At 37.5% G+C, this 60,948-nt stretch overlaps 1 protein-coding gene across 1 annotated transcript; it reads right to left on the reverse strand.

Moving 5' to 3' along the window:
* Positions 1-13,092: 13,092 nt before the first annotated feature.
* On the reverse strand, positions 13,093-58,683 carry LOC108601257 (maternal protein pumilio). Its single transcript, XM_033293906.1, has 8 exons — positions 58,144-58,683; positions 55,646-56,518; positions 41,436-41,677; positions 39,766-39,892; positions 39,564-39,688; positions 36,982-37,291; positions 36,771-36,902; positions 13,093-13,236 (listed from the first exon to the last, which is right to left on the reverse strand). The coding sequence occupies exons 1-8, from the start codon at positions 58,435-58,437 to the stop codon at positions 13,093-13,095; spliced, it is 2,247 nt and encodes a 748-aa protein (XP_033149797.1). The 5' UTR covers positions 58,438-58,683.
* Between the last annotated feature and the right edge of the window lie 2,265 nt (positions 58,684-60,948).

The following is a 60,948-nucleotide window of genomic DNA, read 5'->3' on the forward strand; positions in this document are numbered from 1 at the left end:
GCCCCAATAAAGAACCTTGAAGCTTTGTTTACGCAAACAAAATGCAACAAAAACTGTCTATAGAAAAATAGTGTAAAATCAACTGACAACAAATGAACGACTAGCAAAATAACATATATATATATACAAATGCTGGCTTTACTTTGACAATAGATATATCTTATAGCCGCATGCTACACGCTGTTCGAGTGGCCCGCCCATATATCATGTTAAAAGAGCAAAAAAAAAACAATGAAAAAAAGAAATAATAGTTGTTTTATACACGCAGCCGCAAAAGGTTGCTACTTGCTACTAAGGACACTTGTCCTTGGTGTGGAAAACTTTTGTCATAGAGAGAAATTGAAAATATGCAAGCAGTGGAAAGTTTTGCTGATAGCACAAGAGTCTCAAAGTATGTGTGTGCGTGTGTGTGTGTGTAGTACAGCGGATAGGAACTATGTCAAGTGTTGGGCAATAAAATGCTGGCTTTGTTGTCTGAAACACGAAATATTTAAACAATTTTCGGCTAAATACAAAATGCTCACTAAATTTCCTGTGGCAAAAGATTGTGAATTATATTGATAGATTTAAAGCTATACAGAGGTATATAAACACAGACTATTCAATATTACAATTTTCTGAGCAAATATGAACAAATAATTAACAAGCAATTGAATCATTTTCAATCATTCAATAGGCAAAATAAATGCTATCGATAGTATCGATGCTTTTCAATGTTACATTATCGATAGACTGACATCTCTAATTAGCGCCATTAAATTTATTATTTAAGCAACATCTTGCATCATTTTCGCTGATTTTAACGGTTCAGCTAATAAACAAACTACTCGCTAAACTAAACGTAAACACGTACGACAATTAAAGCCAGACGCGCGCTTGACAAACACAAACTACCGCACAACCAAAACTTATTTTTTTTTTTTGCTAAACGCTGAATGAAGCTCATTTCGTACTTTATTTTTAAATTATTTAGTTTCTTTTTTTAGTGAGGTTTATCAACACTTCCGCACGACGGTGCGCACACAAAAAGCTGCAAAATGTACGCTAAACTGACACACACACAAATACATAGAGAGACATATGCACATCCTGCTACTTTGCAGGACATTGTTTGCGCTTTGATAACACTAATACACACACACACACACACACACACACACGTAGATAGAAAATGCGTCATCATTACGGCTATGAAAATTGCGCATGCCATGGCTTTGTGTTTGACTATATAGCTGTTGAGATAGTTGCAACGGCCAGCAGCAGCAGCAGCAGCAGCGGAGTGCGCGGCAGTGTTGCAGGAATGCTGGCAGGCAACGCTTTGCTGACAACGCACACACACAGCACTCTATATAGGCTATCTCGCTCGCACTGTGTTGTGTAGAGTGTGTCCCTTTCGCTGATAGACGACGTTGGGCGGCTATAGAACAGTCAAAACTATTTTCGCTTGGCATTTCAAGCATTTTATGGTTTTATTTCGACAAAAATGTTCGCCTTTAAACACGCAGATAGTTGCATGCCAGAAAGCCGCTCTCTCTCTCTCTATCTCTCTCTTTGTCGCTCCTTTTCGCTTTCACTTTATGCGAACTTGCGTCGAGAAAGTTTCGCCATAGCCAGCGGACCATCACATTGGCTGTTAATTCATGGCCATGTGCTTTCATTACGCATACGCAGCGTGCTCTGCTGCTGCAACGCTTGATGATTGCCCGCAACCAACGTTGAATGCCAACGCATATTGAAATATTTTGCAATATACACGAAGCTAAAAAGGACTTTAAATTTCAAATTGGCAAACTAATAAAAAATTAGCACAAACTCTTTGCATAAATGTTTAAAAGCTCAGCACGCATTGTCGTTATTTAATTATGCTTGGCCAAATATATTCGAGAAACAAAAGCCAAGCAAACTAATTTGCTCTCAACGACAAATGCAACACGACGATATGAAATGAAAAACGTAAATTGTGCCTTTCCACAAATGTGTGCAAATAAATAAATAACAGCAAAGAGTTGGGAGTCGTAGGAGTGTGACAGTTTGTTTAGGCTACAGAGAGAGAGATGGAGCTAGAGATAAGCTAGCAAAGGGAGCGGAGCACTCGCTCGCGTTAGTCGTGTCCATTTCAGTATTTTAGTCAACGCCTAGTTGGCTTTTTATGCATGTCTGCCTGGTTGGTTGGTTGGCTGGCTGGTTGGCTGGTTGGTTGGGATGGTTGCCTTGGTTGTTTGCTCGGTGGTGCTGGGCTGGCGAGTCATTAATATTTCACAACCAGCTAGCCAAGCCAGGCATGCAGTGAGGCTCGCTGGGCGGCAGGCAATTCGCGTTCTAAGCTTAAGCAGCACCCAGCTCCACCCACAATTAAAATCAGATTAAAGTTGCGCTAATTTATGCGACCGCACGGTGACACAACAAAAGCAGATTTTCTGACTATACAACAAGCCAAAAACGAGCCTGAAAGAAATTCGCGTTGATAGCAGACAGTTGCAGTTGCCTGCCTAACTGAAAAGCACTTGTAAACAATACACAAAAAAGACAAATTCAAAATAATAATAATAATAATAATAATAGGTAAAAGAGTTACTGTAACGCTCGTTGTAATTGCACAAGTGCAAAGTTTCGGGCAAAGAACTCAGTCACAGTGTCACACAGACACCGAAAAAGACAAAAGATACTTTCATCCCTTTTGGCAAGAGCGCAGCTCTTTGCTATGTCTGTCTATCTGTTTGTCTGCCTGGCCCGGCCCGGCCTGGCCTGACTGTATTTTAGCCAACTTGTTTGCTCTTGGGTTTGCTGTGTGTTGTGGTTTTAGTTTGGCTGTCGCAGATTTTCGCGTAAATTGCTTGGGGGCTGCTGCTGGCTTGTGGGGTTTGGGTAAACGTAGGGGTTAACCGCCAAAGCCGTCAAACTGTCTAAGATGTCTCTAGCGCGGATTACCAGTGTTAATGCCACTAGCTAAGAACGACTTTTGCTGACAGGCTCAAGGCGTGACGCTTGATAATTTCTTTAAGGCACAAACACAGCAGCATAGGCTTGGAAAACAGCAACAAATATTAAATCTGCATTGCATAAATACAGTAAATAATCCTCAAAAGCAACGAGCATGAACATATTTAAACTAAAAACATAGGTTTGAAGTTCATAGGTTTTGTGATTTTAATATAAAATGTAGAGGTGCAGAACAAGCGATAGTGTCGAACTATCGTCGAGTATCGATGGCGCCCACTATCGATTGTTCTGCACCCCTAATAAATAGGTAATTAGCAGAGCTCGCAAGAATTAGTCCCATTTTGCAAAAAGTCCCAAAAAGAACTGTTGCTCGCAGACACAATTGAAAACGGGATTAAAAAGTAACAGTAAAACAGTTACTCAGTGAGTTTCTTGTCGCTCTCTTTATGTACGCGCTCACTCGAGACACTTTAAATCGGTGAGAGTGTCTTTTGAGTATGTATGTGTGACCATTTCTATTTCTCTCACCCTTTCACGCTTTGCCTATGATAAAATAAAGCAACAACCAAACACTAATGAAACAACAACAAAAAAAGACGCAAATCGTTTTGCTCAGTTGCTGAGGCCCAGTTAAGGAGCAAAAATATCCCATTCAAACTGTTGTCGCAAGAGCGCTTCGTGTGCTCTCTCACCGATCAGCATAAAACAGAAAACACACGAGAGCAGTGTTGCCAGTTTAGCATATTTCAAGCTAGTTCTAGCATATTTCAAAATGGAAAAGCTTATAAATTTAGCGAATAGCTTATAGCCTGAAATCTAGCATATTTGAATTTAGGTCAGTTGGCTTCATTATTTCCAGGCACTGACTTTTATTTTTTACTCATGAATTGGTTTCGACTTCAATTTCAACTGTGCCAACTTTTTTTTTTTTTAGGACTTCACATGAGTTTTGACGCAAATTTTGAATCTAGCTTATTCTAGTTTAGTTTTTCCCTCAATTTAACTTATGTTGCCTCTTAAAATCTGGCAACACTGCACTATGGGAAAAAATGACAGTTTAAGAGGCCAGAAGAGCCGCATTTTGCAGAAAGGTCGAAGAACAAAAAATTTTGTTACATTGTGGAACTCATGTCAGTAGAGAAGTATTTTAATCGTTGCCGTACCAGAAATTTCAAAGATGGCGGGACTGACAAAGATATTCTGGTTCAACACAGCTTTTCAATGGCGAAGAGCGAGGGTGGCGTTTGGAATTGGCTACGTTTGTATGCAATTGGTATATTAGTTCGATCGAGAAAACAAATCAAATCGCGGTAAGAAGTAAAATTGTTGAAAATGCATTCGATGAAGTTAGGCTTTTTTTATGTATTTTTGTTGATTTTCAATGTTAAAAATCACTTCTTGCTTGTTACCGAGAATAAATTGAGAAATGTGATTGTAGACAGCTTACAAATAAAGAAATTGTCTATTATGTCTCACTTTTCAAGATATTCATGAGTGCCAGAGGAGCATCAGATGAGATATATTGCGGTTTTGTAGAGTTTTTAATCGTCTTTTAAGTGGATATAGTTAGAAAATGGCATTATTTAACCACTTCCGAGAATTTAAGTTTTTTGAGGTTACATAACCTAAGATTTGACAAATGGAGATTGTGTTGGAATGAATTGGCAGGGGAAGCGGTTTCAGAAAACAAAAGGGAGCGTTTTTTTTAATTTTTTCACAGCTACCAAACTGAGGACAATTAGAAACTCTAAGTAAGGCTTTAATTAATGAAAACTAAAAAATAATTTAGCTACCGCGTGGCACAATGTGAAGGGATTGTAATCCATTATTTTCACGTATTTTAAGGAGTGGCCACGCCCACTGTCGTCATGAAAATATCCTTAAAAATATTTAGCAGTACGGTTATGTTGGAGATTTGAATATGTTTTTAAATTTAAAAAAATTGTTGTTGTTTTTAAAGGGCGGTGCCACGCCACATTTTTAAAGTATATTAGTGCTTACGGTCATATAAGCCTAATGCAAAAAACCAAACTGAAATATCTTGCTCCGTTTTTGTGTTATTAATTTTGGCCTCATAAACTGGTAATTTTTCCCATAGTGCATTGTTGTGGCAACTGCCGCAAGAAAGTATGCTACAGTTTTTAATATGCAAAAGGCTAACTTTATCGCATATTTTCCTGTTATTTCAGTGAGCAGACAGCTTGTGAAATTTTGGTTGAGCATATTTTGGGAGCTGATATTTCTTAGACTTGTCGCAGCAACAAATTTAAATTTTATGTTTTTCAATAAAATTGACACTCTACCTTTAAGATTTTTTTTAAGGCAGACTGCATATTAATCTAAAAAAAAAATAGAATGTTTGCTCGTTTAAAGTTTGCTTGTATAAAATGTTTGCTGTACAAAGCGATTATATTGATAAAAAGCGTATAACAATTCGATTTATGAACATTTACAACAGACAGACAGGACAAGCACAAAATTGCTCTCATGTCACTTAGAGCCAGCATTGCCGTCTAGTATTACTCTTTCGCTCTCTTTCTCCCTTCCCTCCCTACCATTGTTATTGTTGTCTGCTTCTACGTCTGGCTGGCAAAAACACATTGCAAACAATTCAATTTAATAAGAGTTTTGCACAACACCACAACACACAGCAGGGCAAAAACCCAAGTCCATAACATTTTTGATTGCAAACAGCAGCAGGGAGAAAAAAAAAATGTTTAAATTTGTCGTTGTACTTTTGTTGCATCCATCTCAGCTAAGAAGCCAAAAAGTTTTCATGCCACTTGCCATTAAGTCTGCTGTCTACGTTTTCAATACTCAGCTGCAGTGTGGTTCAACTTTTTTTTTTTTTTATTTTGAGATTAATGCACTGACCAATTTTGTTGGCTTTGCCTATTTGTCTGCTTGAAAATTTATTGAGCAGCTAAAATAGGAAAATCTTTGCATACTCGGGGGTTGTTGTTTATTGATACTGCACAGCTAATCAAAAGATTTGCACAAGTGAAATTAAATTTATTTGCAAATAAAAATAAGTTACAAGTTGCACAAAGCGCACGCACATGTGAAATAATAAATTTCGAGAGCAAATCTTTGGCAATTTATTTACTGTGAATTTATATTGTTTATTAAAAGTAAAGCTCAAGTTGCATAAATATTTGCGTGTGTGTGTTGCAAGGATGTGCATAAGCAGACAGCTGAAGGACAAGACTATGGCTCTTCCTCCCCCTCTCTCCTAGATCTGCTTAAGGCAGCAAGTAAATGCGATTCCTATACATAATTATTTAAACGTCGAATATAGAGAAGAAGAATATCAAAAAATAATTAAAACACAAGTGTGTCTGTGTCTGTGTGTGTGTGTTGTTGTGTTGGTGTCTGGAAATTTTTAGGTAGTTGCACTTTCGGCACTTTGTGTGCGTGTGCGTAATATGATTTTCCAAATGTCAGATGAAATTTCAAGGCTGCATTCACAATAATGTGTAATGCAGGCGGAGGGTTATCTTGTGCATTGTAAACAATAGCACACATACATATGTTGTTTAATAATAAACCCAAATATTATTGCACTTGTGTTGGGGGTGGTGGTCTGTATGTGTATGTGGCATGTTGCTGGTAGGTTTTGCTTTCTCCATTTTTCATTTTATTGCTATTTAGTAGCATTTATTATGTGCTATTTTGCATTTGCATAAACACTTAACTTGCGAACTTCGAACAACATGAGAGCTGACTGCCACACAATGCCTGGCTGGCATTCATCCTTATATCGATAGCAGCTTTGTTCATTAATGTTAAATCTCTGCATTTACGATTTAATTGCTTCGGGCGCATCAAGATCTTCCTCCCCAAATATTTTGAAATTATATCAATATTATAAATTTAATTTTACAAAAAGTTTTCAAATTTAAAATTTGCGATTTTCGATTTTAATTTCTTCTATCTTTTATTTCGTGTTTGTTCAAATTCTCGTAAGTGTATTTCAAATTAAAAAATTTATGTTCAATTTTTTGTATTTTCGATTTTTGAATCCAATGGATGTTGTATAATTAATTTTTGGTGTTTTAAAATTTCTTATCGATGTTTTGGATTGATTTGATGATTTTGAAATTTGGTTTTCTCTAAATTTGTTTTTTGTGAATTTGGTTATTTTTTCTTTGTTTCGGATTCCGAAGATTTTTCTGAATTTTTAGTGTATTAAAATTTTTGATTTATGTTGATATTTTTTTGGATTTTCGTTTTTGAATTCTTTTTTTTATATTTTTAAATTGTTAATTTTGTGATAGCTTTTTTATTTTGCGAAGTGGCGTGAATTTTCGGCTATGGTGTTGGGGCTGGGGCAAGGCAACGGAGGTTCATTGTCCCTTTTCTTTTGTGTCTTGTGAAGTTTTACCGGTTTTGTTGTAAGTTGTCCATGTTGCCGTTGGGGTGGCCTTTGCTTCTTCATTAATCGTAGCGTGTAGGCTGCTTGTGTTTGCTATGCGTCTACTGTTACTTATGGACGTCATCCGTTATGTTTTCAGGTGGCGCTTAATCTGTACGCGAGAGACGAGGCTGTGTTAGCTGTTTCGGTGTTTTGTGTTGCTTTTATTACCGATTGATTTTGTGGGTGTTATTATATGGTGTTTTTCGCGCATCGATCTTAGTGTGTTAGCATTGTTGCTGTGTTGTATTTTTTGAGCTGAGTACTTTTTTCTCTTGTTTGGGTCGAAGGTTCCTGTTAACACTAGTATTTTGACTATTTTTGTTTGGTGTCTCGGCATCTCATGTAGTCCCTGTCGTTATTTTTTGCGGCGGTATTGTTTATTTTATGATTTTTTTGTATTTTGTTTTTTTTGTTTTTCTTTTTTTGGCTGGAGTGTTCCCGGCGTACTCTTTGTCTTATGTCGTGGTTTTGCAGCATCGCACGCATTTAATTCCAAAATGCGTTTCAGTGCTTAGTGTGTGATGATGTTTTTTTTTAGGAGTTTGTGCCGTTGTATTGGTTGCCCTTATTATGGCGTATTTTTTTTTTTGTAGTGGTGGCTAATCGATTGTAGGCCTTTGACGTTTACCCGAGCATTTGCTAGGGCATTTACGTTCAATGGGGCCCAAGGAGAGTGGTGAGCAATTCTATAAGATCTTAATTTGTTGCTGTTTTTCATTTAGTGAGTGCATAAATATTAATTCCTTCTGATGTGTCTTTTTCTCTTGAGCTATTTTGCAGATGAAGGTCCGCATAATTCAACAATATTTGCTTTGTGTTAATTTGAGATATGTTTCTCCTTTTGGCCCTAGAATTTTACGTAATCCAGGGTCTCTGTAGCTTATATGTGAGCTATGTATGATGTTTGTCTTTGGTTCTGTTGGTGGAGTAGAGTGGCCGGATTTTCGTATTGATTTGTTGGAGGCCAGCATTCTGAGCATGCGGTTACGGCATGACGATTAGGTGGTTTGGATATTGGTGGTGTTGAAGTTGTCCCTGTAACGCAGCAATTTTATGTGGCACGATTTGAATATTGACGTTGTTCTTTTCTTTATCTTGCTGTGTATTTCCTGGTGGGCCGATGTGCTGGTTGTTGTGGGTGATGTTTCTCATTGATGGTTTCATTGTGGTTTAGTGTTATTTTCACGGCGGGTTTTTTCGGGTTGTTGCTTGTCCTCCTTGTTGGTTTTATTTGGTTGTTCGGTTTGAGGGCGTAGTTATGATTGATGAATTGTCTAGTGGATTTTCTTGGGCGTTTTGGTTGCAGTCAAGAAGTGTTTGTGTCTTTTGTATGTGGGGGTTAGGTGAGGTGATTAAGCATCGTGGCTGGTGGCTGCTGGGTGTGGTCTGGTGTGGCCTTGTTTGCGGATTTTGTCTCGCCAGGCTTTTTTGTTCGATGGATCATTTGATTCTATTAATTTCCATTGTTTGGTTGGCGTTGTTTTCGTGTTGTGTGTGTGTGCTGGTGGTGCTTCTGTTTTGGCGGTTTTGTTCGGTTTTGCCTGTCTTGGTCGATCTTCTGCGTGGGGCTGGGCCGGGCTTGTTTGGGTGTGTGTAGTTGAGTGGCGTTTTTGGTTGGTTTGTCGCTGTGGCGGGCGTAGGGACTTTTAGTGCCGTTTTTCTGGAGTGTGTATGTTGTTGTGTTGGAGTCATCCAGAGTACAGGTTTCACAATTCTATTGTTGTGTGGCCCGGTTTTTGGTTTAAGTGGTATTGATGTGTGGTATTTTTTGGGTAATTGGCTGAAATTAACTTGTGTTTTTTTGCTCAAGTTTTTTTGTTAGCAGCGTGGATTCTTCGGCCCGCTCTTAGCGGGTTATGCTAGTTGTTTATATATTATGTTTTGGATGGCCAGCGTTGGGGTTTGCTTTGCAGTCCTATTCGTTTCTGATTTGCAACTAATGCCAGACCTTTTTTTTCCGTCTGGCGCGGAGCATTGCGGTTCATTTTTCAGTCGCTTTTGATTTAATGAGGCCTAATCTGCCCGATTCGTCCTCCTGCGATTCAGACGTTATTCAATGCGGGTTTTGGCGTTTTGGGGGATAAGCGAAGTGTGATTTAGCTTGAGGGCGTGTGCTGATGAATGATGAAGCTGTTGGGTATTTTTGGTGTGGTTTATCGGCTTGGTAGCGATGATGTGGTGTGGTGGTTAGCGTTTGATAGGCTTTAGTAGCGAAGGCTGACTAGCTATTTGAGATGGTTGGCTATTTAGGTCGTGCGAGCGTGTGTTTGTGATGGGTTGTACGGATGGGAGCCCCTCCGATTGTGCTGTACTTATTGCCAGGAGGACGCTAAGTCAGGAAGAATTGGTTTACGCTTCAAGAGCTGTGTGGTTTTTTTGTCTCTCCGTTAATATTAGCTATTATCCGTGGCATTTATTCCGTTTAAATCGTGGCGGCCTTTTAACTAATTTTACAATTAGTGATGGTTCCGGTTTGAGCTGTTTATTTTTTAAAACTGATCCATTAGCAATATTTGTATTTTTATTAGGAGAGTGGTGTGTTTTGTGTATTTATTTTTGCGTTTACTTAATTCTTTGGGTGCGTTTTGCAATGCCGGTTGGGCGATGAGCCCTGGTTAGTGTGCGCATTTGTTTCTCTGGTTTTATTATGTGAATTGTTTTCAGGTTGATGTTTATTGCTTTGAATTTTTTCGTACTGTTTATGTTGTTAGAGGTTTGGGGATTTTTTCTGGTTTGAGTGTGTGTGATGTATGGTTGGATTGCGGTCAGCTCGTTCGTTGTAGCTGCGCTTGGATTGCTTTGGTAATATTATTTTAAGGTGTCAATCGTCTTTTACGCTATTAGCACGTGCTTTGGGCGCGCTTCTGTTCAGTGATAAAGGCAGTACTGTGCTGTGTTAGATAAGCGGGCAGCGTATTTTGTATTGATTTGCCCAATGTCATGAATTGTTAATTCTAGCTTATTGAGTGTTTGTTGTGTGGGTTTTATTTTGTAAATTTTCTTGGTTTAATTGAGAATTCTTTATCAGTTTTTGTTTTTAATTATCCATGCTTGTTCGTGGTTGTTTTTGGGTTCAGCGGGGATATATTCTGTAGATGCTAATTTGGAGTTGTTTGCTGTATTTCCATCGTTAAACTTTTACAGTTGTCTGTATGTTTGCATTTATTTCTATATTATGTACATACGGTTTTTACATTAGGTCGTGATTTTGTGCTTATTGTGATAAGTTTATGGGTCTTATTAGGCGAGTATTTCGTTTATCATTTTCTTTTTCCATGACTGTCCTGATTTGATGTATCTTTTTGGGCTTGTCTTTGATTTTAGGTTGGTCTTATTGCGCCTTTCGTTCTGGCCTGCGAGTGTTCGCGCACTTTATATTTATCTTTTTATTTCCTGTTGTTGGGTGCGTTTTTGTTTGATGTGTTGGTCAGTGGGTGTATAGGAAAGTTGGTCGTATACCTGCCTGAGCTTGACATCGAACCACTCTGATATTAGGTCTTGTGGATGTTGTATTTTCAATGATGCGTTGTTGTCATTTGTGTTTTGGATTGTTTGCGCTATTTGAGTTTGTGTTGTTCTTGATTTTATGATTAAAATTTCATGTAACTAATTGAGATGGTATAGTGATTTGGCTATGTTGTGGCAATGGAATGCCTATTCGGGTATACGTTTTTTTTGTGTAGTTTGCTACTTTTGTAAGTTGTCGCATCTTTATGATTTTATGGTGGGCGGTCGGCTGCGGAGTGGTTTTGGGGGGGGATGTTTGATTGTTTTGCTCATTGTGGAGCGCGCGGTGGTGGGTTGCTGTGGGGTGGTTGGGGGGTGTTGCGTTTACTGCCCATCGGCTTTTGTTATTGTTTGCTTTCTGTATTGATTGGTGTTTGGCAAAGGTGTGGGCATTTGGTAATAGGTTCGTATGTGGTGTGTGTGGTGGTTTGTTGTGTAGGGCGTAGCGGTGTATGGTTTGGGCTAGATTTGGTGACGATGTACTTTAGTCTAACTGTGTTCTTTGTTATGACTGGCAGTGTTGTTCAATGCGTTTTGCTCATCTGCAGTGGACTCCAGACTGAAGCGATAAGTGAGTGCGTGCTCTTCATAAATTTTGCGATAAACTCAGGTTCAGAGTTTTATTTACATCAAACTTTATAGTGGCATTCAATTGAAATTTAATAGCGCTTTTTAACTCTATTTGTCAAGCTATATGACTTATTGTACTGTTTTATTCTTTATTAGAGCTCGTGTGTGTTATGATGTAGAAATGCAAGGAAGTTTGCTTTGTATTTTATTATGGTGATTTATGTTTTGTGATTTAGGTATTATTATGTGATTTCGCTTTTGTAGTGTATTGTATAATCGGCCGCAAACAAGTATTATCGTTGGCTATTGTGTAGCCTATGTGTTTGTTGTAGTATATGGATTCTATTTTATCTTGGGCGTTTGATTGTGCCTTACTCAGCAATATGCTCTTGTTATTACCGAATTTTTGTTTTTTGCCCTTTATTTTTGTGTTTTGGTTGTGTGTTGATGAGTTTTTTTATTTTGATTTTGTCTAATTGCCACTGAACTTGGACTTCTGTAAGTGTGTGCGGTGTTGAATTTGGTTGTGCTGCAGGGTTTTTTCTTTCGTCATTTGCGTAAACTTGAGATAGTCTTTTATTAGTCATGTCTGTGATATTGTTCGAGAGTGTGCTTTTTTGTTCTGGAGTCCACTTGACTATGGTCTCAAAGCTCATTCTTAGAGTTAGACAAGCTTGTGTGTCATGCTGCGCATTCAGCGACACGAATTTGCGGGCTTTTTGCTATTCTGTGTACCACTGATTACGTTAGCTATAGCACGATTGGCACCTTGTGTGGGATTTTTTGCGGTATCGATATTGCCACGTGATTGCGAATTGTCGCGTCGTGTGCAGGCTGGTGTCTCGTGTCGTTTGTCGCTGTGTCTAGTTTACTCGGATAAGTTTCACGGACGAAGTGAGGCAATATGTAATAGTCTCTGTGTGCTTTCTTCGCGTGTGTTTAGTGCGCGCTGCGAGTTGAGTGCTTTGTGCTGTTTCCAGTCTAGACAAAGCTTATCGCAATACGCAGTGCTGTGTTACATTGCATGTCTCTAAATTATATTCGATTACGCTTATGGTAATTTTTGAATCTGTGGTCTGACGGAGTTTATATATTGTGGATTTGTATTATCGATATCTTGATGTCTGTTATATTTGACGGGCATAGTGGAAAGTGCGTTTCATTGTTTGGTTGGTTGTATGTTCTGTCTGGCTGCCACAAGTCGCGATGGCAACAGTTTTGAATCGTAATAAGCGACAGTGCTGTGCATGGGAGAGGTGCACAAGCGATGGAAACAAAAGATAAAGATGAGAGCTTTAGTCGAGATCGACATACAGTAGTACAAGATCTCGACAAACTAACTGATCTAGTGTGCAGCCCCAATCAGTGTGTTAGGCTTAGATTGAAGGGAATGATGGACATCGCAGCGGTGTGAGTTACTGAGACGAGACTCTACTATCTCCTCGTGAGCGCGCCGATCATTATTGATCAGGGTCGAGAATGCTCGCGTTCTGGACAGAAATAGCGTGAAAGCGCCAGCGCGCTGCGCTCTGGCACTGAGCGCGTTAAAGGTTAGGTGCGGGACTCTAGTGTGCGCCAGGCAGCAGCTCATGTATTGCAGTTAGTGCCTTGTATTGAGCGTTGCAAGAAACAGCGTGCTCCCACCTCAGCGTCATTTGTCATTTGTCGGATCTATTGGCCTGCTTGATGTCGTATTGCTCGCTAAGCTGTTGATTTGCTGGCATTATGCTCAGTGTCGAAGAGATTATTGGTCGTTTATTGTGGAGCTCAGTACGACCGGAGGAGCGCAGGTCGTTTCGCGGCTATTGGCGAATCCAATAATGCTGTATTCTAGGTAGCGGTCACATATGCAGCTGCAGGGGTATTAAGAAGCGTATAATACAAAGGAATATAGCGCTCTCAGGTCTGGAAAAATGTGCTCTTTTATAGTTTTGATGTATTGAAATAGATTGTGTATATTAGCGAATGATAGTGTTTTCCTGAGAAGACGGTTTTAGCGTATATTTACTCTACTGGGCGTTGCCGATGTGGTTCGTTGTTATGGTTGTGGTGGTAGGTGGGTGCCAGTCTGTGCAGGGTTTTACAAATTGTGTGCTTGGGATGAGAAAGAACTGGTATAGTCAGCGAGATCTGGGGTAGGCTGGGGCGTGGGTGTGTCTGGCTGGCGTCGCCTGCTGCTGCTGTGACGTGTTATGCTGGATCGTTCGCAATCTTTTGCTCGGAAATAAAGATGTTCGTAATGTTTCTGTGACTTTCGATCGTGTTTGTATGATGGCTATTTTCGTCTTGGGCTTCTTGTTCTGCTTAATTTGTTTAGCCATGTTCCTGTAGCTGCAGTCTGTCTGTTTGTTGGTGGCTGCGCTGTTGTGTTGTTTGTTCTGGGCAATTGTTTGGTTTCATAATGGTTAGATTAATGCTGCGAGGTCCGCGGTGGAGGTCATTTGATGGCTCTAAGTTTGTGGATGTAATAGTATGTATGTTTACTTTGTGATATAGCGATTTTTCCTAAGTATTATGGCTGTTACTTTGGGTGGTTTTGTCTGCTGCTCTATGGTGGTCCGTTTCGTGGGTGTGCTGGTAGGCTCGGCTCTGCCACGCTTAGTCGGTATATGGTTACGCGTGTAACTGCGATCACTGGTGATTGTGTGATGTGTATTTCTTTGTTGCTTGTGAATAGTGTGTTTAACTGTCTCTTTTATTGTATGTTTGCGCTCCACTTGTCAAGGTGGGGTAGGCAACAGTGTTGGGACGGCAGTTTCTTGACTAATATATGGTGTTGTTATGAATTACTTTTTCAATTCGGTTGGTGAAATTTTTTGTTTGCCTTATAACTAGTGTCCATGATGATTTGTGTGATCGTGATAGCTTTTATTTTCATTATTGATCTCATTTCGTGCGTTTTGATTCGATGTGTGTTGTTCCGGATTCTACGATTTGGTGGTTTGAGCGCGTTTCGCAGACGTGTATTGTGCTGTCGCGCGGTGTTTGAGAGCTAGACAGAGCGCATATCTTTGTTGTATGTGGTTTCGACTGTGATTCGCTCATGGTGATCACCTCTCTGTCATAGCGGTATGAGTTGTCTGGTTTGTGTGATTACTCTATTTGTTGGGATATTTGTTGGTGGTGATATTAGAGTGTGGCTCTATCGACGCTCTGTTTCTGTTTGTTTAGACTAGTGCATCCTATTTGAGGTTATCGTGGTGGGGTGGTGATAGTTTATAGGTTTTATGCGCTATACATGTTATTGGGCACTATGATATATTTGTCGCGATTTGAAGTTCAAAGATGTTTTCGTATATTTGATTCTTTTGGAAATTATCGTTAATGTTCTAGGCTTATCTATGGCCAGCAATTTATTTGTGTTTTTTCTATTGCTATTGAATTATAATTTTGTAGAATTAAAGATGCTGGCTATATAGCTGTGTGTGTATATTTTTTATATATTAATACTTTACATTATGCTTATGTCTATCTGATCGTTGTGTGATCAATTATTTTTCAGGTAAAACATTTCTGTTAGAATTGATACACTTTTAGCAATCTGCTATTTGCTTCTTTGCCTTGGACCTGATGGGTTTTACATCTGCGCTCGCTCTGATTGTCTTTGCTAGTCATTCTGCTATTTTTATGTACGTCTTATTATTATAGACTTTGTATAATCGGCTGTGTTGTAGGCTAGTTGGTGTGCTCGAGTTGTCAGTGTGATCTCTAGACCAGGAGATACGCGCATGCTCAGATGTTATTTGCTCGTGTTTGGCTGTTAGAATTGACTACAAGCCATTTGTAGTTGTAAATTGTATATGCAATTCTGAATCTGTTAGTTGTGTTAGTGCGGGTTCATCGGGGCTTTGTGAGGCTGTTGTATTTGTTCTGTGCTGGCTGGTAGCGGTGGCTTCTCTTGGTTTGGTCGGGTCGGTTTGGTGGGTGTGCAAAAACAATCTGTTTATTTATGAGTCGCTTTAGGTCTGACGAGCGCTGGTATTATGCTTTGTGTCGCGATTGCTAAACTGATCATCTAGTGTGATAAGCATCGCGAATATGGAATTTTCTATTGCTAGGTATATGAGGCTGTAGTGTTTGTTTTCCTCTATTAGCTCCTTTGTTGTTTGTGTGTCCCTGGTTGATTTTGATCAAATAATTTGGCTTTCTGCTCTAGTGTAGTTGATAGTGCTCTTAGAGCCAATTTTTTAGTAATATGTGGTCATCCGAATCACAATGTGCGTGTAATTCAAATGATAGGAGAGAGCAGTAGTAGGCAGAGGGATGGATTACGACAAGATTTTCGAGAGTGGTTGCGTGCTGAGTGCATTCTGTCAACAGGCAGAGAATTTGGGATGCTGTGAGGGCATCTCTGAGTTTTTTGTTGTGCCAGTCATCATAATCACTATTGTTTCTGTGCGTATATGTGTGATGTTGCACTGTCAAGTGCTTGCTGTCCATGCTCTTTGCGCTGAGCTGTACGTGACCTCTGACTGAAGTATGGAATGGGCTGAGCTGATCGATGAGCCAATTGGAAGGTGTCACACACTCATCTGTTACTGGTGCTTTGTCTTGTTGGCTCCTTTATATTGGTCTTTGGTGTTGCCGTGTATATGCGTCGTGCTCTCTCGTGGTTCTGGAACATGGCTGAGGCTATACAAGGTGAAGCGTTTGATGTGTGTGGTGTTTCTGAGTGTGGGTGTTGTGTGTGGTGTTTTATATGGTGTTGATTTGTGTGCATAGTGCATGACGGCGTGGTTGTGGTTGTTCTTAAATCTTATCTGCGCTCGAATATCGCTGATGCGCAATTTGTCGCTCGTTAGTAGGCCAGCTAGGCTATTTGTTGGCTTTGTTTGGGTAATTGTGTCAGATTCTAATGTTGTGTTTGATAGGTGCTTTGCGGCGTTTTCTTCTCATGTTCTCTTTGCGCGTCGACGCCCTTTGACTGATTGTTGACACTAGTCGTGTGTACTAATATTTATTTGCTTACATACTGGTTGTTTTTATATCAAACGATTTTTGTGAGTTCTGTGTGTATTTGTTCTACAGTATCTGCGTACGGTCTTCTACTCAATATTCGATATATAGATGTGCGCTGTACTCAATACATACTAATCAGGTCAGTTGAATCTGTGTGTTCGAGTATGTTTATTGCTTTCATTAGTTTTATTCTATTAAATGCTGAGGATATATTGTGGTCTATGTTGTTATGATATTTAATAGTTGTTTGTATATTTCTCAGATATGTGATGTTATGAGTGTATAAGTGCTATCATATTCTTTAACTTCATTGTTTTGAACCCCTTGTCCCTCATTTGAATTTACGCTGTTTGGATTCTCAGTAGGAGCTTAACGCTCTCTGTAATCTGAATTGACCTTGGTGTGATACTATTGCATGTTTTTGCTTTTTGATCTTCATTGACTCTAACCTTGAATATGCAAATTCCACTAGAAATTTGTTGCATGTTTTTCAAACTAAATTAAGCAACACACAATCTGCTAATAATGCCGACAGCTACTCAAACAGTAGCAACAACAGCTAATTAGACACACACGTAACATCATTTAAAGCAATTTTCTTGCACAGCACAAAACGCCAGTGGCCAAGTGGGAAAATCGTAAAAGCAAAAAAAGTACCGAACAAAAAGAAAGCAAAGCGCAAAATTATTACGGAAAATAATTTTAATTAGATATTTTTGCTATGCGTGTAGTGTTATTGGAAAGAGCCAAAAGCAGGTGCTTGCCAACGCCTCAGCCTCAAACGCTTGCAATTTAGGATTTTCAGCTAATGAGCCAAGCCAAGTGGCCTTTTGGTGTTTTTCAATCGAAATCAGATGAGATATTAAAAAAAAAAAAGGAAAAGCATGCAGCCAAGTAAAAAATATATGAACATTTTTAAATTGAGAAATTTGTCGAGTATTTGATTTAAGCTTTGAGCTATCAACAGCAATTTAATGCGTCGAATCACAGTTAGTAAGTAATTATTTTTAGTTTGCTCGAATTGTTGAGCAATTAACCCAAATTAAGTTCTGCATTGTGCGTGCATTTTATGAATAATTTAATATCTATCAGCATTCATTAGTGATGAGATGAATGAATATAGAATATCAATAGAAGACTGTCAACTGTCATGCTGCTGAAAATTTCATTAAAATAATTATAACAAACAGGCGCAAAGCAAAAGGTAAAACCAAACACAGAGCAGAGCAGAGCAGAGCTCAACACAAATGCCTGTCAAGCGTGTAAAATGTAATGCATAATTGATGACAAACCGAAACCAATCAATCATAAAATGTCAACTTTAACGAAGAAGCGGAGCGAAGGAGGGCATAGCGCACATACAATAAAACTGTCATTAAAGCGTCGGTCCGAAAATATGTAAAGTAAACATTAAACAGTGAACTGCTGCCGGCCGGCATAGAGAATTTTAAATCAATAAATTTATAATTTATTTGCAAATTTTATACCATAAAAGTGAGGCAAAAAATAAATATATATAAAAGTCCATTTGACGCTAAAGATAATACATCGTTATCGCCCAACAATATTAAATTACATAGAATTCCAAAAATGATTATGACACGTAAAATATTGTAAAATTAATGCAAATTGCTAACTTACTCACATCGGTTGAGAACGCAACAAATTTGGGGCTGAGCACACAAAATCCGGTTTAAATAAATATAAAATATATTATACGCTCCCCAATAATAATAATAATAATTCCATTTCACAAACAATATGTGCGGCCGCCAATTTATTGTCAGCTCGTGCAGCAAAAATATTTTCATGTTAATTAAAGTGAAAATCGAGGTGCACATATTTGTGCGCATGAAATGCATAACGAACCGTTATTCAATTATTAATTATATTACATATTTTTAATAAACTGACAGTATATTAAACAATACAGCGTGTACAAAAACACAAAAGCGAAATCGATGAATTTTAATCGAAACAATGTCCATGGCGTGTTTATTTTTTCCGAATTCTGGATTCTGTTAATCATCAAGGTAATTAAAGCGTTAAATTGAAAACAAAAGCGTCTCGTTTTGGCTGCTAAAAGTTATCCCAGCTCCAGTCGACTGGCGACTGGGCAAAAGTTGAGCCAAGTCAGAAACTTTCTGCCACAAAAGGCGGCATGTTAAGTCTTGTAGCAAGCATAGGTTGCCAAGTGGTTTCATTGAGCAGCCGAACAGACAAGCATAACAATAATGAGTTGTAAGCAACAACTTTATACAAAAGGATTAAAGAACAATACGCATAGCTATAGTAAAGTCTGTGTGTGTGTGTGAAGCCTGACAGACAAACTTAAGTAAGTGAATGAAAGTAAAGTCTGGATGGATTAACACAAAGCTAAAATATTCTAAAAACATTTTTTAATTACAAAACATCTCTAAAGACAAATTCAAAGAGCTGTCGTCTTGCAGCTTCTTTCTAAATGTTGCAACCACAATAAATATAATCTAGCAACAAGGGTTTAAATGTGCTATTACCATGGTCTATTAGACAAACACACATACACAATTGTGAGCGTGTGTGTGTGTGTGTGGGGGGGGTGATAATGCCCGATAAAATCCAGTCACGAGCCACAACAAAAGGCTTAAATGCTGGGCTTTCAAACTAAGCCCACAAACGGTTTACGCTTAGCAAAAGCCCAAGCACGTTTATTTGCTGAAAGACTTTAACTTGTATAAAAGATAGTTTTGTTGATTACGACAAGCGTAATTCAATAACAAAGCACACCTGTGTTAAGTACAAGACGAGGCATCGAGATGCGTTTTAATAAATCCCACGCTTACCCAAAAAAAAATAAAATCAAAAACTTTTCGTAATAGTGCAACTGTCTCGGTCTCAGTTTCAGTTTCAGTCTCAGGCTTTGCTTAGCCGCCATAAAAAACAAATCTAAACTTTAAGTCATACACTCTGTGGCGGCGGTTTGCGACAAGCTGCTGCTGCTGCTGCTGCTGCTCAAGATATTGCTGTATAAAAGTTGTATGGTATGTAGATGTATATTTTGCGCCTTGCATTTGCTTTCGGCAGTAAAAGTTTTTAATAATAACCGCAATACATGAATATAAACATTTATATTACAGCCTCATAATACGTACGGGGCGTTGCTCAAAGTCGCACACGTTGCACGTTGCGTATGAGCAACGGCTGCAAGCAAACACACACAGCAGCAGCGAGTTGAGCGAGAGACTGAAGGAGGTAAACATTGCTCGCTCGCTCGTTGTGTCTGTTTATTATCTCAGTGTGTGCGTGTGTGTGTGTGTACTCAAAAGATTGAAGGTTAACGTGCATGCATGGCTGCTCTCTATATCTGGCTCATTCTCATGCCGCAGAGTAAGTACAAGCCGAGATGGGCGTAGCAGCTGCAGCTGTCATAAATGTAAAGTTAAAGTGTGTACATGTTTGTGTGGGTTACTTTGAGCTGCTGCGAGGTAACTTAAGCTACTTAAAACATGTAAGATTGCTATTTTCGAATACATTCGGCGTTGCAAAGTTTTCAACCTTTCACATAATAATAACTTGTAGTTCTATTTGTTTGTTTGGGGGCTAGCAAATTAAGACTCTGTACAAAAAAGTGAGTGGTGTTCTTCGCGTTTAGTGGTGCAAAGAAAATCAGTAACAATTATAGCAATCCCAATTACATGGAGTAGTCAATTCTTTAACTTTAAATTTAATTGAAAAAAATTAATTGTTCGCTTTGTAATTTGTTAATTAGAATAACAGAAGTATCAGATTTCAAGTGAACCCAACTACTTGATCAAATCTTTAAGGTTTTGTTTAGCTCATTTCAAGTGAACCCAAATCTTTAAAGTTTTGTTTAGCTCATCTATTAGAAAGATCAAGGATGTGGTGTCTTCCGAGTCTTCTGGGTGAAATACTAAAAAATGAGTCTCTTCTTTTTTTAGTTGGGATTATCAGAAGCCTAAATATTTATGTCCTTATGATAACTGCATTTGAGACATAGTAAGGAATATTAACAATTTATCGTTTTGTCTTAAGAGTGGAACTCTAGTATCCATTTAAGATATATAAATATAAACGAAATTCATGGAAGGTATGCTTGGTATACTTAAAATAGTAAATTGTGAGCCCAACATTATAAATTGACGCGTTCCTTTATCATAAAGTTGAATGGCACATTCAGTAGACCAAAGTGGGTAACTACAACTCAACTCAGTTAAAAACCTTTGCATATTTCGCGCTTAACCCACCCACCCCAAGCTTTGACAACTTAATTAAGCATCGAACGTGGTCCATTGACGGAATTGCCTTTGGATCCAGTCGATGCATGCTAAGAGCCAACGCCAACGTAGCTCGTTTCCTGTTTCCTACATGCCGCAACATCCTGTGACAGCAATCCAACAATGCGTATAGTATAAAAAGAATAATAATATTATGAGCTATTGAAGTGAAATTAAAATTGCACAAGAAGTTGACGATGATAAATGTTGCACAAAAGGCGGAAATGATAGAAAATGTTTTAATGTTGCATGGGGCACACACACACACAGAGAGAGAGAGAGAGAGACACGGAATCACTCAAAAAAAAAATAGGACTTGTGTACAGGTGAATGGAATAAAAGAGCTTGGGCATTGAGGCGGTAGCTTCGAGCTTATTGTGCTTATTGATTGATTGTTGCGCAGTCAATTGTTAAAGTCTAGAGTGAATTGAAAATATTTAAATCTGCAGGCTTAGCTAATTTGCTCGAACTCTCGTCGAGTTCAGACACTTTGTAATCAATCTTTTTGTATGTTTTTAATTAAATCAAATACCATATCCTGTTGCGTCATGCTCCTTGGCACATTTCATTGCCTACTCACTTCCATTTACACAATCACAGTCACAGTCACAGTCACAATTAAATAAGAATCAAACGCATGTAAATGAAATCAATATACGCCCAGCCCCAACAGCCGCTGACACGCCTCTCACTCCGAACCAATAAAAATCTCAATCGAAATCATAATGAAAATGAAATAAAACACTGCTGTTATGAAGGGCGACAAAAATCTTCGAGTGGAAATTGCATACACTTGACAGCTAGAGCGCAAAAGGCAGAAAAATAATACAATGCTAGAGCTGGGAGAGGTGGGAGAGGCGTGGAAGCAACTCCGCGACGTTTGACGTTTCGATTACAATTCAGAAGGCAGAAGGAGGAGGAAAAAAAATGGTTGAAGAAAAGAGATTCTGAATTCGTTTGTTGCTTATGGCTTAACATTTCCTTTTGCCAATTGCTTTGCTTGCTCTTTGCCGCTTTCTCGTTCTGGTTCTCTCGCGTTCTAACGCTTTGTTTACCACTCAATTGAATTTTTAATCGTTTCTGCATTTAACTTTTGTATTGTGTGCAGCGAGTGCTTCTCCACTTTTCACTTTTACTGAACGCTCAACATCTTGAGCTCTTTCCTTATCGGTAACCCAACAGTCTTTGTCCACTACCGCACTCTACTTCTCTCTCTCTCTCTCTCTCTCTCTCTCTCTCATGCTACAATTTAGACCACTTGACTATCATTGTTTACATTTACAAATTGCTCGCTTGTCCGCAAATTGCAGCGCGTTTGCTTCTTCTTCTATTTTCGTGGACGAGTAAAGCACTTTCAACCATATTTTTCGTATCTCTTGGCTCCATGTTCCGGTTTGCGTTACGTCCTCTTTTTTTTTTTTGGCAAAACGTCGCTTGAGGCTTGGCAAAATGTTGTAACAAAAGCAAATGTCGCTTTCCTGTTTGCCTTTGCTTTTGGCTGCTCTCACTTGGGCATCTCGCTTGCTTTTTTTTTCAATCATTTGGCCGCTTGCGGTTTCTATTCGCTTTTTGTTTATATTTGCCATGCCCGTACCCTCACCTTCGCGTACTCTCCGCATACACAAAGCCCAACTGCCTCAGACAGTCTGTTGATTTATCATGATTTTATTTGGCTACTGAACTTCCTTCGAGCATTTGGCTTTTATTTGTTCTTTTTGATTTCTTTGTGTGAAGCAGCAAAAACATCAATTGCTGGCCGAATATTCAAGCAATTTTTCGATCAAATCTATCGAAGTCGAAAGCACTTAACGGCATTTTCAATTGTTTGCTAATAATCAATAGTTGGAATCAATAGTTAAGGAATAGTTTTCAACTGAAGGCAAGTACTTTGATTCTATTTAAGCTAATGACATATATCGATTGACAATTTTAACTCTTTGAGGACTTGAGCAAGACATAATGCCTTATATTTTAGGCAGTGGAAATTTTTCTATGCGCTGCAGAAACTCAGTGACAATAGCTGAAAACGAAAGCGCAATTTATAATGCGCCATAAGGATGGCATAAAAGAGCGAAAGTGAGCAAACAAAGAACTTGCTTAAGAGCATAAAGAGTACGAGTTAATGACTCTACAAAATTGTTTCACACTTTGTAGAGTTTAACTGTTGCATTTGTATGACAAAAAGAAATTGCAATTTTATAGTTAAATTATAATATATTAAAAGTAAGAACAAAGCACATGACACTTGCAATTGTTTATATTTATTATTATACGATATAGTTAAGTTGCAATATGTTGTATATTTTTAACATGTTACGTCATGCTGCAAAAATGACAACACCCGGCTTCAGTTCTCTGCTCTCTGCTCTTACTCTTATAACTGCGCGCGCTCTCGCTCTCTCACGCATGCGCGCTCTCTTTGTTATGCTGCCGAAGTTCAAGGAGTGGACGAAGTCTTGTAGAGTTTGTCTTTGACTGTTGCACTTGCAACAAGTTGCTTCAAGTTTTTCCCCTCATTGGCAACACCAGCACATTGTTGGCTTATTGTGGCCCTTTGTCTAGCTGGGGGTTTTGCTGTCGGGTATGTCATTTGAACTTAATTGCATAAATGCCAAGTCAGGTAGAAAATTTGCCAAAAAGCTAATTAATTTGTAGATACAGCTGTGGTCGACAACAAAATCAATACTCAATAGAGAAGAGGCACACGCAATATGCCTTGAAATGCATGCAAATCCAACTTGGAATTAAATAATAAATTACTTGCAAATATCCAAATTTTATTGCAGTTGAACGGATTTCAAATGTGGCTATTACAGCTGTGAGAGCTTACTGTATCAAATGGCAATCAAGACAAGCGTCAACTGTCAAGTGCTGGACAGCGCCAGCAGCGACAGCAAATAGAAATTTAATTCAATTAATTAGGTTTTCACTTAGCAGCTGCTGCTGCTGTCTCCACACACAAACTTGCTCCAACCAGCGTTTGCTGCATTGTGCAATGTAAATTGAATTAAGCCAAGTTGCACTATGGAATGCACACACGCACACCTATATATATATGTGTGTGTGTGTGTGAGTGCAGCTCGGCAGCTATAACTGTAACTATAACAACATTTATACACACACACATTCGCACGCTTGCCTCTAGATAATCACATTTGATGTGTGCTGTAAATCATATTACGCATACGCCAAGTAAGCGCCAAAGCGCGCATGAAAATATTTCAGTTTATTATGTATACATGTATCATATGCTGCTTTTGCTACTTGATTGTTGTTTAACTTAATTAGCCTGTCCTGTCCTCTGAGTCAGTTGGGAAATTGCCGTTGCCGTTGCATAAATTCTGATGCGTTGCAAGCCGGGAGAGATGGAGGAAAATCGAGGACAATGTATAACTCTATTTTGATTAGGTGTGCGCCTTTGTGTCACACACAAGCTGCAGCTACAATTAGCCACAGCCCTGCTCTATACTTAATTCAATAAAATGCACAGCAAATTGCTTTATACATACCAATTTGTTATATAGTTTAAGTTTAAGTTTAAGTTTAAGCTTACCTGCAAAGAAAATAATTCAAATGTAATTATAAGTTTGAGTGTTAAATTTATTTTCTATACTGAGTAGACAAACTTTAGCAAGTGAAACGAAACGTGTGTAAAAGCTGGCAAAACAGAGATGAAAGCAATTTAACGATAGAATGACACACACCGTGTCAAAAGTGCAGAGCACAAAGGCACAAATAAAAACAAACAAAAATTGAGAGCAAGCGCAAGCGGGCGGCAGACACAAAATTCACATGGCCGGACATGCTACACAAATTTTCATGTTCAACATGAATTGGGTGGTCAGTTGTTGCTGCTATTGAAAAGAGTCTGCTCACAGAAAATGGAAACAAAAAAAAAACACTCGCCAACCAAGCAACAATTTCCATAAAAAACAAGAACAACCAGAGCAACAGCATTGGCAACAGTAGCGAGCTGCTGTTAACTAACAAAAGTGTAGCCAAAAGCAAGAGTGAGAAAACAAGTAAACGTTATGTAAACGGCTTTATGCTGTTATTTTCCAAATGAGTGAGAATTATTAAAGGACATTATTGCAGCTTCATGAAACACACACACACGCCCCCAACACATGTGCATAGAAATTGACTGAAAATTATTGCAAATGTTGTTGGAAAGCCTAACATAATTACATCAATTGGCTTATGTGCAACGAAATGTAAACTTGAATAAAAAATAGATACACACATATGAATATAGCTACCGTTTTTATAGCATACATTCGAGCGTTAACTGAGATATAAAGTTAAAATAGCGCTAACTAATCAATTAAGTTATTTCTGCAAAATACGTTAAACAATGCCCAGATGAAATATTTTCAATTACTAACGATAACGATTTGAAATAATTTAGAAATAATAAGCGATTCAAATATTTTCTACCAAAATAACAAAATTTTATTTAGTTATTTTCTATGAAAACCTTGACGTTGATTTATTAATCGAGTGTCTAAATCAACCAACAATAAAATAATCTAATTACTTTGACTTATCCACACTAATCCCGCATTACTTTCAAAATAATTTAAATTGAATTATTAGTTCAATTCAATTATTATTTATGCTTGAGTGTTAATTCTGCACACTTTATAGAAATGAAAATTCTTTAAATGTTAAATAGCTTTGAGCTGAATTTACACTCCAGCGGGCTTGGAATACTTATTACCCAGCATACGTGGCTGGCTGTGCATAATATTCATCCTTTGCATTTCATAAATGAAACATGTGCATAACATTATTAATACTTTAGCGTCGCGACGGCACTAGAAAGAATTACGTATACGCCTGCATGTGCTGCCGCTGAGGACAGGCATTGAAATTCATATGTTCAGAGAATTTATGCATTTATTTATTGTTTTGGCAAATTTAATTTAATTGCAAATCATTGCATTCGCCGCTTCTTGTTGTTGTTTTGTTTTTTAAAGCAGAGTCTGCAGTCTGTGCTGTGGAAACTCTCGAGACATACACAAATGCCAATTAGTTTTGCGGCCAACAACCAACAACTTGCCACATACATAACTAGTTTATACCACACGCTAGAGCTAGAGCTAGAACTAAAGATAGTGAGTTTATTGCACAGCTTTCAATTGTGGCCAAGCACTTGAATAATGTTGAAAATATGCTAAACAAACTAAACTGATGCTGCTGCTCGAAAAATGCTTGCATCAAATGAGCGAGTGCCACATGGCTGTGGGCAAAGTTTTGTGGCCAGTGAGTCTCAAAGGTTTGCGGTTTGCACTGGCAAAATATAAAATGTTCGCTATGAATTCTAGCGAATTCTGAATGCGTAGCCAGCAGACACAAAGCTATTTGTTAAAAACAGAAATTAAAAGAAAAAAGCGGAAAAATGTTTAATTGAATGAGTACAAATGTTAACAATTTATGAAACATTAAGGTGTGCCCCACCCACATTAAAGTTTAACATCAAAAGCGCAAATTTGTTCAAATGCAACAATCAAGCGAAAAGTTAAGTTGTAATCAATTTAATAGTTCCTATTACCAGGTAACTGGCCCAGGCTACGTCAGCTGCTTAGCGTTTCTATTGAATTAGTTGCCAAAGTTATTTGTAATTAAAATTCTCTAAATTAATGGCCAACTCAAAATTCAATTAATATGCACAGAAAAGAAAATGTCTGCTTTACATTTGAATTGAAGCTCATTAAAAGCAGCAAATGCAAGAGTACAAATTACAATCAAAGCAACAACAACAACAACAACAACAGCAACGAACAAACAATACAACAACAAAGTTTAGCGTCGCCAAAGTTCAAGCTTCTTGGTTGAAGCGCAGCAGAGCGAACGCGCTAGCAAAATCCAAGGTGAATTTTAATGAAAAATATAATTATAATTCATGCAGATTTGTGTTGTCGACACGAGTGGCAGCAAAAGTTTGCCAAAAACTTTATATTATTATTATTATTGCCACAGAGCGAGCAGTTTGGGTGGCTCTTCTTCTTGTTGTTGTTGTTGTTGTTGCCGTGTTATGTTGTCTATGGGAATTAAAATGTAATTATGCTGTAAGAAACATACAACATTGCATACTTGACTAGCTGAGTGTCGAATGGAATTAATGTGAGACAAGAGCAACCAAAATATTGACAATGCAAAGCTTAATTATAAACTAAAGTTGTGGCCAGGCATGCTAAATATTATTTAAATATTAAATCAAGCTTGAATCAATGCACAGCTTATCATTTAATTAACTGCATAATATCAAATTTCAAACTCTGCTCGTTTAGTTGCTGCAATTGCAATTTGTGGCTATGCGCAAATTCAAGGAATTGCAACATGATGTTGCAAGCAGCCAAGTAAAGTGACAGGCGCTAACACAAAAGCTGTTGTCAGTTGCCCTGTCTTAGTGTGATTGGCAAACGTCTATTTGGATGACGCACAATGGGAAGAAGTGGCTGTTGCCGCCCCGTTGCCGCCAAAACATTCAATGGCGATGAGCTTGAAAGGGTTGACAGCTTTTTAACTATGAAACAAAAGCCGCACAAAAGTGCAGCAGCCATTAAGCAGAAGCGGCATATGCAGAGCTAAATGCAAATATAAGTGCTGTGTGTGTGGCCATCATTTAATGAGCACACATTGTCTAAGCATGCAAAAGCTGAAAAGCTGACTCTGAATAGCTGACTCTACACTAATGAGATGCACGACGGTGCACAGCACAAATGTAAGGATATATATATCTCAACATACTATGCGGCTTTCGTTTGAATCGCGTAAATTAGCAAAGCGCCTTCTTAACTGCACTTTGATGCCTTCAGAATCCACTCGACCCGCTGGCATGCGTTCCACGCCGCCGTACAAAAGCCGCCATAAGCGCAGTTAATGATGATTATTAGCATAATAGCAGCAGCACCACCCACCAGCTGAAAGTGGCAAGTGGCAGCGGCGTGCGACGTGCGGCTGTAGGCAGCGCTTTTCGTTATTTAGACAATGAGGTTGTCCAAAATGTTTAATTAATTGCAAGCCTTGAAAATGTCCAAACTTGACAGCTTTTGTCTTTTGCTTGAAGGCGGCGCCTTCATAAAACCGCATTTTTAATTAACGCTTATGTAAAATGGAAATGCTAAAACTAACAGCGAAAAGAAAATGCAATTCGAGCATTACGTGTTGGTTAAACAAAGCTAAGCCTGCACTAAACTAACGCGAACGATTGTGCAACGCGCATTGCGCCAACAATTTACGCCTCAATGGAGCGTAACGTGTTATAAACATATTTGAAAATTCAATAACACAAAAGCAGCAAAATTATCTAACATTTGCTTAGCTCTCCCATTGGCAATCAGCACTTTAACCCTTTTGCTCAGTTGTCTTGCGTGCTGCTACACATAACTTTATTCAAATTCTATAAACAATACGTGAAGACAATAAAGTTCACAGAGCCATAAAAAACTATTAAATATCACTTTTTGCAGCACATTAAGAATTTCTCTTCCACTCATTTTTGTGTGTGTGTGTGCGGCAATTTATTTGTGTCAGAGTCGTCAGCAAAGCTATCAGCATACAGCCAAGCCATGTGCTGTCTCCCAGCTAAATGTAGCGTAAATATAAAAGCCATGAAACCACATAGCATAGCACAGTGGAGTAGAGGTAGAGCAGATAGCAATGGGCGATAAGCAAGTACCCACAAATTTGTCGATATATATTTTATTTATTTGCGTGTCACATGCAAAAGATAATAAAAGCAGCAGCGCAGGCTTTCAAAAGAAATTACATGGCGACAAACGAAAGAGCAGAAAGGGTTGCCACAGCGCTTTAAGAATATGGCAACACCATTAAAATGCACTCAACTGGAATCTAGAGGTGTAAGCTCTACTGCTGCTTTTTCCTATAGACAAAGCAACTCACTGTCTCACCGACTCACTGACTCACTCCATTCATGGCAATGTACGAGCGACTGTCACCAATTGTTTTTATGGGCAACGCCACGCCCTATTAAACACGTGTATGTGCCGCCAAAGAGTTAAGCAAATGAAGTTGCCTGACAACTGCAACTGACACTGATTGCCAGGCGCCTGCCTGCATTAATTATTTACAATTCAGTATGGCAACACTGGTCGCCACGCGCACAATACAGTGCAATTAGTATTTGCCGTGATTGTATTTTAGTTCACGTTTTGTTTTTGTTCTGTTTTTTTTTTTTGTTTTGGCGCATGCATGTTGATTAACGTTGGCATTTATCCGAAAATAAAATCTGGGCCAATTGTTGATTGTAATGACCGCTCTGTGCAGTTGACCGCAAATAAAATCCAAAGGATATTATTAAGCCTAAGCTTAAAAGCTAATGCATGTTGCTATTTCTTGTCAATGTATCATAGCTAGCGATGACACGAATAATTATCGATTATTTTCTATCAATTACCGTTTTAATTTTATTAATTATTGCATTAATTGATTATATGCTCAGATAAGAACATTAAATCTTAATTTTATATGAGCCCTCGGTAAGTACCATAAGAACGTTTTCAATTTTTAAATAAAGATTAGTTCTAGTTCGGCCAAGGAAAGATTTCCATAGACTTCCATAACAGATCTCTTATTCCTCATTTACAGTTTTGCGCTTCCTTTAAGGCTAAATTGGTGTACTGAGAAGCTATACCCCTCTACCTTCTTCTTCCTCCTCTTCCTCTTCCACTACCTCTACCTTCTTCTTCCTCCTCTTCCACTTCCTCTACCTTCTTCTTCCTCCTCTTCCTCTACCTTCTTCTTTCTCCTCTTCCTCTTCCTCTTTTTCTACTTTATTCTTTAATCTTCCTTTTTTTCCATTTTAGAAAGTTTCTAGTTCCTCGGTGAAATGGTACTCAAAGCTTCTACTGGGGTCCCTTGGGGTCTTTTCGATTTTACTATGAAGATAGCTCCAAATTCCCAAAGATAAACTTCTATTAATTAAAGTCCCGTGCGTCATCTAAGAGCTCCCTCTATATTTCCTTTTTATTTGAGCGGAAATACCCGTTAGTCATTTTACACCGGACCTCACACCACTAAATCTAGATTTCCTTACAATTAGTAAACAAAAATATATGTATACTAATTAATTAATATTAATAATTAACTCTTTCATTTGCGTGCACTGTTTTGAGTAAAAAAAATCGATGTGAAAAATGGTTTTTGGATAAACTGCTAAAAGTTTACCGGTAATCCGAGAATTAGTAATTCTTCAAGGCTACTAAATAAACTAGACTATCTTATATGCGATATTATTACATCTTTGAGATATTATTTGTCTGATGCCAGTACAAGTTATAAAATGTCTCCCCAACTCTTCAAAGTGTCGCTTTAATAGAATATAAAAAAAAAAAGTAACTTCTCTGGTATTGATTACCAACCAACACGTGTTAACTTTTACAGCAACTTTACAACTTGCAAGTTTTAAGTTTTGTCAACTTTTAATAGTCGCCCAGTATGTCAACAATTATGCAATCTTTTGCTAGCTTATAAAATTCAATGGAAAAACTTGCGAGCACACACGCATACGCATCTGAGAGCATCAAGTCACCCACTCACCCACTCACCCACTCACCCACACACCCACACAGGCTCATGCAAAGCCGACTTTGTGGTTTTCCATTTGGCAGTGCTTTTAAGTTTGGTATTAACTATTTGTGACCAAGCGTTGAGCGTTCTTAAGCGAAAGCGCTTTGAATTAAGTTTACGCCACCAAAGGGGGCTACAAATTTCATAAGAAAGCAAGCAAATTTGTTAAGCTGTTTTGGGACCAAAGTGCTACACTTTGGCTGTTGGCTGGTTGTCGTGGTTAACCTTTGCTAATGAGCCAATTTAAATTTACGACTGTGTGGCGCCGCCGTCGCCATTGAGTGTGACTCTTAAAGAGCTTTAAAGTGAGCCCAGCACATATTCAAACAAGTGGCCTGGAAAATGAGCAGTCAGCAACTGAATGTATGTCTGCAGCTGAAAGGTAACACAAGCTTTCAAAACTGCTTAAGAAATATTCTGACAGCCCCCACAGAGTCGGAGGGGAGCGAAGCGAAGAGAGCGTTGCCTCAATGGCAGGCAAAGTAATGTAACGAAATGAAACAACAAAGTCATTGACAGACCTGAAGCGTAGTGAAGCAAAAATACTTTTATCAGAGCTATGCAACGGCATAATGTGAGAGCGAGATAGTTGCATAAAAGTAACTGCAAATTGCGGAGGGTACAAAAACACAAACAAATACAAATACAAATATATATATATATAATATAAATGTATATATATGAAGACAGCACAACAGCAGTTGGAGATGATGATAAAGTAGCAAAAGAAAACTCAACTAACTTCTTACGTCTGGCGCTTAATTATGAAGCTTGTTAACTATTAATGAAAAAGTTGTTGTAAACCAGGCAAACAACGAAAGGACAGGCGCATGGACGCCAGTTGACAACAGCTAGCCAACCCCACAGGAGTTACAGTTACAGTTACAGTTACAGCAAGAATGAATTAGCCAAGCAGCAATGAGTTAACTGAGTTAGCCCAACAAAAAATATGATTTATTATGTGTTGTACAGCATATAGAAAAATTGCAAACAATTATGTGCAGCAGTTGAATTTGAAATTTATAAAAATCAACTATTTGATAAACTATGCAGACAGTCACAAGTTTTACTTTTAACCCTTATTAACTGCTCATCAATATGCCAAGTTATGCAAAACTTTCGGAAATTGCCGGCACTTGTCAAACTTTAAAGTTCAGACAACAAGTGCAACACCTTGTGACCCCTGGCCACGCCCACTGCGACTGCCACTGCCCCACTGTTGTGCCTTTGTCGTCAACTTTAGCAAATAATTTGCCTTTAATTAACATGCTGACATCATTAGGCAAGCGCGCAAACCCCAAAAATGGCAACAGTTTGTCAGTTAGTCAAGACCCATTTGTCTAAACGTCTCCCCTAACCCCCCCGCCTAACTCTAGCATATTGACATTGTATATACACCAGGGACGGGAGGGAAGGGGCAGAAAAAAAAATACCGAACTTGGTTTTGCCTTTCGTTTGCTAATTAAATAGAAAAATTAGAAAAAACTACGTCGTAAATTCTATGCAGAGGCATCGTTGTCGTCATGTAATACAATATACAACACCACCCTGCCACAAAAGGCGCACTTATCACACGCCAGGGGTTGCGTGTGAAAGGAGAGATAGATGCAGAGCGAGAGAGCAACAGCATGGTGTGAAATCATTTGACAACATTGCTCTCTGCATGACGTAATTAATCAAATTAAGCTGCTACTCCCAGACTCTCCTCCTCTCGCAAATGCTCCCCTCTATTCTTTTTTTTTTTTCTGTTGGTAAGACAGTCGCTTGATTAGCCCAATAAGTAGCTAACAGCACATAAGCATTTCGACAGGCTCTTGCATAAGCTGACAGCCTGCAAATCTTTTTGAGGCTGCCAACTCCTCTAAGGGCTGTCAAATTATTCTCAAAACCTGTTGAGAATGGAAAAAGTAGTAAACTATTCGCAGATATCAAAATCGAATTTTAGTCATTTCTGGTTGATTTTAGAAATCGCTAGTGAAATGGAATTTCGCTGAAACTAATTCTGCTCGAATATTTTCGAGGTGCCACAGAGCTTGGAGTGAATTAAATGCAATGAGGTAAATCGTAGAAAAATCAAAGAGGAATTAACTTGGGAGAATTGAACACAGTTCCGCGAAATAGTTGGAATGTTGGTATGAGGGAAATTGTGGTGAAATCCAAGAGGAATGAATTTTGAAGAATTGAAAATAGTTCCGCGAAATGGTTGGAATGTTAGTATGAGGGAAATCGTGGTGAAATCCAAGAGGATTTAATTTCTGTAGGACTCCTGTATATTTATAGATTTTAGATTCCAGGGGTTTTTCGGGTTTTATTTAGTTTTGTTTTAAATAAGTTAAATGCTAATATCAATGATACGCCTAGTGGTTCGTAACTATAAAGTAGCCTACTAATTATTATACAAAAATCTAATAACTTCACGATTTATGTCGCTTATAAATAAATATACATGTTAGAATCTATGTGTGAAAATCTAAAACAAGCACATACAATTGCCATAGCGAGTGCATACTTGAAAACATTTGAGTTTGAATTGCATAATTATATAGAAAGGAAGCGGCGTAGGCGTTCGAGTGCAGTCAAGCCAGAAAAATGAAATGGCAAACTTTTTGGTTTGCTTGGCGTCACAAGAAATATGTCACAAATTGCATTTGAGGGGGGGGGGCCTAGTGGCCATGGCAGCAGCCAGCAGCTGAACGCTGAACGTCTTGGCAACCAACAAATGTTAAACTCTTATCAGCGAAGCATATCATAATCAAAAGTGGGCCTTACCACAGCCAAGCAGTGAGCAGCCAGTGAGCCAGGAAGGCAGGAAGCAAGCAATTGCGTGGATCGCACGCTTCACTTGACTTTTGCCACCAATAAAGCCCAATTAGCAGCCACAATTCGGCGCCACAAGAGTCTGTCATTTGGCAAGTTTTGGCGTGCGCATAAATGCTAATTAGTAATGTGGCCAAAATAATTGCAGTACGTATGGCGAGGCGCTGAAGAAAAATAATGCTGTTATCAAATGCCAAATTAATTAGGACAGGCCACAAGTTTCGATTTAAATTTTGTGTGTGTGTGTGCGAATTCGCAATTAATGAGCAAACAGCGCGCGAGCGGCAACGTTGACAACTTTGTTTTAAAGTTGTGGCAGCAAATTGAAGCTCAAGTGGCCGTTGCAAAGTGTCATATGTGCCACGTGCCACGTGCCACTTGCCATATGCACATTAATTTCATGCACATTTCCCACTAATTAACTGTTAATTAAGTTCAAATTTATGTAGCAGCAGCAGCTGCAATGCACTTTATTGATTTAAATGAAATTTTATGCAAATTATGCACAACAACAACAACAACAAGAGCCATAAACTATTAGCACTTGTTTTAATTTTTTTTTAACGCATTGCTTAATAAATTTGAGTTTTTTGCAACGCGGATTTGCATGCATAAATTATTTGTTTAGATGCATTCATTTGTTGTTGACAAAAAACTAAAAAAGTATAACCGCATTTTAAACAAATGTTTTATGCTTTAAGCTTCAGGCATTCATAATTTAATATCCACTAGTAATTTTCGAGCTCAATTAACGATTTCTGCATCATAAATAATTCTACAAAGCAGCAGCAAAAGCTTTTATTTTAATTTCGCAACAAGACTTACATTCAAATGTATTTTATAATCCCATCAAAATGTAAAGCACTGGCAGCAGCTTAAGCTTCAAACGCTTGCAGACAAGTTAGCATAAGTCATGCAAAAATAAAAACAATCAAGACAAAGACTCTCTGATCAAAGCACAATGCACAATGTTGTAAGCTAAGCACTGGGCTTGAGCCTCACTTCAATTGACTGATTAACACACAAATGCACTCAAATGGAGCGGAAACAAAAGCAAAGCAATAATAATGAAAGTAAGAGGCATAGGCCGTCAAGTTGTTGCTTTTTTGTGGCCCAAAGGCTAAGCCGCAGTTTTAATTGCTTTACGAGCCAAGTTTAAAATGTCTGTTATGTTTCGATTTGTTTTTTTTTATATCTTTCTTCATCTTATTAGCATGAGAAAATTAGCAAAGTTTTTTATGCTTCAGTTGAAGCATTTAGCTCAGTTATGATGTATTATAAAATAAAAAAAAAACTCGCAGCTGTTAGAAATAAATAAAGAAAGTTTGTTTGCGATATTAAAAACTAAACGTTACGTCGGGCGCAATCGACACTTTGAGACCCTGTGCATTCAATGGAACTATAAACTATAAGAACCTATTGTATATATTTCAGATTTTATAAGCTGACATTAAAAATGCTATCACATGTTAAATATTGTTTAAAATATTTTACATAAAGCGGCTGCGGTCATAAATAAAAACTCATATGTGCTGTATAAAAGTTGAAAGCGCAGCAAGCAAAGGCGACAGGACAGCGTTGCATCGATAAGGACAATATGTTGACGATAATAAATAATGTCCTCGATACCGCTACTTGCACTCAACTCAAGGCGGCTTTGTAGCCTCACTGCGTCGTTATTTTATTTTTATTCGCAATTTTCGCGCATATTTCTTATTAAATGGCAGTTCAATATTAACACCCCACAAGAGCTGACGAGCTGCATGCAAAGTATGTGGCATGTGGCAAAGCTTTATGCGACGACACAATGCAACGATTTCGACGTATGAGAAAAGCCTTTGTTAAGCATAAGAAATAAAAAAGAGAAAATAGCAATAAGAGCAGCGACAAGCAAACAATATTTTATTTAACGACATGAAACCTATAAAATTTAAATTTTATTATCAACATTTAGTTTAATTAAAAAGCCTTTACAGCGTTTGCAATAATAGTAACTGAATTGAAGAAAGAAAACTTGACGCTTGAGGTTTTTGTTGCTTTAAAAACTCTTAAGAAATTTGTAAATTGCATGCAAGCTGCTTTACTTTTCTTTCAAGATAGCAACAATTGCATATGCATTTGATGTGGCAGACCCGCATGTTGCATGCTGCATATGTTGCAACTAAGTAGACAGTGCCAAAGTTACACTCAGATGCACACGGAGTCGACAGCTGTACAAATGACAAAGAAATCATTATTTATGTGCAAGCGAGAGAGAGAGAGAGAGAGCGACCACAACACACAGGACTTCAGGACTACAGGACAACAACGTATGCTGTATATATTTTTGAAATAAATGCAAACTGCTTGCCAAGAGAGACAGACAGACAATCAAACCAAAGTATCATCAATATAAATTTCAATTTGACCAAAAAAGAATCACAAGAACCAAAAATAAATCAATGCAATGAAGAAAAATGTTTGCGCAAATAATTGCAGCCGAAGCTAATAACCAAGTAAAGAAAAAGTCAAACGATAAATCAATTAAAACTGCAAAAGACTGCACAGATTTTCAGATTAAAAATAAAACCACACAGCATGCAAAACACAAAAGTGTAAAGACCATCATCATAGCAGCATTTTGTATTGGAAAACCAAAATCTTAATTGAGTTTTGCCCAAATATCAAATGCATGCTAAGAGCTGAGTCGAGAGCCAGGCCAATCGTATTGCCACACTGCGGCAAAGTCAAGCATATTTTAAGCTTGCAACGTAATGACATCAGCTGCAACTGTTTGTTGCATTGACGCAATTTACTGTGCATGCATCTCTCTCTGTGTGTGTGTGTGTGTGTGTGTGGCAGACGTTGTGCCAGTGCCAGTGACACCACAAGGGCAAAATGGCAAAAAGTGCAACGATAAAGTTGCAGCAAGTTGCAAGTTAAAAGACAAAAGGCAACAGCAGCAGCAGCAGCCACAGCCAGAGCCACAGCAAAATGGCGACAAAAGCTACCAAAAGGCGGAAGTGCAGATTGCACACAAGCCTCAGCTAAAGTGTGGAAATGTCAATTTGCTGCCAGGCCAGGCTCACACAGAGAGAGCTCAGAGTGCAACGTATGATAGCGCAGAAGCTGCAGCTGCAGCTGCAACAGCAACAGTCGCATATTGATTTTCAATTTGAGCTCAAGCTAACTTTAAAGCGTAAGATAAAGAGCCAAAGCAACGGCCAAATAGTATTACAAACTGTGTGTGTGTGTGTGTGTGTGTGTGTGAGGGGCTCTTAGTGTTGTGTTGAGTTGTGTTGTGGTTTGAGAGTCACTGCAAAAATGGTCAGCTTTGGCTTAAAAGCAATTTTGCGGCTAATAAATCCGATTTCCGTTTCGTTTCGAAATAAATTGCATTTGAGCGGGGCAGAGGACTCACGCTGTCAGTTGTAGTTGTAGTTGTGTTGTTGTTGTTTTAGCTTACGCCGGAAATGGCTGCCAGGGGACAACAAGAGGCCGCCGTGGCTACAACTGCATTTCAAACGGATGTGGTAAATTAGCAGCTGCAGCGGGGAATTCAAAGTCCACTCACTCACTCACACTCGCACACATGCATGACCTCGTTATGTTAGCTAATGCCACCGCCCACAAAAGTAGGCTATTAAAAATGCATGCAAATGCTTGGGCCCCCTTTATTATATTGTTGCGCACTCAAAACTTAACGCACTCACCTGTACATCATAATTCTGTTGCTGCTGTTGCTGCTGCTGCTGCTGCTGCTGTTGTTGCTGCAACAAATTGCCAGGAGATTCCATATGATTAGGCCCGCCGGCCTGTGCGCCCTGATGATTCAACATGGGTGACTGCAAAATCAAAATTCCAATTCACAATCACAAAATTCGAATGCAAGCCCCAATGCGACTCAAAAGTAATATTGCTCACCTGTGCGGCCATTGGCATGCCAGCGCCAATTCCATTCATCATTGGCGGTTGCAATTGACTCATTTGCGCTGCCATCTGTTGATGCGCGTATGCGGCAGCTGCGGCGGCAGCGCTACCGCCGGCACCTGAATTGTTGCCACCGACGGCGCCTAAAGCGCCGCCAGCGCCCATGCCCTGTCCATGATCCATGAGCATGTGATTGAAGTGTGGCATTTGTGGAAAGCAGCCATGCTGTGTGGGATCGAGCAAATTCGGTGGGCGTGGCAGTGTCTCTTCAGCGGGCGATGGTTGACGTGATCCGGGAGTGCGACTGTGAAAATTGCAAAATTAATCAAATGCGCAGTTTGCAATTAAAGTTTGGAATGCCTGCTATGAATAATAGAATCCACACAGTTTTAGAGCGTTTGGTTTGGTGTGTGTGTTTGGTGTACAGTTCGGACTCAAACCTAAACTGGATTGCAACTCGCTTAGCAATGTATTGAACCAATACTGGTTAATGTCTCTGCTAGATTTTTTAGTACATTCAGCACAGTGCACATAAAACTGTGCTCTAGCATTCGGAACTAAAACAATAACAAACTTGATAATTACACAAATTATTGCATATGAAATAATATTTTGGCAAGTCAAATTATTTGGCTGCTTACAATAATTTATTAGTCAGCAATTGTGAGCAGCTGTTTAATTATAAACGAATGACTTAAGCAGCAAACTTGTTCACAACATGACGTCAGCAACAATATAAAAATACAACGGCGCTTAAAATGCAAATTGAAATTAAAGTAAAATATCAAATAGCTGCACACAGTTTGAAATCTGTTCGTATGTGTTTAAATTATTGCGTTTGACTAACAATAGCTACTAAAGTTTATTTCATTCATAGCGCGTGTCAATGCAACTAAGTTATATGTGCATATGTATGTGTGCGTGTGTGTGTGTGAGTTTCGTGACTCACAACTCGCTTTGGCTTCAACATTTGCTACAATTTTATCGTTCGGGTCATTAACACGAAAAAGGCGTTTGAGCTGAACTGCAGTGCTTCTGCAACTGTAACGAGTGTGACTAACTTGTGCTGCTGCTAACAATACAATGAAATAGACCACTGTAGATTATTAAATTAAAAGCTAAGCAAGTGCATTGGCCTAAAGCATGCGGTCAGCTCAACTTGGCAAAGTTCCCACTCGCTTGTTAGCCCAAGAATCAAATTTATCTCTTATGCAAGAACCAACTTTTCACTTTCATTACGAAAAGAAAGTGCCAAACGCCCAAAAATAAATAAAAAGGTCGACAGTTGACCAAGTTAGCAGGCCAGACAGACAGCAAGCTGACCAATGCTGGCTCAGTAGGTCGGCAGGTGCTGCAAGCAACTGTAACCGCAGCAACTCAATTCAGACTTAGCTACAGCTGTTGTTGTTGCTTGCCACAGTTTCTGTTTTTTTTTTTTTTGTTATTTCAGCAGCCGCGGAATTTTCGCAACTAAATTTCATTACGCGCACAAAACGTGAGCAAAGAAAAAAAGACGCACAAAAGCAGCAAAAGAAACCAACGGTAATACCAAACTAATCGAAAATGTATTACATACAAAACATAAAATGTTCAATAGGTCTAAATTGTTGCCTTTTGTTGTTGTTGATGTTGTTGTAATTCACTTACATCATAACAGTTATTACGTTTGGCATTGAAACACGTTTTGGCTGCCGACCGGCAATGAAATTGCCAGCAACGTTCACAGAGCCAACAACAACAATTGAAAGAGAAAACCGGCAAGAGCAACAACAACAACAAAAGCAACAATGACTGGTTTGAAGTTTGAACGATTCGCTTGATTTTCAATTGCACAGAAACTTTAAGAGGCCTGAAACTCAATTTAAGTTTTATTAACGCACACAGCAACTTTAGGCTCAAATATAATTTAAGTATTTATTTATTCACTTAAGCATTGAATTTTTGTTTTTCAATTGACCTACAGCTAGTTAATGCTATTTACAAATGAACTTTTGAACCAACAGTCTATAACTGCCAGACAAACCTAAGATACCCCATTATGCCGTTTGTGGCTCAAAGCTCTTGGCCATAAAGCACTTGTAGCAAGTGCTCAAGAGATGCGCAATAAACAAGTGAAAAAAAAATACGAAATTCAGCAAATGTGGGCCAAGTGGGGCAGCTTGACAAAATGACGAATGGTTGAGAGAAAATATATATCAAGCGAATCAGCGAACTGACAGCTTGATAGCGCTCTTTCTTTCTTTCTTTCTTTCTCTATGCCACAAGAGGCAGCGCCACTTGGTTTGAAATTTTTATTTTCAAAAATAACTTAGATACAGTCCTGTTCCTTAACTGACAGTCAGTCAGTTGCCCGGCCAGACAGTACTTAAAATATTGCAGCCAGAGACCTTGAAAGCAAAAACCAGTTTCATAATATGCCACAAGCCGAAGCCGAAGCCGCAGCGAGGAGCGCTCTAATGTCAATGCCACGTGTGGCGACTCTGCACAGCAACTAGACACAGCAGACACCAGAAAGAGCAGAAGCAATCCCCAGACCATTTGTAACAATTGAGTCTCGTCTTTTGCTCCATACTTACTTGAATCCCTTGTCATCGTCTATGCCATTAACAGCGCCAACGCCATTTGTTTTTGCGCCCTGATCGTCCTTCTTTAAACCATTTGTGTCAAACGGTGAATTTGCCTTCTCCTTATCATCATGTGACTGCAATAAATATATAGACGCAATAAATTATAAGCCCTCTAAATGCATAAACAATAATAAATTAAACTGCTGCTGACCTTATCGTTGTCATCAAACTTCAAGTTGCGCAAACGTGGCTCCAAGCCCGACAAAGGACTCTCCTTGTTGGTGGGCGAGCCGCCCAAGACATATTCAACGATTTGCACGCAATTCGAATCGCGTGGACTGCAAAACAAGTAAAAGACAACATTAGTTATAAAAACATATGATCTAAAATAATATAAATTATATAAATTATTAAATTTAATAGACAAAAGAATATAATAACAAGCATGCCAAAACTAAAATTAAAAACAATTATAATGTTGGGAATAAAAAATACTGTTTTTTATTGGGTCTATTTTTTTCAATTATTTTTGACTAGAACTTTTTTTATATCTAACATTTCTAAAAAGGAAAAATTCCATTATTTAAGGGTCTGGCTAAGACTATGGATATGAAAGTTAATAGACGATTGGTCTTACGCTATTTTTACATTAAAAGCTCTCCGATTAATTTAAATAAAAAAAATTAACCTAAAACGTTTTTTTACAAAACTGTAAATTTAGAGCAACAATAACAATAGCCTGAGTGCGTTTCTATTATTTTTACCAATATGGTTACGCATTTAACTGTAAAACATCCCCGATTTAAAATGCACAGCCGACTCAAAGAGGATTTCAAAATAAAGATAATTTTTTCCATGGCTTTCTAAATTGATATATTAAATACGAATTTTGTATTCATCAGGCAAGCTGCATCAGAAAATACATATCAATATATATAACTCCGATATCACGCTTGCGTCTTATACCCTACTAGTCAGAGAGAGCCTAATTATTGAGGTCGGTCGAGTGGGTGACTAATCCAATAATAACTCAAGACTAGCCAATCTGATTGACTCATAGCTCCCTCTTTCTAAGGCAAGTTTTCTGCATAACTTGATACCTGAACTGAGTGGTAATTATAATGGAAGTTACAATCCGAATTGATAAGCTACACGGATATTTATAGTATATAAATAATCTCCATTTATACCAAATGTAAAAGAATGGCATACAAATAAAAAACCAAGCCTCAAATCAAATATCGCATATATTTCTAAAATTAATATTGATAATAATATGAAATTGATGGAATGTATTCACTACAAAGGGTACTCTTGATTTACTACTAATAGATAATAATAATTAATAATATTTTAAAAAAAAGTCGCATACTATTGAAAAGATATTTGAGACCTAAATTCATGAGTAAAAAAACATGTCAGTGCCTAGAAATTTCAGTAGAAGTAGATTTGCCATATAGTGACCATTTTTATTTTTATTTTATTTTATTTATTTATTTAATGTCAACTATAAACAGTCGACGATAAAAGATTACATCAAATATTTTTATTTATATTTATTTTTAGATTTGATAAACTTATAGATTGGGAGTGTTAAACAGACCCAACATTCGTTGCAAGGATTGGGGAAAACCCAATCAATTATGCAATAGATTTCAAGCTATAAGCTAATTGCAAATTCTAGAATCTATTTCATTTTCAAAAAAGCTCAATCTAGCTTATAATAAGCTAATATGGCAACACTGCTTATGCATTTCGTATCGCTACTACATTCTGATAAAAAGCCGATGATATGTTTACTTAATTCAGATTGAAGTATATGTTTTTAAATTCTTTTCTTTGAATTTGTATGCGCAAATGTAAATTAAAGCTGCTGCTCACCTTAAAATGCCAGCGTTGCCACTGTTCGATGAATCCGGGCCAGCATGTGCGTAAACACGCGGCCTGGGCGGAGCCAGAATATTCTCGCTCTGTGTGGACCAAGTTGGATCCTTCCAGACATTTGAATGGTGATCACCAACGCCGGGTATTTGCAATGGATTTAAAGGACCGCCAGGTGTGTTGGATGCGCCACCTTTTCCATCTGATTTTTCCCACAACTTTTTAGCGGCCGATGTGGTTATCTGCAATAAAAAGATACAAAAAAAAAAACATAAATTAAAGCTCTTCTGGCTTGGAAATTGCTCAACTGCAAATTGAATCATTTAATTATCAATAATTTGCTTTACTGCTTTGCTTCCTCTCCATCCATGCAGTTACTCTTACTATGTCCTGTTGGCGCTTACGCTGTCCTGCAGCTGCTGAGATAACTTTGTTTGGCATTTCCATGCTTGCTAATCCCAATAAGCTCAACTCTCTGCCTCTGCAAACTTTTATCTCTGCTGTCTACTTAAATGCCACATTTCACTGTCGCCTTCTGACATTGTCACTTGTTTTCATTCCTGCGACAAGTCCTAACCCTTTACTCCAGCCCCCACATCCTGCAGTCAGAGCGTATAGTTAATGAAATTTAATTAACTGCACTTGAATGCGTGACAGTTAGCAGCAGTTTTTATTAGTTTAATGCTTAATAAATTTACAAATACATTTCTCGTTTCGATAAACTTTCCATTAATCAAGTTATCCTCACATTTATTAAGACTAATTATGAATATCCTTTTTGAAGAAATAGTCAATCCAAATAACCTAGTAAATTAACTTTCAAAAAGATAGTTAAGCGAACTGCTTTAAATTTCTTAGAGGGTCATAGGTTCCATAAACGATGATAATATTTCCAATTCTTATAAGAAAAAAAAACTTAATATGAAAATCATGATATTAAATTATATATGCCCAATGAATATTCATAGTTTCTGCAATTAAATATATCAAAAATATAATCCAAATATATAGCAGCTCTTTGTCAACGCTCGTTGAATTAAATTAAAAACAAAATCAAGTTCTAAATACCATCCAACAATTGATAAACCCAACGGCCAGGCCATACTTAAATAAAATCCGCGCAGCAGGACCTAAACCCAAACCGAAATTTCAAACCACAAACACAAAAGGCAGGCCAACTAATTAAGTTTTATGCCAAGAGAGAATTGGTTGTCATAATGCGTCAAGTCGACGCAACACGTGCCCCGCGACAAGTGCTGGCAATTTGGTTTTAAATATTCAAAATGCCCCATCAGTGTGGCAAGCAAATGCGTGTGTGACAAAAGTCGAGCCCAGCAGGCGGCAGTCGCGGCCTGCAACACGCAACAGTCAACAGTTCGGTGAATGTGTTGGCGGCAAAGCTCCACGCCAAGTCTCATGAAATATGTAACATGAGGAAATGTCACACAAAACGCGACCCAATCCAACCCACAGCCCCACCAACCAACCACCCATCCAACCATCAGTCAACCAATCAAGTTCGCAACTTTTGACATGCATAAAGGCAAACTTGTTAAATTTTGATTAGCGACACACAGAGCGTGTCAGTATCCAAAAAGAGTTCAATTTATTAAAAAATTAGCTTTGTGGTCCCAGAATTTGTTGAACTTTTCCATGCATTTTTTATTTGATAATCATTAAACATACATAGTTTTAAATCTCTTAAAAAATTGGCTCGACTACTTTGATTATTTTTATTGTAAAGCTAAAAATAAATGTATTTTAACGAAATTCGTAGCTCTTCATAATGAAAATGTCAAAACATAATTGTGTACAGTGCGTATGCGTAATTTGGGTCATTTATTTAAATCTTTGGCCGCCCACATACATGACAAATCGTTAAGAGTTAAATATTTTTTATTTAACTTCGAACGCTGTAGTGTAAAAATAAATTGCCACAGACAGCAAAAATAAAAGAAAAATATATAAACAATGCAAAAAATGAGCAACAAAGAGACAGCAAAATATGTTAATGCTACTCTTGCACTTTTGGCGACTTCATTCAACAAAAAGCCAGTAAATAAAAGAAATAAAATAATTGAAGAAAAGTTAATTTGCATAAATAAACCGACAACAATAATTTTTAATGAATAAGCAGTCAAAAGAAAATAAACCTACTAAGCAATTGAGTCAACAAATGTGGCTAGAAATATTCTGAAAACAGCCTCTTAAACAAAAATAAAAAATGAAAAAAATAAAGACAGACGACTCTTGGTAAGCATTACAACAGCAACAACAACCAATAAATCCGTTCATTAACTTGTCCTTGACTGTGAAGAGAGCAGCAGCGGCAAAATGTAAAATACTTGCGACTCATAGGGCGGCGAGAGAGAGAGAGAGAGAGAGAGAGAAAAAGTGAGAGAGCGCCGCGCACAATGTAAACCGGCCCCGAAAACATGCGTGAGAGGCAAAAGACCAGGCCAAAAAGACAACAAGAAATTGACGAAGAACGCCGCTAAAGCAAATAACGAAATACATACATCGCATCGTATAATCGACAAGGCACAAACAAAATGCTGTTGTAGAATGAAAAAACAAAGCAAAGAACGCAAAAGAGCGTGTAGGAGAGAGCGCACAACAATAACAAGCAAATAAGCCGCTAAAGGGGCTGAGGGTGGGGGGGTGCAAAAATAGGCTCAACAACAATAATAAATACAAGCAGCAGCATAAAATAAAAAATGCCACTCCAATCCAGTTGACAAATAAAAGCAACAATTTCATTTTACAATATTTTGTGTATTTATATTTTAAATAGTTTGGTTTATGCGTAAGTAAATTAAAATAATGCCAGCTATGAATATATTTTGCCAATTTTTAAAAATTCAAAGGCATTAGCTCAGTTTTTATATGTGCAATGCATATTTGCAAAAAAATTAGAAATAAAACCTGAGTTAGAAGCAATCCGGTATATTTTTCATTCATCCAGCAGTTATAATTTCATATTCTGCTAAATGTCAGCAAAACAAATTGGGCCGGGCCTGGCTCTCATACTAATCATAACGTAAACATTTACATTTATTTATGTTATTATACACTTGGCACATTTTTAGAAAAAATGGAAAAGGTAGATGGAGGCGTGGCACCTCATGACCTCATGAACTATATATATTCTTGATCAGCAAAATAAACTGAGCCGTCTGCCTGTATGAGCAACAAGAACTCAGACACTATAAGAGCTTGAGCAACCAAATTTGTTATATAAGTTTTTTTTCCTATTTCCAATTCGATTATATTTTTGAAATCAAAATTTCCTTGCTCTTTCTCAGAAGTGAAAAAAAATCGATTTACGCTCACAAAAAATTTCGGAAAAAATCTAAAATAAGTAACACAAGTCTTTATTTTTTAGTGATACCGAATTTCAGAACGATCGTCAAAGTGTATATTAAAGTTGGTTGCGTCCAGCTTTGATGCACTTACTTGATTCTGTATAAATTTTGTTAAAAGCTTGATAACGCGTAGAAAGCAGTGCTCACGTAATATCTTCCAAGCAAATTGCTAGGAATGGATCGCACAGTTTATGAGGAATATATTTTATATGTCAAGGTAGTCAAAAGTTTCGTAACATCGACAGTAAACAAAGCTGAATGAAGCATGTCTTAGTTACGAGTCGTTACTGTATGTGAAATAATAAAACTGTAGATCTACATTTTGTAGCGAAAGACAATAAATAAATGATTCAGTTTTTTTTATTTATGCGTTTTATGCAGCTTATTTTGTATTCTTGTGCTATTTTAATAATCAAATTTCATTTGTAAGCCAAATCTCTATTATCAGCTGCCTTAAATTAACTCAATTATTAATAAATCTAATAAAAATAAATGCGAATTTTCGGCTGAGAGACATAATTAAAGCTCTCAAAACGTATGAATGTTAAAAATAAGATTTTAATTGCATATGTGAGCAATACCTAAACAATCAAAAAATATTAAACAAATAATGAAATTAACAATGCACTTGACACATTTATTAGCCAACAAACATTGACCAAAATACTGGCTAAACAACATTACAAACAACACAGACACAGGCACAACATTAAAATGTGTCCATATTTTGAGCAGTTGACTTTGAATTCATTTTGTCTGGGCAAAGATAATAAAACGACTTGTAAAATACACTGCACAACATTTTAAGTGCATTTATGAAATTGATTACTATGTTTAAAAATTTAAAAAGTACTCTACACTACTCTGAGGCAAAATGCAAAGAACTTCTAAGCACCTTCGTGCATAGAGCATTTTAAATACGCGCACCTATTGTTTTAAATATTTCCGCACTAAAAATGGTAATACTAATGCGAAAATAAAAATAAATTCGCGTAAGCGACTCATGGCAACAAATGTCTAGAAACTCGACCAACACTTGTTAAAGTCAAACAATTTACAGGTCTTTGAGGCCACAGCAAAGCAAAGAGGGTTTTTGCTTTTTGGTTCGAGCTCGTTGGGTTTGGAAATTCTGAATTTTTTGCCACCTTACGTGCTTGACAGGTGCAAAGACCTTTAGCGTGTCATATGAAAAGCAAAAAGCAACAACGAGTAAGCCAAAGCAAAGCAAAGCAATGAAAATTCCGCCAGTAAGGGAAAAATCAACAAGAGTGAACTACACGCAAGTGAGAGACAGAGACAGAGAGAGAGAGAGAGAGAGAGGGAAAGCGAACAACAGTGGAGAGGCAGAGATTTAACAGTCTGACAGTTTTATAGTTCTTTATATCCTGGCTGCCAGGCAGTCGAAAGAGTTACGTGCCAATGTGGGCGTGGCATGTCATAACATAATCAAGATAATGTTCAATGCTTACAATACAGCAAAAACAACATAAATTTATATTTATTTGCTGGCAGAGCAGTGCAGTTCAAGAAGTTATATTTACTAAAAAATGAGTCGCAGGACACACGCTCAAGGCTCAAGATTACAGTGAACTTTCATTAGATTATAAAAAATTATATTAAGCTACTGATAAATGCAGATTACATTTCGAAAGTAATAACGAAAACTTGTTCAAATTAAAAACAATAAAACACAAGGATACAAATACAAAAATATCATAAAAAAATAAAAAAAAAAAAAGCAACATGTACTACATATGAATAAATAATTTTATATACTTATTTAAATCGGCAATACAAATTTATATATTTTATAAGTTTTTAAAAAAGTGCAAAGAAAAATGTAAATCAAAATTTAAAAAAAAAATAAGGAATAATAAATATAATACTCAATTTTATGTACAAATAAAAAAAATGTAAATAATAAATAAAATACTCATTTTTGTAGCGAACGCTTTTTATCTTAACGAGCAGTCACCGTATCTTACATTTTTGGGCGTAACTCTCTATTGATTTTTACGATTTTAACATGACTAAACGTATATATAGTTGTGTGAGTTTATGTGTATGCATGTTCTTGGTCAAAAGAAACAAAAGTAAGCGCTGATAAATGCGTTTATTGCGCTTTTCAATCGATGACTCTTATGCATATATTTATTTGGGTTGCCACAACCCCTTGCCCCTTCCCTTAGAGCCTGACGCAAAGGATGAGAAGGAGCTGGGCAAGCTTGAAAAGCGATAAATAGATTTACATTGCGCAGCTTTTTTCGCTGGCGTTGAAAACATTTTAAATGCGACGCAAATGAAATAAACAAATGTATTTTTCGACAGAAAAATGTTTATATTTTAAGCATAAAAGGTGTACTAGACCAAAGTTATTTTTAAGTTACAAACTTACGAATGTTGCAAAGTCAGTTACGTGACTGCAAAGCTTTAGCCTAGTGGCTTGCACTTGTCTCTTTATACACTTCGCTTTATACGCAATTCAATGGTGTTTATTGGATTTGTCTGACACGCCCACACGCCCAGTTAACTGTCAGCTCTTGCGTCGTCAGCTGTCTCCGTTGTGTTCACCCCCCCTTTTGGCTGTTGGCTAAGAAGCAACAACAGCTGTTCATGCCTTGGAAGAGCGAGAGAGAGCCCGTTCTCTCTCATTCCAATTGAAAAACATTCTGCATAGATTTCTTTTGTTTGCAATCGCAGTTTGTAAGGAATGTTGAATAATTTAGCAAATACCAAAGTTACACACTTTGGATGGCCATTAATTATTTAACTAATTAGGCAGTGTAATCAAATATTTTGCAAGACCTTATTATGTTTGCCCATTAAATTTGTTTTTAATTGATTGCTGCCTTGACTCTATATACATATATAGTTGTCATCATCAGCAGTAAGAGCCGAGCATTACCTTTGGCCACGCCCTATCGCTGTGCATTAAATATTTAGCTAATCAGGCAGCGAGTCAAATGTAATCAAGCGTGAAATAGGCTAGACAAAGCTAGGGAGACAAACTCACAAATAAACAGACAGACAGACAGACAGACAGACATACAGACAGACCATACAAATGCACATTGCATATAATTGAAACCGGAAAATATTTATTTTCATGTAAATTTCTGCCTAAAAAATGAAATAAAGAAGAAAACCAGTATCGGGGCAGGCAGCATAACATTTATACATTTATGTATGTGTATATATGTTTTTCTACATATATGTATAATATACAATGGAGAAGAGAACTATGCGACCCTTTGGTGCTCCTCGCACCACACTTTTCACAATTTTTGTTCTGTTGTGCCCCATCACATGCTAGTTGTGTTTTATTTTTTCCCCCCGCTAGGGTTAAACTACGTGAAATGCATATAAACAATTGCCGCTGCCTGGGCAATAGGAACCGCAAAAGCAAAAGCAAAAGCGTTTTATACACTTTGAAATTTTGAATAAAAAATGCAAAAGGGTAGCATGAAGTTGTGCAAATGTATGTAACAGGGAGAAGGAGGCGTGACAGACTCCATAAAGCATATATATTCTTGATCAGCAAGACAAACTGAGTGCGTCCGTCTGTATGAGCAACAAGAACTCAGAGACTAGAAATGCTAGAGCAACAAAATTTGGTATAGAAGTTGTGCTCCATTAACCGACCACAAAAAAAAAACGAAATTTAAAAATAAATCACACAAGCTTTGACCAATAGCGAAGTCAAAGTGTATATAAAAGTTGGTTGCGCCCAACTTTAATGCACCCACTTGTTATCTATGAAAACTCACAGCACAAGAACTCAGACCATAGAGCTGCCGGCTGTTTACTGCTGGTAGCTGGTAACTGGTAAGTGGTAGGCTGTGGTTGGGGGTACGGATTTTGGGTTCTTCTCTTTCTTTTTTGTGTGTTGCTGATAGCAGTGGCGAAAACAGAATAAATATAAACTGCTACAAAAATAATTGTTCGGCTGTTTTTATTTTGTCTGTGAGATATTAACAGAATATACATACACATACTTTATTGCTTTATTTATTTGGATTTGCGTTATGGTATTGCTTATTAAAGCGAATTCAGTGAGTAAATTAGCCAATGAAGTGGGTGGGCTATGAATGGCAGCGCACTATTGTTATTGAGGCTAAAACTTTAGCAACAATAGAACCATTTGTTGCTTTCATATAAATTAATAGTAAAACTGTTTTACAAATACATTTGAAACATACAAATTGATTACCATTGGTTGTTGAGATTTTAGATGGAACTACAATAAAAAAAAAAACTGTTATTCAGATTGATGAGCTAGTTTAAACGACATTACTATCTATTTGATATTCAGCAATTATTTTAATGCTACCTATTTTTATATAGTATATTTAATACTTATAGAATAGCAGTCGTTTAATTCGTACAAGTCAAACTTCTGAAGTTACATATGTATGCTTGCGAAATGTTGGCGTATAACTTTCATATCGAGCGTCCACTGTAGTATATACTTTTAAACAAAGTGGATTGCCGCATCAAATAGATATAACGGTTAACAGTTTACATCTTAACAATTTAGCACATTTTCAATAGAAAGCAGCTGCACAGATTGCAATTCGCAGCAAAAGCAATTAACAAATAATAATTGTTATTGCGAATAATTAGCTCATTGATAGAATAGAATGATAGAAACAACAAACAGAAAAGCAATAAACGATCACTGACAAGTTCGCTCAACTCAAGTATCTGTATCTATACTAAGCTTAAATGCTCGATGTCTGCACAGTAATTCATCAAATGCTAAAATCTCGCACACTTGGCACAATCAATCAAAAGCAAGCACAAGCTAATCAAAGAGTAAATACAGTGCAACAGCAACAGTGCAAAGTGACAGAGAGAGAGAGAGAGAGAGAGAGAGAGAGAGAATGATAAAAAACAAGGTATGTTGCTTTACCATTTCCTGTGTGAGTGCAACATCCTCGGCAGTGCGCGCATCCAACAGAAAATCGTGCAGTAGCATCATGAGTAGGCCTGCTTAAGTTTACACACACACACAACGGCAAAAGAATTAAAGATCCGACCAGAGAGGAGAAGAGAGAGAGCGAGAGCGCGAGAGTGAGCCACACAAACGCAAAACACGTTACACAGGCTTCTTTAGTTGGCTTTTGTTGTTTTTGTTGTTGCTTGGTGCTAAATTTATCCAGCCGTAGATTTATTATTTATATGTTGTATACTGTATAAATTTTGTTATTGATTTTTAAAATTTTTGTTGCAGCAAACACACAACAGCTGCACTTTTCACATAAATAATACATTTAATATACATATGTACACGAATATTTTTGTATATGTGTGTTTTTGTAACACTATTTACACATTTATTTTTATATTTTTATTTGCTTTTATGCAAAAAACACTCGGTTTGTTTTTACGCCTTTCAATTGCTTGTGCTCTCTTTTTATAAAGTCGCGACGACCGGCGTGCACACATACAGCTGTCGTTATATACACACGCACACATCCATACATACATACATACATACATATGTATGTATAATTTGGAAAAACGTGCTAAACGATCGCAAGCAGAACCGCAGCAAGGCCTGGCAAACAAAAACAACAATTTACACACACCACACACACACACACGAATTATTATTATCCACCATGGAGACGAGTCAACTGTTCGGTTTCAGTGCTGTTTCTGGATGGAAGCAATGGCAAAAATAGCAAAAATAATTCACAAAAAAGCCTAAAGAGTTCGATCCGTGTTCGAGGTTCGTCTCAATTGTATGAGTTCGACTCAAAGGTTCGCCTCAATCGTATGAGTTGTAACCAAAGAGAGCGCGAGTAAAGAGCGATCGCTGGCGTTCTTGCTTGCGCTGTTGTTGTGACCAAACTAAAAATTCTACTGGCCGCAAAACGAAACTTTGCAAAACGCAAACACAGATAGGAGAGAATGCGACAGAGAGAAAGAGAGAGTAAAAGCAAGCGACTTCATAGCAGCAGCTGTTGCTGTAGCAGACACACACACATCTACAGTGGACACTCACACACTTGAACACTCATTACTCTATATGTATACGTACACATAATCAGCGGCAATTTATGCAGAGCAATGACAGAGCCAGAGCACAGCGATTGTGAACGCTGCTAATGAGCAAGCCGAACCCCAAAAGACTCAGAAGCCGGTAGACTGAAAGCAGCTCTCCCTACAGACACACACACACACACGCATATGCAAATACGTGTGTGTATTTGTGTCGGTGCAAGTCAGGCACGAGTGTTGTGCTATAATTTTAATTCTAGCTGTGCTTAAAATGTAAGAGTGTTTGTGTGTGTATTGCGTTAAGCCTCATTTGGCATAGTTTTACGTAATGTAAGAGCGTCAGACAGAGAGAGAGAAAGAGAATAGCGAGATAGGCAGCAGCACTGAGCGCAACTTAACCTGACGCAGCTTTCATTGTGTGGGCAGCTTACTGTCTATGGCTATGTGTTTGTGTGTGTGTGCGATCATGATTTGTTGCTACAGTTGACAGCCCAACACCAGGCAGTCTCAAGCAGCTGTTAACTATACACACAAAAAAATTATAAAAGCCATACGAAAGGGAAATTAATCATAGCTTACAACTTCTGCAGCTCTCTTAGAACTGCTAAAAATCTGTTGGTTTTTTTTTTGAGTGTAAGCGATCGCTAACAATTAAAATCATTTGTGTCAGCCACAGCAGGCGGCAAACACTTACATGCTGATAAATGAATTAATTTGTCAACCAATTTAGAAGTGCATTTAAAATTGTCTATTTAATTAATACAAATAATCAGCTATAATGTCTGAGCAACACAAGTGACGCATAAACTAAACACAAATAGCCAAACAAACACAAACAAAATAACTGTTGTTCATTAACACGCCCGATGGCGCTAAAGCAGGTGCGTAAATTTGAAGCAAATGCAGTCTCTATAGACTACGCAATGCAAATCAATCAATGCACCAACAACAACAAGAGAACAAGAGCCAGAACATCCTTATCAGGAATGCAAAAGAAACAGTTCGCTTGTGCTAACATTGTTTGCTAATTGGTAAACGACAAAAGCCAACAACATTTGCCGGCAAACTAGAGACAACGTTTGAACAATTAGAAGCTAAAAACGCGAGCCCAAATGCAGAGCAGAGCACACAGCACAACAAAGCTGAGAGAGAGAGAGACCAACGAACATGGCAAAGACAAAAGAAGGAACAACTGCTAATTGCTGTGCTTTAGTTAGATTGTGATAAAAGTTAACAAGTCTGGTCTAGCAAACTAGATTTCCAGGTACACATGCTCAATAACTAAAAATGTGTGAAATTTAATGAACAATAATTGAGAGTTTTGAGTTAATTTATTTAAATTCAATACACAACACAGCATTCACATTCGCGAATTCTCCAATCCGTTGGAGAGACTCATAATTGGAAAAGCTGCTCTAAAGATGCCCCAAATTAGCAACCGCCAACAAACGTCCATTAGCCCTTGCAAAAACAGCAAAACGCAGCGGGGGAAAACCAACAACGACAACAACAACAATAAATGCATAAAAGCTGAGCTCAAAATCAGACGCCACAAACACACATACATACACACACATACACATAAATCATGCTAGCCCCACAGCAACAACAACAACAACAATGCAGTCAAAACGTTCTAAAAAGACAACGACAATTACAACAACAGCAGATGCAACGCGGCAACAGACAGCATGCAAGAAAGAAGCAGACACACATACAGAGAAAGAGTAATAAGAACAGCGCGGCAAAGCGCTGAAAATGCGAATGCGCCACATGCAACGATAAAACAACTACTACAACAACAACAACAACAAAACCTGCACAAAGCAACTGAGAAACAAAGCCTGCAGTTGGAGATGGGAGACAGAGGCGCGCTGCTCTGCCCGCCTTGTAAGTTAAGCGCAAATCAATGACCTACGACATCAACAAGAGTAAAAACGCATGTACTGAGCGCGCGAGAGAGTGAGAGAGAAAACAAGAGCACAACGCAGAGAGAAAAAACATAAAGGTGGCAGCGCACACATACATACAGACAGACACACACACACACACATGCTTCTTCTTCACAACAACAAAATTGGAGTAGCAGCCAAAGGCAAAAACAAAAGCTTTCTAGTCAAAGCCAAAACAATCTTCTGCTTTTTGTTCCGTTCCTCTTTGTTTTTGGTCCTGGTCTGCCTCTGCTGCTGCCGCTGCTGTTGTTGTTGGTTGCCGCCATATCCTGACATAATTGCAATAAATTGTTTTTGAGTTGCGCCAACGTTAACCCAAAAAAAGGATTGAAAGCGTAATTGAAGCAACAGAATTAAGGGCTAACAGCATGAAAATAAATTAAACTCAACTTGAGTATACACTTAACAAATTTAAATGTGCTTTGCTTTGGCTAAAATATAAACAAATTTTAAATTTCAAAACAAACTTTGTTAATGGGATAAACATTTTATCAAATTCTTATTTTTTGTTGATCAAACTTATTTTGGCATAAGAATTTGGCCATAGCTGTTAAGATATTATTTGCCTATACTGATTAATAATATATTTTTTTTAAAAGTCATAATTATTATACAATGCCAAAAAACAAATAATAATTTAATATTAGATTATTTCAATAATTTCAAGAAGATTATTTTTGTTTACTTATTTCAATGCACTTTTAATGGAAGCAAAGTTTTGGTATAAATCAAATTTCATTTTGTAAATTTTGCGTAAATTGAGAAAGTACGAAAATAATTGTTATCACATTTAAAATAAACATTATCTAATGAGCTATGATTTCAATTACTAATTATTATTTAGCCGGTATGAATTCAACGGATATTTTTGAACTTTTTGAAAAATTGAAGCTCAAATATGAATAACATATTTGTATGTATTGAAAACTCATATTTACTTTAATTAAACGCGTTCGGTTTGATCTTATAGTTTTATAAATATTGAATTTATAAGTCATATTTGTAATTATGTATTTGCCGATGGAAATGAGAATTGGCCACTGTAATTCTTAGAGATTTTTCGCTCCACAACAAAATCTACTTAAAATGTAACAAAATATGACAGTTGAGAGTAATTGCCTGGTAATTTTATGAGGTAAAAACAAAGTCAAAGCCAACTGCATGCTATGTTATGCACATATATCTTTATCTTTAGCATTAGTATTAGTAATTGTTGGTCTGGTTCTGGGTTCTGGTCGCATGCCAAGAGCCACAAATGTAAAGCAGAAACCCTCGACGAGCGAAATTCTTTAATTAAATTGCTTTTGCTCTAAACAAACGTGTAAGTGACGCAAGAACAACAACAACTCAACTAATAGTGCTAGGCAGAGCTTAACTGAGAGCTCATTAAGTCCAAGTCGAGTATTAAATTCTTTTATTTATAAATGCGAGGCGAGGCGAGCGAACGCCCGTGCGGATTTCTGGATACAACAAATGCCACAACAGAGAACTAAGTGTACATGTATATATATATATATATATATATATGTACAATGTATGTGTAATGTGCCGCTTATATGGCAGAAAATTGCAACCGGAATGCATTTTAAGCGAAGCACAGTGGCAACACCAAAAAACCAACTATACTACTCGTCATAAAGACAAAAGCAACTCTCGAGTGGCAGCAAATAGCAACAACTTGGCCAAGAGCAGCAGCAGCAGCAGCCCAAGGCATAGCGATAAATCAGAAAGAAGAAGCTTTAGTGTTAAGAATTTGCCAACAAAAATTAAGTTAAAGTCTTAATTAACATTTAAATGTTTATCAGAATTAAACTCATCATTTAATTTGTGATTTTTATTGATGCTTGATTGTGGAAACCAATTACAACGTTAGGCATTAAGTTTACGTTGTATTTGTCGCAAAAGACATAAACAAACTCAGTTAACAAGCATTTATTTAAACGTTACGTCAACGCCAAAATATTACTTCACAAAATCAATTTGTACATAGAGGAAAATGGAAAAGCGCGCTGCCCATAACCATCATAAAATTTATGAGCCAACAAGAAATAACATGAAAAGGGCAACAAATATAAAAGTATATGTATAAACTTTTGTTTTTTTTTAACAGCTTCATAAAAGCAACATTAAGTAATTATTGATTAACCGAAAACTTTAACTTTAAATGTTGCTGAACAAAATTTTAAATGCTAGCTACGTTTTGTAAAAGTCCAAGGCAATATTAGTTCGCCACACTAGCTAATCGAATTATCAGCAGCAAACTTTTCCGTAAATTGGCATATTAAGTACTTGTGGCATTTTCAATCAATACACAAGTAAAAGTTTGAACATTTTTCAGTGCACATGGCTGAGCAAAAACAAAAAGTCAATAGCTGCCCTTCTTACATAATTTATTCGATGTAACTTATTTTCATCAAAAATTTACAAGTACATAAATAAAAAACGCTAGAAACCGCACTTTTTCTTAAAATTCAATTTACTTGTTTTCGAAAACATTCTGTCTTGTTTCTTCAGTTTTGAGAATTACTTTTACTCCATTCAAAATACAAAATGAGTAGAAATAATACAAAAGTCGGAATCAATTCACTTTTGTGCCTGTATTATTATAATTATCATTATTTTCTTTTTTTTATTTGTTTTTTAAATGAATTTATTTATTATAAGTATTTGTTCAATATATTATTAATTTTTGTGCGTTTTAGAAAATGTTATTCATTTATTGTAGTCTTGAAATTATATCTAACTGGCAATAAGTGCAACAACAAAAAAATAGCAAATTTTTGATTACCCCAGCTTATTCTTATCTATTCAGACAGCTACCAAATCATCCTCAAGCAGGGCTTCTAATATAATATTGATATACATGTAAATTATTATATGAACTTACCGCTGCATTTCGATTGGCGGCAGCGGCAGCAGCTGCGGCTGAATTGTTCATATATTGATTCATAGCGGCTGCTGCAGCAGCAGCGGCGGCGGCGGCGTGCGGCTGACCGCCCATGTAGACATAATCCTGAGGTCCACCAGGTGGACCCATTGGTGGTGGCTTGGGTAGTCCACCGTTCATGCCTGGATGCAGTGCAGCGCCAGCATGATGATCGTACATGTTGCCAGTGGCTGCTGATTGGGCATAGGGTGGCATGTGGCCCATGGCAGCATTGGCTGCCACAGCTGCTGCCACTTGATTGTTCATTACATGGCTCAATAGATTCGAGTTATACTGATGCTGATTGGGGTGTCCTTGCCCCTGTTGCTGTTGATTTTGATGCTGCTGCTGCTGCTGATGTTGTTGCTGTTGATGTTGATGCTGGCCAGGATGAGCTTGTCCTAAGCCTCCCAAGCCGTTGCCATTACCCATTCCATTGCCACCGCCTCCCATCATATGATGTGGAGGTCCCTGAGCAATCTGTTGCTGCTGCTGCTGCTGTTGCTGCTGCTGTTGTTGTTGTTGTGGATGCTGCTGTACTGCTGCCGCAGCGGCAGCCTGTGACATCATGTGATTGTGTTTTGCCACAGCGGCTGCCTGTTGCATGGCAGCCATATTTGCCGCAGCTGCAGCCATCGATGGATGATGCAGTCCACCATTGGTTCCGTTGCCAGCTCCAACGCTTCCCATGCCGCCTAAGCCGCTGCCAGCTCCCATGCCAATGGTGCCAATTGGACCAGGTCCACCGTTGCTTCCTATACCGTTGCCCGGTGGTCCGCCAGGTGCAGCATTTACTGGATTCATTGGCGGATTATACTTCCATTTGTCCGGGTTCTGCAAAACCAAAGTAGAGTAATTAGTATTTGCAATAAAGATATATATATTTATAAAGACTAAAGAACTAATATCATTAGTAATAAAAATAAAAGATGTCAATTGCCAAAACGTTTTTGTGGTAAAGTATAAAAATGATTCTTGTATAAAATAATTATAAAATATGCTAGTCTATGTCGATTATAGCAAGATAAAGTAGAATTTATTATGTCCATAAATATTATAATAATAATAATCTTGAAATCCAATCTCCAATTATCCAAATAATTTTAATAAATTGTAACAAAAGTATTGAAATCTTACTAATCATTGAACATTTTACTTTGTCACAGTCAATGGAACTGTAAGTTTTATAATTGACGAACGACTAACTAATTCCATCTTAATTTATAATTATTATTTTCTCAAAAAGCAACCATAATTTATGAAAAAAAAATTAATTTGAACCTTTTACATTAAATCAAATGGATTATGTTAGATATTTACGAAAGTAGATACAAATTAAGCTGAAATAATTACGCCTAATGGCAGGCACAATAACCGAATTTCCTTTAAAATTACCTTAATAATAATAATAAAAAATCACAATAAGCTTTAAGTAATATTCTTAGATTTATCGAACTTATTAAGAACAAATACAAATTTTAAATAACATAATATCTTAAAATATCCCTGTCGCTAATATAAAAATGATAAACGCCTTATTTTTTCCAAGTTAATAAATCTACGATTTTACGATTCGAGCCGTATGTATGGGGAAATTATCATGTGGATACGTCCATCGGTCCATTCAAAAAGAGTATCAAAGTATCGAAAGGCATTGATCGCTATTTCTTTGTAGAACAAATGCATTGAGTTGGTATTACAGGTGCCATAATAGAAAAGGCTCCCCACACCATAATTCCTCCGGATTTGCTAATGAGTTTCTTTTGACCTAAGGGTCATACTAGCTACTAGGTAGTATACTAGCTATGGCTATAGTGGGTCCGATAAGAATACTATGAAGTCCATAGCACATTGCGTTTAAGGGGTGGCTCCTTTTTAATTTTTAAGCTTTTCAAATAAGGATCATTGTTAACATTTTTTAATCTTAACCAATGAGTCGTGCGATTTGGAAGCCCAAATTGAGTACACTATGAGTGCGGTCGTTTATATTCAAAAAATTTATAATATAAAATTTTTTTTTCCTTAGTTAGACTCATTAGCTAAAATTGTGGCCTTTTTTATTTTATTTGGTATTTTAGCAATAGATAAACCAGCATGATTTTGCTATTTTCTTAACAAAAAAAAAAATTCGTTCTTGGAACCCCTAATTCTAGTGGCGTAAAAAATAAAGTGAACACAACTTTATAACGGCTATATTCCAATTCCTGGAACCAATGCTTGTGCGAAAATTCTGTTACTTTACCAATCAGTTTTGGAGGTATAGTGAATTGTAAAGAATACATACAGAGTGTCCTACCCAAGTGACGAGGAGTTCACCCCGCTAATCTATACAACATCTTAAGAATATTTTGTTTCTTCAGATCTCCTTCTTATCTTTACCAATGACTTACTCTAAGAGTAAGATAATCATATGTTAACTTAAACTTAAGCAGACTTAAACCTTAGCTCTATTTACTTACATCAATGCCATGTTCATCAGCACAAGCCCAGCGTGTCTGCTGTTGCTTCTGGGCAAAGTGAGCGGCATATTCAGCAGCGGCGGCGTCGTGTAGCGTAGAGCCAACCGGTCCGCCGATGGGGCCGGCAGCGGCAGGAGTTGGACGTTGCTGGTATACATAGCCAGCAGCATTATCGACATCCTGCGATGTCGCGTTGCGCGAGCTGCCTCCGCCTACGACAATGGCATCAGTGCCGACACCGACGCCGACGCCACCGCGTCCATTGCGATCATCGTTGCCGCCCAGAAACTTCATGTGTTGCAGCTGCTGATGTTGTTGCTGTTGTTGTTGCTGCTGCTGCTGCTGTTGTTGTTGGTGGAAGTGTTGAAAGTAGTTGGAGGGCAGTGGCGGTGGCAGCGCTGGCAGACCGTAATGTTGTTGCTGCTGCTGCAGATATTGTTGCGACGATGGCGACGTTGTTGGGGGTGCTACCGTTTGTATGGGTATTGTGGTTGCGCTTAACAGCTCAATTTTGGCGGCTTTTGCTGCACAGCTCACAAATTGGCGCGTATTGCAAAAAAATTATTTCTATATATATATATATATATAACAATATATATATATATAAATTTACACAAGAACAGTTTTGTTAAAAAAAAATCACTGGTGCACACTCAAAACCGCTCGCGACGTTTACGTTACGTTGTGGCGGCGGCTTACGTCACACGCTACGATTTAGAATTGCAAGTATGTTGCACAGTGGAACAAATCTTGCTGGCCACTGGATATTTTTAAAAACACTTATTCTTTACTTTTTGGCGTTATTTTGTAATACACATGCATAGAAACCACACTTTGTTATTACTTAATATTACACATTAATATACAGTGATTTAATATTTGTTTACACTTTATCAACATTTGTTTCAATTTTTATAATTTTTTTTTTTTTACAAAATTTACACTATTTAACACAAATTATGAATATTTTACACAATCGAACCAAATAAATTAGAACTTTTATATTTTATATTGCTGCACAGTTTCTTTTTACGTATTGGTTTGAATGATTAAATAATTATTTTTAGATTTTATACAGATCAATTGATTTTTTGTTGAGATTTTATTTTAACATTTATGCTTGCAGTTGTTGTTATGGTGATTATAATTAAGAGATGATTTTAATTTACACGACGCTTTTTATGATGAAAATATACACAAACTGCAAAGAGACAAATGAACAAAACTAAAGATTATTAGTAATTCTACATACATATGTATGCATATGTGAAACCACTGTGCACTAGTTTGAGCTGGTCATGGTAGGAGGTAAATAATGAAGGAAAAAAAAACGAAAGACAAAAGAATTTTTATGTTTTTAAATAAATCTTAAATATTCTAAATGCTGCCTTCTCTTCACTCATTTACAAGACACAATAACAAAGCGGAAAACGTGCAAAACGTATAGCACAAGAACGGACCGCAAGAACAACACACGATGCTGAATCATGTGCGAAAAATACGAGGAAAATACGTTGACAGACAGTACTGTAAGGGGAGGAAAAAACGAAAAACATATAAATTAACTATAGTCAACACCACTATGCAAAAACAATGCACGAAGTTGAGCATCGAACCGGCCGCAACATTTGAGGTTAAGTTACAAAATATGTAAGCAATCGTCTTTCATTTATGTGCCGTGCCTCTTATTTCTGAAATGCGCGCAGCTCGCCCAAACAGGCAACCCCAAGAGCGGCAGGCACACCATCCGCCCACCCGTCTGTCAGCGTCTCTTCGCACAAGCACACAGAGAGACAAGTGCAATGTGCGAACACACACACATACGCACACAGACACCGATTCAGTACAAAAACAAACAAAAAGATAAACGCCAAAAAGAGACATGGGAGAAAACAAAAGGAGCCGGACGCCCCAAAATCAGCAATGCGCAATGCACTATAAAAAGGGGGTGTGGCAAGCACAAAATGTAAGGCAAATCACAAAACGTTATAAACAATAACAAATATATATATAAAATATTATAAGCATTTATCAAATATTCTTGTCAAATTGCATAGTTTACTACCCATTCAATTTGGCAGTAATCAGTTTGTTTATGCGGCTGCGGCGGCGTTCTTATTGGGAAAATTCTTGTATATTAATGCAAAGCACACACAACGATACCGCAAGAGAGAGAGAGAGAGAGAGAGAGAGCGGGCGAGCGAGCGCGAGAGCCAAAAAGACGTCCATGTGTGTGAGGTGAGAGCACAGGCCGTGCAAATGTAACGAAGAAGCAAATGGCTGCCGCTGACAAGGAAGAAAATGAAACAAGAAGGCACAGGCGGATAATGGACAGACGAACAGAGAGACAGCCAAAGCAGGCACACGCACAAACAAAAAAAAAAATGCTGCTCTGAGCAATTGGCAAACAAATCGGAAAAATGATTTTTACATTTAGATATTGTATTGCTTAAAATAAAGTCAATGCTTAATTGATTTTTTGTTAAGTTCTTTTCGCTTTTTATTTTTCCTCGAATAAACATAATTTTGATTTGCCAAACTATTTATACATATTTACATACATACATACATATGAATACATATATACATATGTATGGCGGCAGGCAAAAATGTCTCGCAACCAAACGAAAAATTGAAAATTGTATAAAATTCAATGATTTTTTTCTTTTCTATTAGCACTTACACATGCACTTATTGACTGGAGTTAAGCACGCGCGCAATGCTTTTAGCAGACTTATCTTATTAGTTTTGCGTGGTTTGTATTTAATTTTAATTATTTAAATTACAAGTATTTACACAGGATGA

This window comes from Drosophila busckii, chromosome 3R (genome assembly GCF_011750605.1).
Source record: "Drosophila busckii strain San Diego stock center, stock number 13000-0081.31 chromosome 3R, ASM1175060v1, whole genome shotgun sequence".
Classification (NCBI taxonomy): Eukaryota; Metazoa; Arthropoda; class Insecta; order Diptera; family Drosophilidae; genus Drosophila; species Drosophila busckii.

What these genes read in the sequence shown, in the direction of transcription:
- LOC108601257 (XM_033293906.1), bottom strand. Translation starts at nt 58,437, where the DNA reads ATGAAGTTTCTGGGCGGCAACGATGATCGCAATGGACGCGGTGGCGTC. An exon ending in CTGATGAACATGGCATTGAT is followed by an intron (nt 56,519 to 58,143) that starts GTAAGTAAATAG and finishes TTGGTTTTGCAG; the next exon opens with AACCCGGACAAATGGAAGTA. An exon ending in GCATGCCAATGGCCGCACAG is followed by an intron (nt 36,903 to 36,981) that starts GTGAGCAATATT and finishes TTGATTTTGCAG; the next exon opens with TCACCCATGTTGAATCATCA.